Raw genomic sequence first — 59,079 nt, forward strand, 5'->3', positions numbered from 1 at the left:
GGAAGAAAATAGAATCATTAAGCACTCTAATTATACTTAATTTGAGTTCAAAAGCATTCTTAAAATAGTTTTTATAAAAAGAAGGTTTCACAGTTTGTATACCTTTGTAGAATCTCTCTTGGTCCTTGCTGAACTCCACGAAATTGATCTCCAAACCACCAAGAGGAGCTTCTCTACTATTCTCAACCTTGGATTGAGTGGTGGAAACTCTAATTTAAGATGGATTGGGCAAGGGATTGGAGAGAGTTTTAGAGTTGAAGAGTTTTTACAGAAATTTCACCACATTTTAGAATGCATGGGCTTCAAAATTCTGAATAATGAAGTATTTAACAAGTTGTAGCATGCAAGCACTCATACATTCAGCTAATTAACACCTCATTTAGCACTAAGTGGGTAAGGTGTCAAAAAATGGAAAACTCCACTAAAACCCTCAATGTTGGATTTTTCCACTCAAAAATCCAATTTCTCCAATTTTATTATATTTAATTTAAAATTAAATTAAATATAATTTAAATTCAATTTTCCAAAAAATGAATTTCTTAAAAAAATGAAATTAATTTTAATTTAATTAATTAAATAATAGTTTCGTACCAAATATTAAATTAATAAAATACCTAAATTAAACATGAATCCCTATTCATGTAAATTATATTTAAATCAATATTTAAATATTTTAAACTCGCCAATTTATGTTTAATTTCAATAAATTAAAACGTTTAATTATATGAATATAATTATCCAAACCATAAATTGAATTTGAACATTTCAAATTCAAATCCTAATTCCAAATTTGAACACTTCAAATTTGCTCAATTTCTAATCCAAGGTGTAATGTTTTACGAATTAGTAGAAGAACCTTATAGACCTACAGATCATGAGCTCCAACAATTAGAGATTAACTGGCTAAACTCTTTAAACCGAATTAATCAATATTTGTTAACCACCGAGACATACCACTATAGCTCGATGGTAGTACTCTCCTCACTATAGATATATTTTTGTCCACTTGACTTAACCATAATCAGTAAATCGATCCTTCACAGGTCTATCATATTTACAGTTAGGTCAAAATTACCATTTTAGTCCTATAAGTACATCTTGCTCCTTAAGCCTCCATTGATCCTTTATTGAAAAATTGGGTTATAGTCCAACTAATAAACCATGTCCCTCTCGGCCATGAGAGGGCGAGGCATTTTTGTTCAAGACCATGAATCAATACTTAAGGGAAAAACCTATATGCTAACCCTCAACGGGTAGGAGCGAATTCCATCTTGCAAGATTATGTCCCTATCTATCTATCCGATCTTATCCCCAAAATGGGAGGTTGGTTGAGCAGTGTCGTTGAACTATTCTCACCTATGTAGATCAAAAGATAATCTCGAGTAAACAGGAGTTCATAGTTAGCTCAGGATTAAGATCAAGTTACCCTCGGTCATCAAATTGATATAATCAATTTTAATAATAAACGATCATTATAAAGAAAAAAGTGACTATTTCGTGGTTCGGTCTTATGCAAAACTCTTTTGCACTAGATGCCTCTTCTTGCAAGTTTCCACATGAGCGATTTCGTAATGACGTTCTTTGTATCAGTATACAAAGTAATCCGCATCCACAGTGTCCCCAGGACGAGGTACTCAATCTCATCCATATACTTATAGATCTTTTTGGCTATATACTCTAACTTGATCCTCTTTTATGTCTCTACATAAAGTTACAGTATTCATACTATAGCCATTGATTCATTTATTGGATTTTATTACAAAATGCAATTTCAATAACACTTTTATTGAATAAATGCTTCAATAATACGTTTATTTATAAATAGAATATGTTTCCATGATTACGAACTATGAGTTTTAGGACATTTCCAACAATCTCCCACTTGGACTAAAAACTCCAGAGGGTTACTAATATATACAAATATAAAATGTTGAGAAAATAGAAAATACAATAAACTAGGGCATCTATATATCCTTGACATTTTCCCACTTGCCCTAGATTTATGAAGCTTATAGTCCCAATCTGACTAGGTGGCCCTTGAACACTTTAGCCGTGAAGGCCTTCGTAAATGGATCAGCAAGATTATCTTTAAATGCTACTATCGTGACTATCATGTATCCTCTGTTTACTATCTCTTGGATGAGATGGTACTTTATCTCAATGTGTTTCCCGCGTTTGTGGCTCCTTGGTTCCTTTGAGTTAGCAACCGATCCACTATTATCACAATACAAAGTGATCGGCAGATGCATATTTGGAATTACTTTTAAATCTATCAGGAACTTTCTGAGCCATACTGTTTCTTTAACTACTTCACATGCAGCTACATATTCAACCTCCATTGTGGAATCCGCAATACAACTCTGTTTGATTCTTCTCCACACTATTGCTCATCTGTGAAGAGTAAATACTGATCCTGAAGTAGATTTTCTAGAATCTACATCAATCTAAAAATCAGAATCAGATGTATCCCATAAGGATCAAATCCTTAGGACCATACACGAGCATATAGTTCCTCATTATCCAAAGATACTTGAGGATGTTCTTAATAGCATTCCAATGGTTATGTCCAGGGTTGGACTGAAACCTGCTGACAATTCCAACTGCAAAGCATATGTCAGGACGTGTACATAACATAGCATACATCAAGCTCTCGAATGCTAATGCATAAGGAATTCTTTTTATTTCCTCATTCTTAAGGTGTCTTAGGACACTGTTCCTTAGACAAATGAATTCTGTGTCTAAAAGGTAACATACCCTTTTTTGAATTTTGCATGTTGTATCTTGACAATATCTTGTCAATATAAGATTTTTGAGATAATGTTAGCGTTATGTTCTTGTGATTTCGAATAATTTTGATTTCAAGAACATATTGTGCATCTCCCAAATCTTTCATTTGAAATTGCGATGTTAGCCATCTCTTTACATAAGCAAGGAATTCTGTCTCATCCCTAATGAGCAAGATATCTTCAACATAAAGGATCAAGAAAGCTACAGCCTTGTTGACTATCTTCTTGTAAACACAAGATTCGTCAACATTCTGTTCAAAACCATAAGATTTGATCGAAATATCAAACCTTATATTCTAGGATCGAGATTCCTATTTCAATCCATAAATGGATCTATTAAGCTTGCAAACCTTTTGCTCCTTACCCTATTCAGTAAACCCTTTTGGTTGAGACATGTAAATACTTTCATCAAGATGACCATTCAAAAAAGCTGTCTTGACATCCATTTGCCAGATTTCATAATCATAGAAAGCAACAATGGATAAAAGTATTCTTATAGATTTAATCATGGCAATAGGAGAGAAAGTTTCTTCAGAGTCTACCCTCTCTCTTTGGGTAAAATCTTTTGCCACGAGCTTGGCTTTATAGGTTTGCATGTTACCAATTTGGTCTCGTTTTCTCTTATAGATCCACTTACAACCAATAGGTTTGACCCCATCTGGTTGATGTACAAGTTTCGAGACAGAATTGAAGTACATCTACTCCATTTCTAGGTCCATGGCTTCAGTCCATCGATCTCTATCTACATCTTCCATTGCCTGTTTAAAGGTTAATGGTGAAGGAAATTGAACACAAGGATTTCCATGAGCAGTGGAATAGATCATTCCAAATTACAATCATGTATAAACATTACAAATTACAGTCGTAAACAAAATAAACGGTTATGCAATCAATACAGAAATTACAGCATGAGAAAACAAATAAACAAAGAGAATGCTCTACGAACATTTGGAGAATTGTCTTCGTGTTCCTTGCTCACGAACGCTCGAAAAACACAACTGCTCCATAGCACGAACACCACGTACTCTTCCTCTACGATCGCTTCGATCACGAATACCCCAGCAACACGAGCGACCTCCACAGAACCTCGACGATGTCGAGTTGAGTATGACACCACCATGAAGACTACCTTGGTATTATCGGTGCGAGAATCCAAAGGGTGGGCTTGTGTGGACTTTGTTTGAGGTAGAAGAAGTAGGAAACAACAATCGTGTACATGATTGGGCAAGTGGGAGATGGCTGAAACCTATCGTATAGGTCGATGCCCAATCGTTTAGCAAAAGTTAAGCGATCATCTAGCAAAAGCTAAGTGATCGTTTAGCTCATCGTTTAACAGCGTGTTTATCGCTATAAATACTACACGATCGTTTACCTTTTGTCAAGCTATCATTTAGTAAATTCGTATTTACTTGACCAGCTCCGTGAGATTCTTTTTTCGAGAGAGAAATCTCAAAATCAATTTTGACAAAAAACTTACTAAAAATAGGAAAAAAATTTTCTTTTTATCTCATGGATACCATGAACCACCAAGAACCTCCCACTCAATTATTTATTAGAGAAAAAGATCTAATGATCCAATAATTAATATTATTATAAATATAAATGATAAAAAATTTATCATACTATATTTATAACCTATAGTTTTAATATTTCATCTCATGAAACATATAAACCATATAGTTCTTTTTCTATTCCATGGTACTGATAACAAGTAGAAATGCACCTTATCATAGTGCTGAATCCTTAAACAATGTTGGATTGCTTTGATGAAATATGTTAAATTGCGTCCATTAAGCATATAGTATTGCAGTCGCATGCGTCCAATGCATTAGGGCAGTTGATCTTTATATTTTTGTGCAGAATAATGTGTTAACACAATACAAATAATGCAATCATAGGAATACATTGGTCGAGTGCAACTTCACCGCAAGACTTTGCGTTGATTGTACATGCAAACATTCACCCAAGGAGAATCACTGCAACATGGTGGACGCATCCAGACGAAAGGACAATTAAGATCGATGGGATAGAAAGCTGACGGCAGTCGGATCCAAATTAAGTTGACAGCCAATAACGGTCACAAAGTACATCCAGCTTTATCGGTGACAATTATCCAGTGCATCAGTCAGGAATTAAAGCTGTCCCATCTGTAGAACCAGGAGAGAGAAGCCGCCTTTCACCTTTGATGCCTATAAATACGAAGTGCATTCTTCAGAGAAGGGGTTAAGCAGTCGATTATTTCATCATTTTACAAGTTCGCATCTCTGTTCATAGTCTTCTTTCATTTTAAGGCGGATGCAAGGAAGAAGGTGTGCCGATAGATCGTTCCACAAGCTAGGGAAAGCACAGGAAGCTCCAAGATAGAGGGAGGGCCGATGCCCACGTAAACGGGAATATTTGTAGATCAGAATAGAGATTTAGTGTAAAAAGCCTCGGTCAGCAAGGAATTGCTACCAGGCTCTCTACCTTTAATTTCCATTATCATTTTGTACTCAATTCAGTTATAAGAATGGAACGTCTTCCTCTATATCTGTTCACTCTCTGCAATTCACGCATGAGTAGCTAAATAGTTGAATGGGTTGAGAAGTATTTAGCTAGCACAATTAGGGAATCTTCATCCTTTGTGATTATATTGTTTATGTATGCTTCATTCGTCTATTAGAGATACTCGGGAGGGTAGTCTAAGGAGATGATATAGATTTAGGAAGGTCAGGTCAGAATCTAGGTTTGGAAGAACCAAATTAGAATACATAAATGAGAGATAGGCGCTTAGGAATGAGCATTATTTGTTATTAACGCATCGCATGCATCTTAGCAATAAGATATGATTATATGCGGTCACCTTGCTTTCATGGATTTTGCATCAATGCATAGGATAAGAGTAGAGACTTAGGAATAAGCTCTATAGACATTTTGTATTCAACACATGTGTCCTAGACTTAGAAGCATCGCATTTACATTGGGAAATGACTTGCTGTGCATGGTTGTAACATGATCGTAAAGTTTGACGCATTTTCAAGTAACGCTAGCTAAAGAACTTCTCAATCCATTCATCACATACTCATTGCATCTATCAACGCAACTCTCTTTCTCAAATATGCCGCCTTTATTTATTCTTTTTTATCAATGCAACAACACACCCACACTTTATTTATTTACTTGGTTACCACAAGGTTTTCATAAACATTATCAATGCAACTATTTTTACAAGTCCCTGTGTTCGACCCTAGACTTACCAGGAAACTCAGAGGAATTTACACTTGAATTCCGCTGGAGAAATTTGAGTGCACAACGCAATCCATCAACCATATCATCCATAATTCCACTTCATAAAATTCAAGCATCAAGTTTTTGGTGCCGTTGCTGGGGACTTCGGCAAAATAGTTGTTAACGATAATTTTTGTGATTTCTTTGCAGAACTCTCAATCTTTGGCAAACTACAACCCGGAGATTGAGAGAACATTTCGAAGGAGACTAAGACACCGCCAACAGAAACCACAATCCGATAAAGAAAAGATGGCGGAGCATCCCATGAATGAAGCACCAAACAACAACAATGTCATGGCAAATCCGATTCTGTTGGCAAATGATCGCAATAGGCCATTAGGCACTATGCATCGCCAAACCTCTATGATTTCTCTCCGGGAATCATGAGGCCTGCCTTAGATGGAAGTAGATTTGAAATAAAACTGATGATGCTGCAGATGATCAGTGGAAGGCGTGGCGAGGATCCGCACGCCCATCTCCGAAGTTTTATTGAAATCTGCAATACTTTTGTGTTCTCGAACATCTCTGCTGAAGAAGTTCGACTAACATTGTTCCCATTTTCTCTCTGTGATCAGGCTAGGAAATGGACTTATTCGCTCGAACCAGGAGAGATCATTTTTTGGGCGCAGGTGGTGGAGAAGTTTATGAAGAAGTATTTTCCACCTACCAAAAACGCAAGACGAAGAAAGCTTATTACTAATTTTGCACAAGATATAGATGAATTGCTCGGCGATGCTTGGGCGAGGTTTAAAAGGTTGGTACGAGATTGTTCGTATAATGGGCTACCAGATTACCTTCAAATGGAAATTTTCTATCACGGTTTGAATTCTGCTTCGCAGACTGCTGCCAATGCGACAGTAGCTGGTGGTCTGCTTGACAAGACTTATGATGAGGCGGAGAATATCCTGAACCGCATCTCCAAGAATCATGAAGACTGAAGGGAGAGTGACCAGAGATTAAGAATCAAGGATTCTGATGCAAATAACAGTGCTATTGTCTCATTGCAAAACCAAATGACCGCAATGATGAATTTGATTCAAGGAATGACGATCAGCAGCCCAACACCGCAAGGTGGGCAGATTAATGCAATAAGTCAAAACACCGCAAGGTGTGCGACTTGTGGTAATGGTCATGCGATGGAGGATTGCCCGCAAAATCCACAGTCTGTATATTTTGTAAAGAATAATCCTTTTTAAACACTTACAACCCCGGGTGGAAAAACCACCTCAATTTTGCTTGGAAGAATCAACAACAAAATTTTTAATCTGTGGCGCAAAAAGAAGGTCCATAAGGATTCTTTCAATGAAGTAACGGTCAACAGAGCAACCAAGCAAGTAGCTCACAACAACCACTGCAATCTTCTTCTCTAGAAAGCCTATTAAAGAAATACATAGAGAAAAACGAGACAGTGCTTCAAAGTCAGGCAACGTCCATCCGTAACCTTGAATTGCAAATGGGTCAGATTGCGAATGAGCTCAAAAATAGACTGCAAGGGGCATTGCCAAGGTCAACCGAGCTTCCACGTAACCCAGGGGAATCAGGTAAGGAGCAATGTCAGGTTGTGACATTGCATAGTGGAAAGGCTGTGGAGGGAGGAAGAAAGGACCAGAGTAGAATAACTTCCATCGCAGTTGAGTCTGAGATTGCGACAACGCAAGAAGAAGAAAAGAAAAATGAAGCGTTAGAACCTGAGGTTGCGTCAACCTCAAAATCAAATGAAACGGGAACCGTGAAAATTCAGTTACCGCCCTTCCCTCAGATGCTAAGGAAGAAGAAAAACAAAGAGGTACAGTATCAACGCTTCCTGTCTATGCTAAAACAATTACATGTTAATATTCCTTTAAGTGAAGCGATTGAGGAAATGCCTACCTATGCCAAGTTTCTAAAGGACATGGTAACTAAGAAAAGAGGTGCTGGAAAATTTGCCACGGTGGCACTAACGCAAATTTTCAAATCTATCATCCCACCGGATATGAGCGATCATGGGAGCTTCACTATTCCTTGCTCCATAGGAGGACTCTATATTGAGCAAGCCTTGTGTGACTTGAGGGCCAACATAAATTTGATGCCGCTGTCAATCTTTTGACAATTAAATGTGGGGACATTTGTGCCCACATTCGTGACTCTTCAACTGGCTGACAGATCTCTGGTTCATCCAGAGGGTAAGGTGAAGGACGTGCTGATCACGATTGATAAATTTTTTTTGCCAACCGACTTCATCATCCTGGATTATGAGGCTGATAAAGATGTGCCTATCATTTTGGGGCGACCATTCCTATCAATGGGTCGTGCTCAAATTGATGTGCACAAGGGAGAAATCACTTTGAGCATAAATGGACAGAAGCTCAAATTTAACATAATTCGTGCCAGGAAATTTCCTGATGTGGAAGACTTGCCAGATTCTGAAGATGACCTGAATTTGATTAAAGAAGAAAATTATGATGAAGAGTGTGAAGAAGAGGATGCCAACGCATCCGTAGCTGCCTGCAATGCGATCGTAGCTAAAACAAACAAAGAAGAAGGATTGATCGCAATGCAAGAAGAAGAGCTGAAAGAAGAAAAAAAATAACACAACCTTCTCTTGTGGAACCACCAACCCTTGAATTGAAAACCCTACCAAAACATTTGAAGTATGCATTCCTGGGGCAGAATGAGAAGCTGCTAGTGATAATTTCCTCCACACTTGATGAAGATCAAAAGAATGCGTTGATGAGCATTCTCAAGAAGCATGTGCGAGCAGTTGGCTGGACGCTCACTGACATGAGAGGAATTAGTCCCGCGTACTGTATGCACCCCATTCGTTTTGAAGACGACCACAAAGCAACTATTGAAAATCAACGTAGACTTAACCCTGCGATAAAGGAGGTCGTTAAAAAAGAGATTATCAAGTGGCTAGATGCGGGCATTATCTATCCCATTGCAGATAGCACGTGGGTTAGCCCCGTGCAATGTATACCGAAGAAGGGAGGAATGACGGTAGTCCCAAATGAGAACAATGAATTAATATTGCAAAGGACCATCACCGGATGGCACATCTACATGGACTACCGCAAACTGAATGCGGCCACAAAGAAAGATCACTTCCCTTTACCATTCATCGATTAAATGCTGGACAGATTAACAGGCAATGATTTTTATTGCTTCTTGGATGGATATGCCGGGTATAATCAAATCATGATTGTTTCTGAAGACCAAGACAAGACCACATTCACCTGCCCACGTGGGACATTTGCTTTTCGTCGCATGCTGTTTGGCCCCTGCAATGCGCCAAGCACGTTCTAGAGGTGCATGATGGTGATTTTTTCAGATTATCTCGAGGACTCAGTAGAAATATTTATGGATGACTTCTCCATTTATAGGAACACTTATGAAGTCTTCCTGGCCAATTTAGAGAAAATTTTGAAAAGATGTGAAGAGACGAACCTGGTGCTCAATTGGGAAAAATGTCACTTCATAGTGAAGGAGGGAATAGTGTTGGGACACAAGGTCTCCCGAGAAGGGTTGGAGGTGGACAAAGCAAAGATTGACGCAATTGAAAAGTTTCCAACTCCAACTAACGTGAAGGCTGTGCGAAGCTTTTTGGGGCATGCCATATTCTATAGACGATTCGTCAAGGACTTTTCTAAAATAGCACGACCACTGAGTGCGTTGTTAGAGGCAGACAGGAAGTTTGAATTTGACAACAATTGCCTCAACGCATTCCGAGTTTTAAAAGATGTGCTGATTACCGCGCCCGTCTTGATTGCGTTGGATTAGACACTGCCATTCGAGATCATGTGCGGCGCAAGCGGGTATGCGATGGGAGCCGCATTAGCACCAAAGAAGAAAACTATTTTGCACCCCATCGCATATGCAAGTAAAACTTTGAACCATGCTCAACTTAATTATACCACCACTGAAAAAGAGCTCTTGGCTGTGATTTTTACGTTGGAAAAATTCCGGACATATCTATTAGGAACCAAGGTACTCATTCACACTGATCACTCGACAATCAAACATTTAATGACAAAGAAGGACGCAAAGCCGAGGTTGATCAGATGGGTTCTCCTCCTTCAAGAATTTGATATCGAGATAATTGATCAGAAGGGGACAGAGAATCAAGTTACAGATCACTTGTCCAGATTAGAAAATCCTGAGGTTGACCGCAATGAATCTAAAGTGAGTGTCGTGTTCCCGAACGAGCAGCTGTTTTGCATAGAAGAGCTGCCCTGGTATGCAGACATCGTTAATTATTTTTTTTGTGAACAATTTCCTAAAGATTACACCTACCATCAACAGAAGAAGCTCAAGAATGAATGCAGACACTATTATTGGGATGAGTCGAATCTGTACAAAAGAGGTGCAGACTAAATCAATCGATTATACGTCCCAGACGCTGCTCAACAATGCATATTATCGTAGTGCCACGATTCGCCATATGGAGGGCACTTTGAAGGACAACGTACTACAACCAAATTTTTACAAAGGGGATTCTTCTGGCCTTCATTATTTAAGGATGTTGCTGACTACACAATGAAATGTGATTGGTGTCAATGCACCGACAACATTTCTTGGAAAAACGCAATGCCAATGAATACTATCTTGGAGCTGGAACTATTTGACGTTTGGGGAAATGGCATGCACCGCAAGTGATGTGGCAGTAGTCTCCCAGTTCCTAAAGAAAAATATTTTCACGTGTTTTGGTACTCCCTATGCCATCATAAATGATGAAGGATCACACTTTGTCAACCACAATATAAAGGAGCTACTGCGCAAGTACAATATCCTCTACAAGGTGGCCACCGCATACCATCCACAAACAAATGGCCAAGCTGAAGTGTCTAATCAGGAAATTAAATTGATACTTGAGAAAGTAGTCAAACCTTCGCGGAAGGATTGGGCAATGAAGCTTGATGATGCGTTATGGGCATACCGGACTGCATTTAAAACACCTATAGGTATGTCCCTTTATGCGTTGGTATTCGGCAAGGCGTGTCACTTGCCTTTGGAGCTGGAATATAAACATTGTGGGCGGTCAAGAAACTGAATTTTGATTTGAAGAAAGCAGGGGAAGTGTGAAAAGTGCAATTGGTCGAACTAGAAGAATGGAGGAACAACGCATATGAAAATGCGAAAATTTATAAAGAGCACACCAAGTGCTGGCATGATCAATGCATATGCGCTAAAAACCTCCAAATCGAGCAGAAGGTCTTACTCTTCAATTCAAGATTGTGGTTCTTCCCAGGAAAATTAAAATCACGCTGGTCTAATCCCTTCATCATCAAAGAAGTATTTCCATATGGTCGGTGGAACTAATCACCGAGGATGGCAGTCAAACATTTACAGTTAATGGACAACAGATCAAAGCATATTGCGGAGGAGATTTTCAGCCAGAAACAGCCTTCGCAAAGTTGAAAAACCTAGACTATCCCTTACTCAACTCTTGAATATTTAACTCTTCGTCACGCTACTACTAGCTGTATTTTACTTATTTTTTCCTCTAAAAAAAAAGAGCAATTTCTTGTTGTTTTGTTTTGAAATCATTTGACCCTCTCTTTGTCTGTTTACAAGGATTAAAGCACATGATTACGGAGATACTGCAAGACGAAGAAAAAATTCTGATTCCATCATCGCAATCCACAGAAGCAAAGATCGCCGCAAGGATGGATGCATCAATACTCAATGCGGGCGACAGTGCAAAATTTGGAGGTGTACTCTTCCTTATCTTTATTTCAAATTTTGCTCTATCACATTGCATGTTAATTTTCAAAGTTTAATCACTGCATCCTCCCTGATTACTGCAATCATTTTCTGAGTAGATAAATTTAGTAGTTTACGCATGTCGTTTCTTCACCAAGTATGATTTCAATGATGAAAAATATACTTCTATCTCTTTCGTCTATACTAGAGTCAACTTAAATCTTAAGGTAGTCACCTCATGAAATATTTCTAGAAGTCAGGGGTTTGCTAGCTTTCTTTCAAACTCTCTTTACATTCATTCTATGACCATCGCATGACTTATTTTAATTTCTTTTGGCAATGAGGACATTGTCGTATTTTAAATTTGGGGGTGAGGTATTTATGGTATTTTAGACCTTGCTATAAAAAAAAGATTTTTTTTTTGAAAATAACAACTCTACTGTCAACGCAATGGGAAACCCATGTTGATAAGAGTTAAGTTGTGAAAGGTACTTATCCGTAGTTGGATGTCCGCATGACACACGTGGAGGCAAGCCAAAACGAAAGTAAGCCACTAGGATCAACGCGTAAATAAATGACAGCAACTCCACTACCAAGTTGGTATAAGCTTAGTCTGAGAAAGAGTGCATTGCTCGTAGTTGGATGTTTGCTTGACTCCCGTAGGGGCAAGCCAAAATGAAGGCAAGGCACTTAGATCGATGCAAGGTCAGAAAAATAGCAATGAAGAAACTTTTTGTGCAAGGAGAAATCATTTGACACCTCGATGGAAAATTTTCTTTTTGAAATAAATCAAGCGATGTTTCGGAATTCAGTAAAGTCTTTTTGAAAATTAAGCTTGCAATCCCTAAGTCTTAGAAGTATTTTAGGAAGAGATTTGAATAAGACTTAAGGAAATTCTGGCATATAGGATTTGAACGAAGTATCCTTGAGAAATCTAGCAAAAGAACTTTGTGGCTAACTTGCTAAAGGAATCTTTAGCTTATGCTTGAGGACAAACATTTTTTAAATTTGGGGGTGTAATAACGAGCAGAAATGCACATTATCATAGTGCTGAATCCTTAAACAATGTCGGTTTGCATTGATGAAATATATTAAATTGCGTCCATTAATCATAAATTCTATAATATTGCGGTCGCATGTGTCCAATGCATTAGAGCAGTTGATCTTTATATTTTTGTGCAGAATAATGCGTTAACGCAATGCAAAGAATGTGATCATAGGAATACATTAGTCGAGCGCAACTTCACTGCAAGACTTTGCGTTGATTCTACTCTCAAACATTCACCCAAGAAGAATCACTGCAACATGGTGGGCGCATTTGGACGAAAGGACAATTAAGATCGATGGGACAGAAAGCTGAAGGCAGTCGGATCCAAATTAAGTTGACAGCCGATAACGGTCACAAAGTACATCCAGCTTTATCGATGACTATTATTCGGCTCATCAGTCAGGAATTAAAGCTATCCCATCTGTACAACTAGGAGAGAGAAGCCGCCTTTCACCTTTGATGCCCTATAAATACGAAGTGCATTCTTCAGAGAATGGGTTAAGTAGTCGATTATTTCATCATTTTACAAGTTTGCATCTCTGTCCATAGTTTTCTTTCATTTTAAGGCGGACGCGAGGAAGAAGGTGTGCCGATAGATCATTCCAGCAAGCCGGGGAAAGCACCGGAAGCTCCAAGATAGAGAGAGGGCCAACGCCCGCGGAAGCGGGAATATTTGTAGATTAGAATAGAGATTCAGTGTAAAAAGCCTCGGTCAGAAAGGAATTGCTACCAGGCTCTCAACTTTTAATTTCCATTATCATTTTGTACTCAATTCAGTTATAAGAATGAAACATCTTCCTCTATATCTGTTCACTCTCTGCAATTCATGCATGAGTAGCTAAACAGTCGAATGGGTTGAGAAGCATTTAGCTAGCACAACTAGGGAATCTTCCTCGTTTGTGATTATCTTGTTTATGTATGCTTCATTCGTCTATTAGAGATACTCGAGAGGGTAGTCTAAGGACAGGATCTAGACTTGGGAAGGTCAGGTCAGAATCTAGGTTTGGAAGAACCAGATTAGAACACATAAATGAGAGATAGGCGCTTAGGAATGAGCACTATTTGTTATTAACGCATCACATGCATCTTAGCAATAAGATATGATTGTATGCATTCACCTTGCTTTCATGCATTTTGCATCAACGCATAGGACAAGAGTAGAGACTTAGGGATAAGTTATATGGACATTTTGCATTCAACACATGCGTCCTAGACTTAGAAGTATCGCATTTACATTGGGAAATGACTTGCTGTGCATGGTTGTAACATGATCCCAAAGTTTGACGCATTCCCAAGTAACGCTAGATAAAGATCTTCTCAACCCGTTCATCATATACTCATTGCATCTATCAACGCAACTCTCTTTCTCAAATCCGCCGCCTTTATTTACTCTTTTTTATCAACGCAACAACACACCCACACTTTATTTATTTACTTGGTTACCACAAGTTTTTCATAAACATTATCAACGCATTTCACAAGTCCCTGTGTTCGACCCTGGACTTACCAGGAAACTCAGAGGAATTTACACTTGAATTCTGCTCGGGAAACTTGAGTGCACAATGCAATCCATCAACGGATATCATCCATAATTCCACTTCATAAAATTCAAGCATCGGGTACTTAATGTAAATCTCATCTACATTAGTCCTCCACTAGATGTATCTCATACATAATACCGATTATATCATATATAATCAAAATATCACTTGTCAATTTGAACATTTCAAATCAACACCAAAAACTAATCCTCAACTGAATCCATTGAGCTACCAAGGGGACCTTATGGACTTGTAGCTCGAATCTCCAACGATACGTGAATAACTTACTAAACTCTTTAGTCACGGGATCCACCATCCGTTAACTTCCAGGCACTCCACTAAAGACTGACAGTTGAACTCTCCTTACCATAGATATATTATGTGTCCATCTTAACCAATTAGAAGTACGACAACCCTTCACAGATCACTCGTAAGTACAGCTGGGCCAATAACCGTTATGCCTCTATAGTTACATCTAACTCCTTAAGTACCATTGATCTCTCTAATGAACATAAGTCATAGCCCTACTATGACTGAGTCTTCTCTTCCAAAGAGAAGCTGTGGTCACTATGTTCAAGCCCCAGAATCAGCCCTTAAGGGAGCAATCTCTCTACTTATACCTGCTTTGGGAAAGGAGTGAATTCCATCTTGTGGATTGAGTTCCCAGCTCCCAAATCAGACAAGTCCCCAAAAAGGTAGGCATGTTGAGTTGGCAATCTGGCCACTCTCACCCATACTAATCAAAGGATCACCCTCAAAGGCAGGAGTTCCCAAAACACTCAGGATTGAGGTCGTGTCACCTATGGTCGTTTAGGTGAGATGCAAGTCTCTAGTATCAACGGCGTTATATACAAAGTCTAGTCATCTTGTGGTCCACGTCTTATACAAACTCTTTGTATAGGACACCCCCGCTCGCATGTCTCCACATGAATGGTCAGGATCTACCATCTGTAGTAGTTTACAATACTTTCAAACCTCTATAAAGTGGGCCATATCCGTAGTGTCACTAGGATCAGATATCCCACCTTAATCCTTATACTACAGACCTATTTAGGTTATCATTTAAGGCATGATCCACTTGTATATGCTTAAGTTCACATAAGATAACCAATGAGCTTTGTTTATTGGATATGAGTAAATGCCAGAATTAAATAACAATTATTTTATTCATCAAACAATGTGTATCTTTACAAAACAAGGAGATTCCGAGAGAATTAGAACTCCAATCCCAACAAATGGATCCTCTAAGCCATCATCAGGTATGATGACATGAGTTTCTACTAAACCTATATAGCGATCAGGCTGTTGAACAACCCTCCCACTACGTTGAGGCATTCTCATCTCATGAGAAGAATGTGATGGAGCGACAAATCTAGTTGAAGGACCAGCTTAATCAACAACTCTTGTTGATTTATCTGTAGATTCTCTGGACATCTCATCTAATACTAGTTTACTGCAAGGTTGATGATTCTTTATGTGATCCTCTTAAAAAAATGTAGCATTTGTTGATACAAATACCTTATCTTCTTAAGGATCATAAAATAACCCACCTTTTGTTTCTTTATAGTACCCTACAAATAGGTACATCTTTTAACGTCGTTCTAGCTATTTAGGATTTTGCACCAACACGTGTGTCGGACATCCTCAAATTCTGAAATGACGTAAACTACCTTTACGTCCTCACCATAGCTCATTCAATGTTTCTGAAACACTTTTTGAGGGAATCATGTTTAGTATATGTACAATAACTTGTACTGCATACCCCCAAAAAGACTGAGGTACTTGGATATAACTCATCATTGAACGAACCATGTCTAACAAGGTTCGATTTCTCCTTTCTGCTACACCATTTTGTTGTGGTGTACCAAGTGCTGTGAGTTGGGATTGAATTCCATGTTCTACTAAATAGTTCAGGAATTATAAATCCATATACTTACCACCTCGATCTAATCAAAGTGTTTTATCCTTTTACCTAATAGGTTTTAAACATCAATCTTTATTCTTTGAACTTTTCAAGAGTCTCAGGCTTTTGATGCATTAGGTAAACATAGTCATATCTGGAATAATCATCAATGAAACTTACATAATATTCAAATCCTCCCCGAGCTTTGACATTCATCGGACCACAAAGTTTTGAATGTATAAGTTCTGGAGGTTCTTCAACTCTAAGGCCTTTTTCTAAAATAGATCTTTTAGTCATTTTCCCTCAAGACATGATTCACATGGAGGTAAAGATCTTTCTTCTAACTAATTTAGATGACCATTTTTAACCAATCTCTCAATCCTATTGAGATTTATGTGACCAAATCTTAAGTGCCAAAGATAAACGTTAGGAGAAATATTTCTTTTCTTATTTTGAGTTTCTGTCGTTTTAAACATCTCTATATTCAAAATAGCTTATGCTTCAGTTGGTTTTAACTTGTATAAGTTATTTTCAAGTTTAGTTGTACACATTTGAACACCTTTTGAACTAATGAACACTCCATTTATATCAAAAGTGACTTTATACATATGTTCTAGCAAACAAGATACAGAGATTAAGTTCATTTTCATTTTAGGTATATAATATACATTTTCAAGTAAAATGTAAGAATCTCCAAAAAATAACTTGATATCTCCCACTGCTTCTACTGAAATGACTTCACATGTTCCCACCTTCAAAGTCATTTCATTTTCTGATAGCTGCTTCCAGGAACTAGTTTCCTGTTAGAAAGTGCAAATATGATTAGTGGCGCCTGAATCCAATATCTAGGTTAAGTGATAACTTTCCACTAAACATGTTTCTATTACAAGTAAATCGAATTTACCTTGATTTTCCTTCTCAGTTTTCTTTTCCACAAGATACTTTAGGCAATTGCATTTCCAATGCCCGTCGATGTTGCAATGGAAACATTTTCCTTTTGCAACTTTCGTCTTACTTTTATTGGTAGGAGATTGTTTCTTTCCTTTTTCCTTTTCTTCATCTAGATACTCTTATCCTTCGAAGATCCAGACTTCTTTTTAGAGGGCCCTGAACTAGATGAAGCACCCTTCTAAAATTTTCTTTGGGAAATTGTTGGGATTGGTGTCTTAAATCTCTTTGTAATCTCGTAGTTTGAAACTTTGTATAAACATATTGTTTTTAATAAAATAAGTGTTATTTTATCAGCATATACTCAATCCAATAAAATAAAATCCGAGATTATTTCATGTAATTTAAAAAGTATGTAGAGACATACAAGTGGATCTTGTTTAAATAATAACCTAAACGGTCTGTAGTAAATGGATAAGGTTGGGTACCTTATCCTGATGATACTACAGATACGACCCGCTTTGTAGGTGTTACAAGTGTTGTAAAGTGCTACAAATGATTTGATCTTAATCATTCATGTAGAGACATGAGCAGGGGTATCCTATACAAAGAGTTTGTATAAGACCGGACCATGAAATGATTAGTCTCTTTATATAACACCGTTAGTAATAGAGACTTACATTTCACTAGGATGACCATAGGTGACATGACCTAAATCCTGAGTGAGTTGTAAACTCCTGCTCATGAAAGCGGTTCTTTGATTTGTATGGGTGAGAGTGGCCAAATTGCCAACTCAACAAGCCTACCATTTTGAGGATTTTTCTGACTGGGGAGTTGGGAATATAACTACACAAGATGGAATTCACTTTTCCCTGATGCAAGGGCAAGTAGATAAATTGCTCCCATAAGGGTTGATTGTGGGTCTTGAACATAGTGGCCACACCCTCTCCTGGCCCGAGAGGGACTTAGTCATAGTTGGACTATGACTTATTATTCATTAGAGGAATCAATGGTACTTAAGGAGTTAGATGTAATTACAGAGGCAAGACGGTATTTTGGCCCAATTGTACTTATGAGCAATTTGTGAAGGATCATTGCACAATTGATTGGTTATATCCAATGGACACAAAAATTTATTTGTAGTGCAAATAGTGCAACTGTCGATTTTTAGTGGAGTGACCGACAGTAAATGGAGTTGGGTAATTTAATTAAAAAGTTTAATTAGTTATCCGAGTACCGTTGGAGCTTCAATCTACACGTCCATAAGGTCTCCTCTGCAGCTCAACAGGAATTTAATTGAGAATTAATTTTGGACTAATTTGAAGTGTTCAAATTAATTGAGGGAATCAATTATATATGATATAATTAATTAAATTAATTATATATGTGATATAATTAATATAATGTATTTGATACATTATAATATTAGAGAAATTTGAATATGATTTAAATACTAATTATATGAATGAGATTCATGTACTTAAATTTAATATAAATATGGTTTATATTAAGAGAAATTAAATATTTGGATATGATCCAAATATCAATATGGATGAGATTCATATAAGTGGATTTAATATAAATGTGATTTATATTAAATGCCATGTATGAGTAAGAGAAAATAAAATCTATAGTTTATGTTGCATTTGATGCAATATAAAACTATAGGCTATATGTTATATTTGATATAACATATAGTGTATATATATAATAAAGTAGTTATTATATATATATATATATATATTATTTTATTAATTTAATTGAAATTAATAATAAGAGAAGGAGTTATAACTCCCTTCCCCCATTTTTCTCTCAAGTTTACTTACGTGGGATTCAAGAAGTTGAATTAATCATCTTCTTCCTTAATTCTCTCTGAGAAGAGTTCTCTATAAGAGAAAAGTTCTCTGTAGAAATTTCCCTCTTATCCTCTCCATCTCATTTCCCTCTTCCAAGGACTCATGCAAAGCCCACAATTCTTGCTTGAATCCTTTATCCTAAGAGAATATAGAGAGTTCTCGAGTGGTGGTGTCAGTTCATGAAGAAGGAGTTCTATTTGTGGCTTGTATGAGGGAGTTCTTGAAGAAAGGGTTCTTCAAATGTAAGAGTTTCTAAAACCCTAAATATTTGTTTTAAAGCATACTGTAATTTTAAGTAAATGCATATCTTGTTGTTGTTTTACTGTAAAACTTTATATTCAATAAAAAAATGGAACTTGGACGATCTTTGCTTCCGCTCAAAGAATATTTTCTGTAAATTTCCTTCAAAAACAACATTTGCTTCCTCTTCCTTATTTTTCATTAAAGATTGGTAAGTCTAGAGTTCATTGAGAAGAGTTGTCAAGTTGTAATCAATCTTATTCATTACAGCATTCATACAAAAAGTTAGAAAACTCTTTGGAAGAGATTCCATTATCATACCAACTTGGCTCTTCTCAACTATGACGGCCCCGTATGTCTCTGTTATATTGAAGTGGACCATCATGTCCAGGACATATTCTCTAACAGAGGTCCTTTCCTTCATACGCGAATTATAAACATATTTAATAGCATTATATCCTGCCGATGAGGACAGTTGTCCAAACATCCCTTGCAATGACGACATGATTTCTCTTGCAGTGACCATGGTTTATGCTTTTTTGTAAGCATGTCAAATATGCTTGAAAAACTATAGGCTCTAGCTTTTTCATTTGCTCGGAACCATCTGTCATAGATATCCCAAACATTTCGAGTTGCGTTAGGATTGGGAAGAGGAGGACGTTCCTCCATTAAAACAAATCTCAAATCATCAACCATTTATATTGTGTTTATGTTCGACTTCCAATTCGAATAACCTTCTCCATTGAATTTGTAAGAAGCTAAGAGTTGTATAATCAAGTTTGACATGCTGAAACATAAACAAATTCTATAAGTAAATTGTATTTAAATCCAATTTTAGCAAAAGTAATAAAGTATCTGCATTTCTTTATTTATTTGCAATGATAATTTAGTGAATTAGAATAGATGCTATCGAGGGACAGTCAAATACTCCTTAAGTAGAGCAAGACAATCTTAACCAAATACTATATTCAAGATAACTCTTATTCTTATATTCATTTAGTTACCGTTTTCGGTCAAGAACTTACTAACACTTAGTAATTCTTGTAAGTGTGACCCTTCATTTTCAGATTTCATAGAACGGTATGAATATTCCCTTGAATAGAAAGATAATGTTCAAACTGAAACAAGAAACCCTATACATTTTTGAAGTTTTGGTTGTTCTGAATCCTATGTTACAACCCTCTGAGGGGATCGCCGTGAAAACGACTAACTAGTGCCGCCTAAAAACGACAGCAGACACAACATAGGAATCTCACAGTTCAATCTAATGGAAGGGACCGTAGGGTATGTTGACACATTTCCTGCACCCACTTACTATGAACTACTTCCCCTATTCACCTTGATATTGACCCATGCAAACATTTTCCGAATGAAGCAGTCACGGTAAAAGCAACACGAAGCCGAGTATGGATCTCATAGTGTGAACTCTTAGGGACGCGAGAGCTAAAAATAATATATTATATATACTATTAATCTCCCACTAAAGTGTATTATTTGGGTATCTCTTGTACTTACATATATTTTGGCCAAAAAAAATATCCTAAGTCTATGTGGTTTATCCAAGTATAACGTTTATATTTGGATTTAACCTACGACGTCTAAGTGATAAAACCATTTTATTACCTCACACCGCTCATGGATGCTTATAAAACCGATTAACAATGCTCAGTAATTCGATTAAAATCCTTAGGTAGGAGGTGTTACGTAAATCGTCAACTTAAATACCCCTAGTCTTAGACATGATTATAGACCGATTGAGTCTATAATCGTGTTTTATAAGATAACGACCTATTTTAACTATTAAAACAAGTTGTTATTGAACCTAATTGAGCATGAATCTTATCTTTGTTATAGATTTTAAATGTCTAAAGCATTTTATAACTCTTATTAAAAAAAATAAACATACTATAGCACAAACTTAAGCATTCCATTCATTAATATAACCATTCTATTACTCTTATGAAACCCTACTCATGCATACTATATACATTATAACCAATTTATAACATATATCAATGCATGAAACATGCTTTCCTATGGTGAGATTTTAAATCTACATGGCATACAATATGCACATATATGTTTAATTTAAATTTAACTTACATCACATGCATAAAAGATTTAAACACTGATATGGACCAACTTTGGCATTCTAAGCAAGCAATAAACTAATTTATTATAAAAATATAAAACAGCTTGAGGAAGCCTCTGAACCACTCGAACAGACTCGAACTAGACCCGAACCACCTGAATGACCCTTCAAAGCTCCATTTGAGATTGAATCAGTCCAAAGTAGGCTGAACTGGACCCCATGCCCCCACACCGGTCGAATGGATCGTTTTCGTGAACCAATTCAAGGACGCACACATTTTTGGGCTGGAATGAGCAGCGTCGCAATGCTCCATCCCAGCGTTGCAACACCTTAAGTTTATTAAGAACACTGTTGCAATGCTATCTAGGCAGCGTTGCGACACTGCCTAGTAGTGGCTTCTTCTCCAGGTTTTTCCAACTAAGTTTACTTGCTTCAATCTTCAATTATAACTTGGTTTCAACTCTATTGACTCCAACAAAATTACAGACTCTCAAGCACACGTTAAAGCTCATAAACCAAGAGCCAATTACAATTTTAACTACCGAATCAAAGAGAATTCTAATACCAAAGTTGAATTAAAAACTATATCAGTCATCAAACATGCAATGCTAAAAATCCACCCACCAACTCAAATTAGCATTAATTGAGTGCTTAAATCATGCTCTAATACCAATTGATAGGAAAAACATGCACTTGTGCTTAAATCATACTCAAACTCAAATTAACGCTGTCGTTGTTCGTATGGATGGCTTCGGGTAATCGCATTTACGTGAAAAAGAACTAAATTTTTATTAAAAGGTTAAACGTTTTATTTTGCTCGTTTACAAATGTTTTATTTTGCCCGTTTTTGAACGTTTCCTCTTCTCCAAACCCTAGCTGTTTTCCATTATTCTTCTTCTTAACAAGTTCATCAAGTCTGAGAGAGACAGATCTAAAAATGTTCCTTCTGCCGATATTTTTTTCTCATCTGTTATGAGCACTTTTCTTCCCATTCTAGTCCATTTTCCAGCAAGTGCACGCCTGAATTTTGAGGCCATGTTAACCTTGGGGAGAAATTAGTAGCATTGAGGTCACACCGTAATCGCTTTCAGGGCAATGGTTCTTCCATAGCACAACAACTTTTCGTGACATCTGTTCTAACAATTCAATCACATTCTTCATTCATCTCAATTTCATGAACCATCGACCCTTATGGTCTTCATTAATGTCCTCATGATTTCTTTCATCATTTGAAGGTAGTAATATCTCATCATCATCATAAGGCTTGAAAACTCAAAATTTGTGTTTGAATGAACTCTTATAAAGTTGTGGAGTGCCATTGAAATAACAACAATTTTTACTTGTTTGTCAAATGAAAAACTATGCATTTTTCAAACAATTTTCCATCTATCTTCCAAACACCAAATGTTCATCAATTATGCATCTTAAGGAGGAATGTCTATGGTTTGTTTCTTCGTACCTCTTGGTTGGCTTCCATGTCAAAAATGAGGAAGATGATATCCCTCATCTTTATAAGGACCTAAATATCCTTTCATTTGTCGATAACCAGAATCTACCAGATAATATTTTTCTATAAAAACAACAAAATAAACAATAATTAATAGAGATAAGTACTAATAAAAATGTGATAAACATTAATGTATCCATTCATTCTAACCTTTAGGTGGATGTGGAAATCTTAAATGTAGTCCTCTTAATGCCTCCACAAAAACTCGAGCATCATGAGCATCACCTTCCCATTCAACCTAAATAGGTGGATGTGGAAATCCTAAATTTAGTCTTCTTAATATCTCCACAAAAACTTGAGCATCATGAGCACCACCTTCCCATCTGGCCCAAACAAATGTAAAATACATGTTAAAAATCACATATAGCTATAATGTTTTGGGTGACAATACCTTTTCGACCAACGTACGGTATATGTTTTCCTTTAGGTGTTACTATCGATATATGAGTACCATCAATTGCCCTAATACAATCTTTGAAATATGGCTAATATTGAGGGTCTTTCTTAATTTTATCAGAAACAAATTTGAAGTGGGATTTGTTTGCTTGATTACATCTACAACCATACGACAAATAACATCTAGAACTGTTTTAAACCACCTTGATAGGTCTCACTTGAGTGCTAAAATCTCTCTTGATTTGTTCTATTTGTTTAACCATGACCTAAGGCAATAAGAACATTGCTAGAGCCTCTTCCATAGGCATAAGTTTAGCTTTATTGAAGTCAATCATTATTCAAGTACTACTAACAATTTCTAAAATATATGTTTTTCTATTCTAAATTGTTGGTGACATCTATCCTCATAACCATTCAAGATCTCTATAAAAAACTTATGACCAGTATGAAAAGACGTCCTACAAGGCTCTTTACAAATATGCATCACAAAATGATGAACTACAACACCATATCCTACTTTTACTAATTGATCAAGCTCATAATCAATATCACTTACATAAAAATCATTGTTATCAATATTTTAATAATTCCGGATATGTTTGTTATCTATAACATTTTTACTACAAATTTTAGAAATATATTCACATATTTTATTATCTTACATGAAAATATTATTATTATTTAATCAATTTGGGTAAAAATTAACTTTGAAATCTAAATTTAAGATTTATTGAAAGTATGAAGACTAAAGTTAGACAATTGAAAGTACATGGACTAAAATTAAACAAACTTCAAAGTATGGAGACAAAAATTGTATTTTAACCTATTTTTTCATAAATATTTCTTTGTTCTTTCGTTCTCTCAGCTTTAGTTCCACTTCTTCTCTAAAACTCCCTTCTTTGTCTTTGACAACAACACTATTTGGTGATAATGGGAAAGTAAGCAAGAACAAGAATAAAAACTAGAAAGTAGTTCGAAAGAAGTGAACAAAAATGAGAAGAAGAACAAGAAAAAGAGGCCATCCATATAATAATTACAAAGGAAATGTACTACTATTGCCAAATTGATGACTAAAATTAGGCAAACACAATATGCAATGCATGTCTTGCGGTAGCTCTCATGCGTCAGTGGTATTGCGTTGGAATGGAAAATATGCATTGATCTCATATGCAATGACCATGCGTTCCTGTCACAAGTTTTCTTGTGCTCTCGCCAACTATAACGAGAACGCAAGTTTCTCGGGTGATCCGAGGTCGAACTCGGGGACTTATAGCTAAAGGGTATGCGGTGATGTGTTTGTAGTGGATAAATAAAAGAATAATGGGGGTGATAAGCTAAGCACTACTCCTACTCCTAACTAACAGACAAAGCAGTGGAAGTGTGAATGAGAGGTAGAGACACAACAACGGTTGACGTGTAGTAAAATGCATGGAAAAATAGATGAAATGGTGAGGATGTCTTCATCGCAACCCTAAGCTTGACTGCAAGGGTAACCCCAGTCAATGCAAGCTATGCGATCATGCTACACACACTTATGCCTAATTCTATGACGCATGCGATATATATGTGATAGTGTCGAGAGGCCTTATTCCTAAGTCTCTATTCCTTCTCATGTGCTCCCACATATAAACAAGATGACCACATACCACCATATTCTACTTTTGGACGCATGCAATATCCTATCCGTAGGGTGCATACGCTGTGTAATAGTAAACGGAGCTTATTCCTAAGTTCCTCATTCTTGCTTATGCGATCCAATCCACTCTCTCGATCCTAGATTTAGGTTTTAGACTACTCTCCCGCCTAAATGATGAATGATGCGCTCATAAGACAAGGTAATCACATAAACCTTGCTGACTTAAGATTATTCCTATCTCTAGTGAATACTTACTTACATTGCTTAATGCGACCAACCACTTACCCTCTCGAGCAGTTAGTTGTTGTTGATTCTACTCATAGACAAGCATTGCGTCCGCTTATAGACAAGTGTTGCTACAACTTCACACTAAGAAATTAAGGTTTTCTTACAATACTCACGCAATGCACACCTCTCGGTGGTTTGATACATGCTTCATATCTCTATGCCGCATGATTAAGTATACGATACTCTAGCAATCTAACTCAGTGATGCAATGAAAATTAAGGATGCTAAGTAAATGAAGATGGAGATGGAGTCGAAGGAAAATATAAGAATGTATTGCTCACAAAATGTATTAATTCTTTAAGCCAAAATGTAATTCAATACAAGGAAAGAAAAGAAATGGAAAGACCAGCTGGAAGCAATGTCTTGCTTTCAGCAGATGTGTGTCAAGGCTGCCGGTGGTGCCATGGATGGGTGGTGGAGTAGACACTCTCGAGCTCTAACTCCGGCGAAGGCTCCGATTGTCACTCAGAATGGATGAAGGAGATGAAGAACTCTCAAGCTATCTTCTCACGCTTTCGTCTGGATCACAAGGATCCACCCGAAGGTAGAAACTTGGATGCTTTGAAATTTCGCTCAAAGACTTCTATTTATAGAGCTTGATCACCGACAACATTAATGGACCTGCTCTGATTCTGACTTTCGCGGCGCCATGGTTCTTTTCTGAATCTCTGCTACTAATGGCGTGGTAGGTGAAATGTCAACATCATCTTTCGATAATCCCAATGTATGCGTTCATGCTTGCATTCCACCAACCTTGCGTTCATCCCTCTATTATGGTTATCATTATGTAGCCGCAATCTCTCTGCGATGACCGCATTCGTTTGATGACCGTAACTTCTATGCGATGATCGCATTTGCTTAACGACCGCAACTTCTATGCGATGGATGCATGCAGTCGATGGCTGCTACATACATGCGTTGAACGTATGCTTTCGTTTCTGCGATAGAGAGATTCCCTGCATGCGGTCGTCTTTGCGATAGCCCGGCTTCCGCTTATGCGTCCGCTTCCTACGTTAGCTACAAAGATAGACAATTGAACCCATAATAACACATAATAGTGGGTTAGTCGAGATTCTTAATGTCAATCGATGCAAACTTGTTTTCGCATGAATTCCTAACATAATCGCCGCATATTTTACTTAACAGCTCTCATAATTATAAATAAAAGGCCTATAATGACGTGCATTTGTTTCCATCATCACACCCTTAAACTTAGAATCATGCTTGTCCTCAAGCATGCTTTATGAGAGCTGTTAAGTAATTCAAAATTCACCCTCAGGCTTTCCTTTGCGATGACCAACCTTTCAGAATATAATTTACTCATACCTCAAACCATGGCCACAGCGCTCTCCTCCACTTTGGCTACTTCTTCAAAGAGATCTTTTCTAAGCTTAAATCTGGCAAGCCTTTGCTAAAAAACTTTTCTCATTCTCGCAACTTTGCGTTTAGCTTTTAAGGATGCGTTCATTCAAAAAAATTCAAAGCTTTGCGATTTTATTAGAATGCGATGTTGAACCTGGTTATGCTCTTCGTTTTGGCTCGCCCCCACGTGTGTCATACGGGCAGCCAACTTCGGTTGCGTTCCATATTCAACTCAACTCTTGTCTTACTTAATTTGGCTTGATTTTGTGCCAGACAAAGGAGTTGTGCTTATGCGTTGATCCTGGTGACTTACTTTCGTTTTGGCTTGCCCCCACGTGTGTCATGCGGACATCCAAGTACGGGTAAGTGCCTTTCACAACTTAACTCTTATCAACATGGGTTTCCCCATTGCTTTGACAGTGGAGTTGATATTCCAATTTTCTTTTTAATAGCATCGCAATGTAATGAACATATTTCTCCGGGACCGCTGCCACCCCCAAACTTAGAGGTTGGCAGCCTCTCGTTGCAAAGCTAAAGACAAACTTAACAGGAATGCAATGGCAAATGTTTGAACAAAGATTTGCACATAATAAAACTTAGATTGTCAAAATTTGAAGAAGCTATTAAAAGTAAGGGGAGCCTTGCGATGCTTAGTTGACGGATGTAGTGAATTATACGTACCATCATAGATGCATCACAAAGGAAAGCAATTGGACAAAGAGAATTTCAAAAGGATAATGCATAAACGATAACAAGAAAAGGACCTTGATAGAACACACTTGCGACCATGTTTTATACTTCATGCGGTTGAAGCCATGCATTGAAGGATGGAGGGAATTCTTCCATTGTACTGCGCACCAAGGAGAGTTATTGTCGCATCTATAAGGAGTACACGCACCACATCCAAAATAGCAGCCACATATCCAAAATAACAATAAAAATAAACTAACTAGGAAATCAAGGTAAAGATAGAGTAAAAAACGTCCCTGGGGAAATTGGAGTGTTGTCACCACAAGGAGTCTTCCATGCAGATGATTGCTCTCAACTGCTTAGGTCAAGAAGCTCATCCTGACCATTAGAACTTCTGGCAATTATTGGGCGCATGTTGGCCACCATGTGCTTAGAATTACCTTAAGCTCACGCGACTGATTGCCCTTCTATTTGGGGTCAATACTGGCTTTCGACGCATCGCCTACACTTCAATATTGTTTGCAACTTGGTCGCACAAGCTACAATGTTTCCCAAGGTAAAAAGGTTACCTACAAAAACACAAAACTCAACAAACAATTAGCTGCCAAGTCCTCGACAACGGCGCCAAAAACTGATGACTAAAATTAGGCGAATGCAATATGCGATGCATGTCTTAAGTTATGCGTTAGTTCTCATGCATCGGTGGTCATGCATTGGAATGGAAAATATGTGTTGATCTCTTATGCAATGACCATGCGTTCCTGTCACAAGTTTTCTTGCGCTCTGGCCAAGTATAACGAGAACGCAAGTTTCTCGAATGATCCGAGGTCGAACTCAGGGACTTGTAGCTAAAGGGTATGTGGTGATGTGTTTGCAGCGAATAAATAAAAGAATGATGGGGGTGATAAGCTAAGCACTACTCCTACTCCTAACTAACAGACAAAGCAGTGGAAGTGTGAATGAGAGGTAGAGACACGGCAACGGTTGACGCATAGTAAAATGCATAGAAAAAATAGATAAAATGGTGAAGATATCTTCATCGCAACCCTAAGCTTGACTGCAAGGGTAACCCCAGTCAATGCAAGCTATGCGATCATGCTACACACACTTATGCCTAATTCTATGACGCATGCGGTATATATGTGATAGTGTCGAGAGGCCTTATTCCTAAGTCTCTATTCCTTCTCATGTGCTCCCACATATAAACAAGATGACCATATACCACCATATTCTACTTTTGGACGCATGCAATATCCTATCCGTAGGGTGCATACGCTGTGTAATAGTAAACGGAGCTTATTCCTAAGATCCCCATTCTTGCTTATGCGATTCAATCCGCTCTCTCGAGTCTTAGATTTGGGTTTTAGACTACTTTCCCGAGTATGCCTAAATGATGAATAATGCGCTCATAAGACAAGGTAATCACATAACCTGGCTGACATAATATTATTCCTATCTCTAGTGAACACTTGCTTACATTGCTTAATGCGACCAACCACTTACCCTCCCGGGCAGTTAGTTGTTGTTGATTCTACTCATAGAAAAGCATTGCATCCGCTTATAGACAAGCATTGCTACAACTTCACACTAAGCAAATAAGGTTTTCTCACAACACTCACGCAATGCACACGTCCTAGTGGTTTGCTACATGCTTCATATCTCTATGCCGCATGATTAAGTATACGATACTCTAGCTACAAAGATAGATAATTGAATCCATAATAACACATAATATTGGGTTAGCCGAGATTCTTAATGTTGATCGACGCAAACTCGTTTTCGCATGAATTCCTAACATAATCGCCGTATATTTTACTTAACAGCTCTCATAATTCTAAATAAAAGGCCTATAATGATGTGCATTTCTGCCTGTCATCACAGATATTCAAATCTTCATCCCTTTATTTATGAAATTAAAAACAAACAAACAAACAAAACATAAATCATTGACGTGATGTGTGTGTCCTAACTTAAAATTTCAAACGCTCTCAAATATTATTCAAAATCTCAGTAACAATCTGGCAATCTTTAAGTGATTGCTACTGTCTCCGCCAAAACCTCCGACGACACCAAAAGGCTAGGGTATTTATTCGTAGCTTCTAGTCGCTTGTATCCCTTTCTACTGTTTCCTCAGTTAGCCACAAACCAGTCATCAGATTAAAATCATCTTCGGTGAATGTTACCTTCTTCCTCAATATGTTGAAGCTTATAACATTTGGGTTATCATCTTGAACATCCCTTAACAAAAAAACGGTGAAATAGCTGCCCATTAAACACAAGGTCCACGTCCAGCAGTGGACCAAAGCATGTTTTCCTAAACATGTCCATCTAATATTTGGTAAGCTTCTTCTTGATCAGGTCATTCATTTTATGGACCATGCAATAGACAATAGTAGGAAAATATTTATCAACAGAGACTGAATGCGTCATCTTAGCAAACTATAACAAACATATACAACATGTAAGTATGCGATCGTTTTATAAAAGTTAGGCGATCATTTCATAAAATTTGGGTGATCGTTTATAAAAGTTGATTGGTCCTTTAACAAATATTAAACAATATTTTTATATCATTTAGGTGATCTTTTTATAGTTTGTGATTAATCGTTTAATAAAAGTTAGGTGATCGTTTAAAAAACAACATGGGATCAATTTCGATGAGCTATACGAACCCAAAACCCTGATGCTCAAAAGAACAAAAAAGTCAACATGCATTAAAGGATAAGAACAACATAGTTTAGGTCACAAGAACAGTGGAAAATGGGAAGAAACAACCGACAAAAACGTGATGAAACACGCTCGGAGGAAGATCAAGGACGATGAGAGACATTGAGAGAAAACATAGAGACAACCACACAATGAGAGAGAAAATGAAGAGAATGTGAACAATCTCTTAGTAAAGTAATTGAAAAGGCACATGTCTTCCATGTTTTAATATTGAGGGTAAACTTAGTATTTCATATAGGAAAAAGTGTTGGGGTTGATGCCCTAAATCTCGTAGAGTCTTATAGTTTGTAAGCATTGTATGAACAAACATTTCTGTAATTAATAATATTTGATATGTTATTCACTTTGTCTATGAAATATATGATATTTTAGTTTTGCATTAACCACAAACCAATAAACTAACATCCAAGGTTATCGTTGTAACTTAAACATGTATGTGGAGACATACAGGCAGACCATGTTTAAGTGATAACGTAAAAAGTCTGTAGTATATGGATAAGGTTGGGTACCTTATCCTGGTGATGCTGCGAGTATGACCCACTTTGTAGGTGTTACAAATTTTGTAAAGTACTACAAATGATTTAATCCTGATCATTCATGTATTAGACATGCGAGTGGGGATATTCTATACAAAACAGTTTGTATAAGACCAGACCAAAAAATGTTTAGTCTAATTATATAACGTCGTTCATAATAGAGACTTTAATTTCACTAAGATGACCATAGGTAACATGACCTTAATCCTGAGTAAGTTGTGAACTCTACCTATGAGAGTGATCCTTTGATTTGTATGGGTGAGAATGGCCAGATCTCCGACTCAACAGGCCTACCATTTTGGGGATTCGTCTGATTGAGGAGCTGAAAACTCAGCTACACAAGATGGAATTCACTCCTTCCTCGAAGTAGGGGCAAGTAGATAAATTGCTCCCTAAAGAACTGATTCCGGATCTTTAACAATGTAGCGCCACACGCCAGAGAAGGGTTTAGTCATAACGGGACTATGATATATTGTTAATTAGAGGAATCAGTGGTACTTAAGGAGTTAGATGTAACTACGGGGGCAAAATGGTTTTTTGGCTTAGCTATACTTAGGAGCAATTTGTGAAGGGTCATCGTACTATTGATTGGTTATATCCAATGGACACAGAAATATATTTGTAGTGCGAAGAGTGCAACTGTCGGTCTTTAGTGGAGTGCTCGACAGTTAACGGATGGTGGATAATGTGATTAAAGAGTTTAATTAGTTATTCACGTACCATTGGAGCTTCAAGCTACAGGTCCATAAGGTCCCCTTTGTAGCTCAAAGGATTTAAGTTGAGAATCAGTTTTTGAGTTAATTTGAAATGTTCAAATTAATAAGAGTGAATTTAATTATATATGATATAATTGACATAATGTATATGATACATTATAGTTTGTTTGGAGAAATAAATATTTGAATATGATTCAAATATAGTTTTTATGAATGAGATTCATAGTTGTTAAATTTAATATAAATATGATTTATATTAAAATGCCATAAAATAGAGAAAAATAACTATGGTTTATATATTATATATGATGCAACATTAAAACTATAGGTTATAAATATAATATGATAAGTTGGTTATCATATTCATTTATAACTATTAATTATTTGATAGTTAATTCCCTTTTTCTCTCTAACCACCCTTAGTGGGAAGTTAATTGGTTTCGTGGCTTTTGGAATAAAATAAAATATGATTTTATGATTCAGTAGACAAGCATTCACGTTTTGAAAGAATACACGATTTGCTTGGAAAGTCTAAGTGATAGACTTGATCGCCTAAATGATTGAGGCTGTCTTGCTACGCGATAGCTTTGCCTCCCCTCGATCGTCTTCTTCCTCCAACTCCAAAAACACCCTCCTAACCAAAATAGTCAGAGCCCATCACTCCTGGGTTCTTACACCAAGAATACCAAGGTAACTAAGTGGTAGTGTCCTCCTTTGGTTCGAGTTTGGTTACTACTTGCTCGAGGATTGTTCATGCTTGTTCGACGCGTTCGTGAACGAGTTAGTTCGAGGGATTTGCTTGAAGAAAAGTTCTTCAAAGGTATAATCTCTAAACCTTGTTTCTTAATTCAAAAGCATGTTGTAATTTATGTTTTATGCATAATCTGTTCTGTATTGTTGTAAATGTTTATGTTCAATCGAAATGAGATTTGGACGATCCACTTCCGCTTAAAGGTTCTCTGTAAATTCGAGAGTTCCTTCAAAAAGGTCATTGGCAAGCAAGTTTCTAGAAAGAGGTTAGTCATAGAAAAGTTTTTGGGTTTTGTGTCATTTTGTGAAATTTTCCAAGACTGAATGATTTTGTTTGGGTCCAACAGATGGATGAACTTATTTGAGGGGCCCAAATGAAAAATGGCCCAAGATTAAAAAACAAATGAGAAGTGGCCTTCTGCTTACGTCATTACTGTGTGAAATTACCAACTTGACCCTAGATGTGTGAAAGGGCCTGCTGCTCAAAGTCATTCTCGCTCCATTGCACTCCTCGATTCTCGCTATCGCTCACTAATATCGCTCTCACTCCCCATCATGTTTCTCGTTCTCGCTTTCACATATTGACTCTCCCTATCGCTCCCCATCATGCTTCCTGATTCTCACCCTCGCTCCCGACATACTCCTCGATTATCGCTCTCGCTCCACCATCATGTTCCCAGATTCTCGCTCTCGCTCGCTGATTCTCATTCCCCAATTCTTGCTCTCGCTCCTCATTGCAATGGAAGAAGAAGATAAACGCATAACCAACCTAATGTGAAAATGAAGGTGAATGTAGATGAAGACAAATACAAATGATGCAAATGTGAAGATGAAAACGAATGCAAACGAAGAAGAACCAACTAAAAGAGGAAGAAGAGAAACGAAGAAAAAACACAGAAAAAAGGAAGAATAAATGACGAACAAGAAATGCAAAAAAATAAAAATAATAAAAAAGCTGAAAAATTAAGAAGTACGAATAAAAAAGGAAGAATGAAGAAGGGTCAAAGTAACATGGTGATGATATCAGTAAAAGGTCAAATATTGTTGGTTTTTATATTTGAGAAATTTGTACGGATGGCCCATTTTGGGGGGCCCAACTAAAAAATAACCCACATTGGAGGAATCACTAAAATTTGGCCTTTTGTTTACGTCAGCCACCTGTAAAATTACCCAATCCTCGAAGATATGCACAATTAGCCCCCCCGACATCCCAGTCTCGATTCCCAATCTCATTCCCCATTCTTGATTCTTGTTTTCTGATCCCAATCCACGTCATAATGCACACTTCCTGATCCATTCCTATTCCTAATACTCTCTCCCGTTTTCAATCCTCTTTATCGATCACGATGTTGATTCCCATTCCCATTGGAAATTAATGTAGTGTACGAAACTAACAAAGCACGCAATCATATCAAATCAATTTAATGAAACTTGCTTAAGAAGCATCGTTCAAAATTCAAAGAACACAAAATATTTTGTTTGATATCTATTTCTAATAAAGAATTATTATGTCCAAATTTTTTGAAGAACCCATATGTCCAACTGAATGACGCTTAGCATCCCCAACAAACAAAGAATCAATATTATATTAAATAACTAAATATAAGTTGCTGGACACAAGTAAGTAAATGCAGAACTTCATATACTTTATTTCGTACTTATTCTTTTTTCAAATATAAGACATATCACATTTTATAGGATGTAAATGGTGTACATGACCTGTTATTAATAAAAACAAGCATGTGTCAAGGAAATGTAACAATATAAACGACCACTAACAAGATGAAATATGGGAACAGGTAAGGAATGGAGGAGGTATAGGAACAAGGCCGAGATCGAGTAACGGGGACGATGAACAGAACTGGGAATGGGAGCGAGGAACGAGATTGAGTAATAGAAGTGAGGAACGAGAGCGATATAAGTGATCGAGAAAATGATATAATTGAATTGATTCTCATGGTCTATTTTTTTATATTATTTTGAAGGATGAATACAAAGAAGTTATTCATTTGACATGATGGAAAATGGAGTGACAGTAAACAATGCTATGAGAGAGGTCGTTTGAAGGGCATCGTGGTGTCGAGGGCATTGAGGTAGGCTGATTTGTTGGGATTGGTGTCCTAATTTTCCTAGAGTCTCGTAGTTTTTTTTTTTTTTTTTAAAAATGATAAAAGCATAGAGCTTTTAATGAAGCAAATCTAGAGACATTGAAAATTAATAGATGTATTTAGAAAAATTTAAAAATCAGAAACATTATTTCGTATCCGTAATAGTGCGAAAAAAAGGAAGGCCCACATACCCGGAATACGAACTAAGCTAGAACATGTGAACTAAGCCCAGGGGATGATCGAGGATTGAAGGTCTGGAATTGTGGACACAGGGTGGAGGCATATTGGAGGGTATTAGCTTGCCTTGAATCTTCCTCTGTTGACTGGAAGAGATACCCGAAAGGCATCGCAGGAGTTTTTCCAGCAAGTTTGAAAGCCTTTAAGCATTCCCCGGTGCTTATGCACCTTCTAAAAGTCTCTGTCCCTGTATCGTAAAACTATTACGTGCTGGATAGTCACCCATCACACGGCTCTCAAACCCAACCCGTGGTGGATCCCGGATAGTTACAACATCGAGGTCGATGTAACCAAGTGTGACTTAGAAAGCACCTAGCAGCAACCTAACGTTCGCTATTTCGATTTTGCTAGTCCTTGGGAACAGCGTAGCGACGGATAATTAAGAATCAGAATAGGTCCAGTCCAGGTGTCTTAACAACAAGCCGTTGGGCGTGACCTTCTCCTTGTTGAATGTTTATCCTTTTGGTTTGGAATACCTCTTTCTTCTCTCTATCGTCCACATTGGCATCTTTCTGTTCAACTCCCATGCTTTCTATTGGTCAAGAACCAAGATTCGGGATAGCGAAAAACTCGCTACTTGCCCTCCTTAAACAAAATTTTCTTTTTACTGTATCACATCGCGTCTTGCTTCAGGATGATCAGTCTACCCCTTATTTTGACTCTTTATCTCTAACCTTTTTTCTTTGCCTAAGTAAAGAAAAGAGTTGCTTTCATTACAGAAAGAAGACTGAAAACCCTAAAAGAGTGCTTAGTCCTTAGGTTTTTATCCCGATTGCTTCCCAGAGGGAGTAGGAAAGGTAGCGGTTCGACTTCTAATATGCTAAAAGGCTTTCTTTAATCACCTACGCTCAAGGGGAAATCCTTGAATTACTCCCGTAAGAGTAGAGGCAGAGAATGAATTTCCGTAGGGTTAAAGAGATCAGTCCTAGCTGCTTTCGTTCGTGAACTCTCAACTGGGAAATTGTTAAGAGAAGAAGTATCAACGAGATCGGTAGTATATTCGTTATAAAAAGATTCTGATTCATTCCCTTCAGCTCCAAGAAATAATATACTTAACTAACGCATTAGTTCCGTTGCTTGATGTGAGTATTGAACAGGGTATAGATAATTCGAGAGAAAATTCAGATGCCAGGGTGGATCCTACTCCGTATTTACCAGCGAAAAGGGGCACCCAGATATAGATATGCAATTTCCTTTGGCTTTGTCACGAGCTGGATTTGAACCAACTTCTTGTAGCAAAAGACAGTCCCAGCGAACTACCTTTCATTCTGATCGTGACTGAAAAAAGAAAGAAGAGAAAGAAGCGACTCTCCGGTCGTTCCCTTTTTCTTATTTCACCTATTTTCCCTTGATTCTGTTACAAGGATGAATGAAACTTCTCGTACGAATTAGCTCATTGATTCTTCCTCTTTCTCTTTCTTCGATAATTACATATCTTAAAGCTCCTCCCCCTATTGGTCGAGCGGCTTCGCTCCTCGTAAACTAGTCCGAACGAATGCTTAGTTTGCCTTTCTGAACAAGGGGAAAGAACTGCAACTCAATCATTTCTTATTCTTCCTCTTTCTCTTTCTTCGGAAATTGAAGATTGAAAGGAAACCCAATTGAACATCTTTAGCTCGTAAACTCTTTCTCTATTACCGCAATTTCTCATTCTCAGGGGGTCAGATGAAATGGAACAACTCATTCTCCCTATTTGGAGAGCTGCTTCACTCCTCATAAACCTTGATTCTTCCTCTTTCTGTTACTTTTACCTTTATCTCTTTCTGATTCCTATTTTACCTTTTTCTTCTGAAACATTCCTATAAAGCTCATTTACTTATCCCTCTCGGTAAAGCTGCTTCGCTAGTCTTTACCTCTTCTAAAGTAATATCTTTACCTCTTCTCAAGTAATAAAAGACAGGGTCGAGCGAGAACTGAGAATTGATTCACAGCGGACGGATGAAAGAAAGAGAGAAAGAAGCTACTCCTCGGCCTTGATGATGAATTTACCTTTCTCTTCTATTCTGGTATTTCATCCATCGGTTGTTCAATCAGTCATTCCCTGTATCAGATGAAATTCCTCAACTTCTGACACTTATCGTACTTATTCCAACTAGCAACTCAATCATTTCTTCTTTCACAAGGAATGCAACTTGATCTTGACCTCAGATTCATGAAACTGATCATTTCTTCTCCTCTCCCTATTGGTTGGTCGTTCCCTGCAACTCAATCATTGAAGATTCGGGCTCAGATTCATGAAACTGATCATTTGACCTCTTCTCAAGTAAGAAAAGATAGAATGGAAAGGAAAGGGTCGAGCTGATTCAATTCCCCAACTTCTCATTGTCTCCGTCACTCTTTCTCAGGTTTACTTTATAATCTCTGAACCCTTTGTTGAATTGAGTAAGAGAAGAAAAGGGAAGGAGAAGTATCTTCTTCGGTGGATCCCTCTTGTTTCTGTTTAGTCCCCTTCGTTTCGGAAGTGGTTTCTATTTCTACATCTGTTTCTTCCTCGCTTTCCCCCCTTTCCTCCGTTTCTTAGGTTTCTTTCAGTTTCTTAGTAACAATGGGTGACAGTATTCTGCCTAAATAGTAGACACAGGTAATAAATAAGAGAATACTAAAGATTCGAGCCATAGAATTTCTCAATTCTGAGACAAGGTACTTATTAGATCTAATAAGTACATTAGATCTAATAGAATTATTTTGCTGTATCCAGACTAATATCAATCCAACCCATTTCATGAATAAAATGTGACCAATTAACCAACCAACAAAACTACTTGTTACAAATAACATCTTGTTGTTGCATCGAAACATAGAAATGTTGACTAATCTGACTAACATTGAACTTGGTAAAATGAAATGGTTGAATAATTGAAAAATGAGATTATTCAGGAATACACATTGAATGCTAAGATTACGCATTGAGTTTCTGGTAGTAGATCCATAATCAAAAAAGTGTTTGTGATTGTTCCAGAAGAAATGAAACAAAAGATACGGTAGAGCTAGGACAGTTATTGTATGAGGTCTACCCAATGCTAGATGCGGAGGCGCATAATAGATCGATATGAAATGAGTTGTCCCGTAATAAAACCTGTAGTTGCCGTTGGTATTCTCGACGAAGCCTATATATATACCCACATAAAGTGGGGAGACCCCTTAAAGCAACAAGCGAGAATGGCTAGGTTGATAGCTGGGTTAAAGAAAAGGCGAGTATGAAAAGACGTATCGCGTAACCGTCCCTGTAAGCAGCTGAATTCTTTCTTGATCTATGAACCGACTTGTCTCATTGATACTACTAGGAATTGAATCATTATGGTGGCAAGGAAAAGGGAATGGAAAGGTTGCTCAATCAGGAATTCCCTAACTCTTGATCTAGCTTCTTCCCTGCAACTTAGAGTACTTATTTATTATCGTATTATAAGAAAAGTGCTTTCTTTCTTCTTCAAGGTTGTTAGTTGATCGAGAAACCTCCGCCCAAAGGTGCTTTTTTGAAAGCCGGTCACCGGTAGGCTAAGAACTCTATCAATAGGTTGAGGAAAGCTAGAACTCAGAAGATTTAGTAGGGGAGGATTTTGAGTTTGGTTTGATGATATTATTTAAACGGTGAAGGATCGAGTCCATGCCAGACAAATCCAACATTCGAAAGACGACAATCACAGCATCACGACTCGAAGAACATCACTTGAGGGAGTGAACCCTATGAGATCGATAGACAACCCGTAAAAGGAAGACAAGCAGCAGCGGCTACTGCTTGTCCGGGATCACTGGGACTATTTGATGGTCTGTAACCCAATGACTTGTTCTCGTGAATCAGAATATGTCAGTGTTCCGTTAACCGTTCTTTTCTCACTACCATGGAAGAAAAGCTTTTTTGCTAGAATCTGGTGTGGTTGAGCTAGTGCTTCATACCTTACTGAACGAAGAAGGAAAGGCAATGAATAAAAGGACTATTCCCAGTTAATAGGAAAGAGTATAGATTTTATTGAATCAGCTACAGGTCTCAGGTTCAAATGAGAAATGGGCAGCAATACCTGTCATTCTTAGGATAAGCAGTCTCTGCTTTAACAGGTACTGCTGTGAGTGAGGGAGTAAGGATCAGATGTCACGTCAAAAGTTTTAGATAGTAAATGAAATGGCAGAGTTGCCTTGTGTTGTGAAAAGCATCATCGAGAATTCTATAATCACACCCGGCGAAATAAGGTTTTACCTAAGGACGGTTGCTACTCGAATGCCTAACCTACTCATGTTAGCGAAACTGGAACTGGGATAGCGTCGGGTCATTCTATTGTTTCAGAACTAGGCTTTCTTTCGGTGGAGAAAGAGAGAGATGAGGAGTCAAGTGATCCCAGTCATTAGTCCTATGATCCTAGTTTCGTTTTGTTTTAATTGGCTATAGGTCACGAACGGGAAAAGAGGCTTTCTAATTCTTTAGCAGTCTGGAGGCATACTCCCTTTTCCTGATGATCTTTGGGTCAGGTTGGATCCATTTCTGGGTCAAAGGGCCTATGCCCTCCAGCATAGAAAAAAACCTTCATAGAACAGAGAAAACTCTCGTACTTCTCCAAACATGATCCAAAGTTTCGATGATCTCAAGTCCCTCTCTCGTGATAGGTAGAGAATCCGACCTTTCCTTGACCTTAATTGATGGCATAGCTGGAAAGCCACCCCCAATCATATTGCTAAGTTCTAGATTTACGCTAGGCACAGAAGTGAAGAGTTCCGAGTCTACTTGAGAGCGATGTAAATGAGTGATTTCGTACATTACATTAAAGGTAGGTTGGGGGAGTTTCGTGCATGATCACGAATTGAAAGATGGGAACACGTTGATCTTCTTCATTGATGCGGCCTCAAAAATCAGTGTGCTTGTCTTCCTAGCTAAATTTCTTTTTCATTACACTGTGCATGTCCTCCAAAAGAATATTTCTCAATATATCACTAATGAAAGTCTTGTGAGGAAAGCAAGTGTTATGACTACAAAGACGGCCACTTGCATCTCTTATTGGTATGTTGCAAAAACGATTGATCAAATCAACAAGTTGTGGATTATGAATAATCGTTTTGATTTGATCAATCAGTCTTTCTGTGGGAACAGTTATACAAGAACATGAGCAATCTAGTATAAGAAGTTCTTCCACCCCCCTCCACTCTTGGATTCTTGAGTGGTAAGGAGCAACTGAATCTAATCCTTTAATATTATATGTGGAGAAACAAGAATCACAAAAATATGAAGATGCTGCTAATATTTCAATTAATAAAGCCCCTAGAGCACCAATGACAACATGGTCCTCAAGAACAGTTGGTTCCATAGAAAATGAAGAAGGTGTCCGGTCATCATCCCTATATTGAATAACTAAATGTAGTGGTGAAAGAAAAGGAGTAACTACCAAAAAGCAGAGAATTTTGTATGGATAGAAGGCCTACTTCAGAGAGGTAATTGTTGTCAGAAGTCTTAAATACAGAATGTACTTCATTGAGTTTAAAAACTAATGAATAAAGAGAATATTTTTTGTTACTACAATAAGTCCTAGTTGTTTGATGTAATATAAGCTTTGATTCATTTTTGGTTTTGTATTCATTTGATATTTCAATGAAAATTCCATGTGGGGAAACAGACTCAGTTAGCGCAAGAACTAGGATGATGGTCCCAACCAATATTGAACATGTTTTTTGATTCAAAACAGGTTTAGGATTGATATTGAGAGGATCAAAAGAGTTGAGGGGAAAGAGATCCCTTGCTATTTAATTGAGTGGCTCACCACATGGGCATGGGCTATTCACAGTAGGATGTAAAGAGCAAACATGAGTTAGGTAGGTATCAGAAAGCACGTTTCTTAATAATTGAAAATCCGGGGATGTCCACGCAAATGGATGCTCATTCAGTGGAAGGGGGACACGAATACACATAATACCAATAAATAATACAAATCACAATAACAAAGCGTAGGTCCCGGATATATGCATAATTTAATGCATCTGAGAGCTTAAAGCTCCGTATTCTCTCACTCTTACGGAATACATCCGCTAGATTGAGTTTCCGATTCAATCTACCTTCTAGTGGTAACCGATCACCTTCAATTGGTATAGTGAATCGATTAACATCAATCTTGAGCGGAAAGCAATCTTTCCCTGTCAAAGGTACCCATGGAGCTAGGGTATATTCAACCCTTGTGGATTCATCATAATTGTAGATAAAGGTATTGCTCCCCAGGGCTTTAGCCTTCATTACAGAGCTTCGTAGCTCCGTCTTATATTCGGGGTTCCCCAATAAATCCCTCATACGGAGGAGACTGGGCCCTGATCCACTAAGTTTGTACCATAGAGGAACATTCGAATGACGTCGTATCACTGGTTTCTGTGATGTTAAAGAAAGTAAAAACGAATTCATATTCAAATACAAAATACACACCTCTTCGGGCCTATTGATCAAACTTCCCAAAGAACTTCTTCTGCTCCTCCTCCGAATAGGGAAAGATACCCTATAAATCATCGTTGGTCCTTTTACACACAGTAGATTCTCACAATCCTGGTGGCAGCTTACCAGTTGTGATAAACAATGATACCATTAGACCTAAACTCAGAACATTCTGCTCGATTCCACTAGCATTCATAGTTATCTCAGTAAAAGGATACTGATGTTCAAAGGCAGAGAGTACCAATGCCGAAACATCGTTAGGTGTACCTAATGAAAAATCCCGAAAGTACGGGGTATGTATAAGATCATAAGGTTTCATGGTGAACATTGGGTGATCAATTGGTAGTTGATTCACTAAGCCTGGTATAAAGCTATACCAGACAGCACAGCCAAGACCTAAAATTGACGCAACAAAGATACGAAAAAAATATCCATTATATTATAATGGCTTATTACATCAATAACTTGACTTTGATCAAGGTGATTAAAAACATCTGACACAGAAGTTCCAAAGAACATAATTGATTGATAATCCGTGATGGCAAGTAGTTCTTTACTTAAAGAATCTAACCTAGCCAAGTCTAAAAGAGATAAATCAAAACTATGAGTCAAATAAGGACTCGGATCTGGTAATCGATAATGAAATTCCAGGCCTTTCATATACTCATGGTATGACTCGGTTCCCTGGACCGTAGCAACCAATACTTCCCACCGGGTTTTCCTATTTCGGGACTATATGCAAGATGCAAATGCATGCAATGCTTAGGTGTAGTGAGGTGGTGTGTGCTTATTGAAAATAGGTGAACCCTAAGTTTCTACATATTCTATTTTGAACAAAGGAAACAAGAACAATGGGAATGTTGGTTCATTTTCAAGTCAAGCTATTGAGAAGCCAAAAACCATAGATTTGAGGCTTCTATTCCCCAGTGGAGTCGCCAGCAGTAGCGCCTGCATTTTGTTTGGCACCGCTTGCCACATCATCACGACTTTGGCCACAAAGCCCTATCAAAAGAGGAGAAAAAGGGGTTTAGAGTCGCCACCTAGGCATAGGGCCTTAGAACTCAAGAATTTGACTCCGAGTCTACCAACCATTGGTTCGGGTAAGGCCTTCCTTTATATATTCCAGTATAGTAGCGGGGCGTTAGCGCAGGCAAGAAAACGGAAGAAGCAAGTCATTCATTTTACTGAAAAAAGTCAGTCATTCAGAATTTCGTATTACATAAATATGTGACGATTTTTCTTTAAGTAAGAGATTGGCCATCGCCCAAAGGCGGCTCATTGAGCCGGTCATGGGTTGCTAAGAGCCTTTCCTCACTTTAGAAGAAAAGCCACTTGATTTATTAGTAAGGGGACGAATATTCGTTGTATATCTATATTGGACTTTCGATTTAGCGTTGTTTTTTTTCAGTATATATAATCCAATGTTTAGTGAGATGACTTTCCTACTGACGGAATCGCTTGAATTAGTTGAAGGAAAGGAGGTGGCTGGTCTCACTGGAGAGGAGAGTTTTGACAGCGAGGGAGGCAGGGGTGCGTGCGTCTGCTGGTATCGTATATAAGAGAAAGGCTGCATTTAGGAGTGATCTTTCCCTCTTCTTCAAGCTAGTGGTGATCTCACTTTCGAAAGAGAGTCTCGATGTGCTTAGTAGCGCGTAAACAGAACACGTAGCTCCATAGCGGAACTAGTCACTGGCTACAGGTTTCTTTCCTACCGGACCGGAGGCAGCCGAGAATGTTATGTCAAAAAAAAGGACCAACGACGATGAAGGAGTAGAAAGAAGAAGTAGGGGCTAGCCTGCCTTTTTTTTATAAGAGTAGGGGCGAAGCAGCTCGACCGAGAGGAAGAGGGGCGGCATCGAATGATTACGATCTCGACAAAGAGACAAAGCCAAGAGGGGAGAGCACTTAGACAATTCACTTTGAGTACAGGGAAGTCCGCTGGTAGGAATTCCTCAGGGTGTATTACGGGTTTTCACCGAGGGGGTGGATCGAAGCGATTGCAGCGAAGAATTGATCTGAAACGAAGCACTTTGTCTATGGGCATTGTGGAAAGAATAGAATATGACCCTAATCGTTCTTCTCGGATCGCTCCAGTACGATGGAAAGAGGGGGTCCGCCAGAGGAAATGCAAGACGATAGAGGAGTTCGCTCCGCCGCGTAAGATCCTCGAACCTACCACGACCACCATCCGCGGCCTATTTTCGTTCTCTTCCCCGCCCGGGAAGGTGGATCAAAGAAAGGTAGCTTGCTTCTCTCCTGGACGGATGGCGGCTTATGTAGTGGTCGGCCTTCCTACCAGGATGCCTCCTTGGTCGAAGAGCCCCTTTACTAGTACTAGTAAGGGCGCAGGAAGCAAAAAACCTTGCACGAAGGACATTTTCTTCTCCGCCTTCTCCTCTCAAAAGACCAAGGGAGAGACAGCATCCCTTTCCTTCGGTAGCTCTTTTGGTTTCCCAAGGTTAGCGGTAGCTGGGGCAAAGCCCGCTTTCTTCGCTCCGCGAATGAGAGAGAAACTCAGAGGAAAAAACACGTTCTCTCTTTGCGAGGTCCGAAAGTGGAGAACGCATAGCATTCTCTGGGCACATAGGATTAAACGTAAAGCTGCGCTTTCTTGGCGGAGTTTTAGGCGGCAAGAGACTTTAGGGCTTGTTGGAGGTGCTGAGCATAACGAATCGAAACCAGAGACGGATCAAGGTAGCTTACCTGCCAAGCCGATAGGCGAAGGGCCGAAGGATGGAGCATGCAAAGTCAATCGTGCACCTGTCGTGTGACCCGTTGGTCCTAAGCAATGTCTTACGCGAAGCGACCCACCTAGAAAAGCTCGCCTTTATGTTAGGAGGGCACTAAAATGGAACTTCGATCGGATGCGGGTATCCAATCCCGCCGCTGAGATGTCAAGCGGATTCCTGGGCGTTGACGAATGGCCGGCCACCTTTTACGTTAGAAGAGCAAAAGGCCCGGGGCATAGCTGGATGAACCAATGTGAATGAGTGTAAGCTTTGTGACCCGAACACGATTGGTGCTGACCACACTAGGTGCTACCGTGGTAGCAAGAGAGGCCAGGCGGTGACAATTGAGAGGTTGTCACTGAGCATTCCTAGTCACACGGGAAGAGAGGTCAAATGGCAAGGCCATACGCCCGTTTGGCTCCTCGCGGAGTATAGCTCACATCCAAACATCTGATTGGGGAACGAGGCAACGCCCATGAAGCTCCGGCGGAAAGGGAAGGCCTGCCAGGCCATATGCTCATGGGTGCAGGATTCTTCGAAAAAGCGCGGGCTGACTCGGAGACCTGGGACCTTGGCTTAGCAACGAATGAAGAGGAGCTCTTCGAGCTTTCTCCACCAGTGGCTTATGTAGTGGTCGGCCGGCGGAAAGCTCGCTAAGCTTCGCTTCCCTCCCCCCCCTTCTCCTCTCCCTATCGGTCGAGCGTCTTCGAACCTTCCCTTTTTCAATGAAGTGGAAAGTCTTCACTTAGTAGTCGGCATTCTATAAGTGACTTGTCGAGTCTACGAAGCTTTGCTTCTTGTAGTCGGCCCGTAATGCCTCCCTTCATTTGCTTGCCTCCTTCCAGCTCAGAATGCCGTTCGCCTTTACTTAGTATTGAGTATTAAGTAGCTAAGTTGACAAAGGTGAACAGCCCCCTCTTCCTTATAGTCGTAAAGGGCCTCTCAGAAAAGCCAGGAAGGAGGCATTCGAAAGGCCGACCACTACACGGACTCTATACTAAGTCATGAGCGATAGCGAAGCCAAGCCTTCGCCTATAGGCGAAGGGACGAAAGCCCGACAAAGGCCTATGATATAGTAAGAAAGTACGAAAATCAGTACATTAAGGTTACAAAGTAACTTAGCCGTCTACAAAGGGAAAGGCGTCGGTACGGAGTCACGTCAACTGTGGATATATACTAGGTAGGCTAGTTGGAACGGAGTCTTAAACTATGGACTGAGACTACACTAAGGAACAAAGAAGCTTGACTGAGCAAAGAAGTCAAGGAACGAAGCTGTTTCTCTAATAATAGCCACTTATTATAGTTGGCAAGGCTTTTTTGAAAGTTTTTTTTTTTCTATTTAGAGAGAGGGGGCTTTAAGTTCTTAGGAAGAGCCGTACGAGGCAGCTCACGTACGGTTCGGGAGCCGAGCCTCAGCACAGGGACTTAGGTCAACACTTATTTAATAGCCAGTCATCAATTGGAAGCGGGCAAGATGGTGATGAATTGCGATTGGTCCAAACCTTCGACCAGCGACTTATTGCGACCCGCCCAGAATGGCCATACATACTAAGACCTTATTCACACAGCGAAGAAAGGCCGAATGGAAGGGGGCAGTCAGCTGGCTGCTTCTTGGCCACGCCCCCCCGCAACTAGATACGAGATACTTTATCTAAATTCTCAAATAGGAAATTGCATACCATTTGCCGATATACGTATAGGAACATGGGTACATGATATAGAATGTCATCCAGGTCAAAGCGCAAAGCTGGCTCGAGCCGCAGGAACTTTTGCTAAAATAATGAAGGAACCAGCACCCCCTACACTCTCTCTTAGGCTTGTGCGGCTACCTTCGGGTGTTGAAAAACAAATAAAGTCCCTCGCCATTATTCTATTGGTGGTAGCGCTACTTTTTCTCTGGAGCTACTGTATTAATCAATTAGTGGCGGATACTGGTTTTCTCTTTGTGCATCGTTCGGGATTGATGCGAGTAAAATCGAACTACATTGGGATTGATTCCGAGGTTGAATCGGTAGGTAAGTCAAACACAAGAAAGAAGTTCGACCTCAGCCCAACAGGTGTATGCATTCATAAAAGATGAAGTCCTACGTGATAAGCAAGAAGATAAGGGAAGAAAGAAGAAAAGAACAGATATTTCTCGTTCAACGAGTTTCAAAGAACATCTATTGTTTGCTCGGGAAAATCAATGTAACATACTATTTGACTCTGTTTAACAGATATTCTTCTTTACAGGTACAATCAATACAATAGTGAGAGGTAATAGCAGAGTTACTTGTTCTCTCGGTAACAGAGTTGGTAACATAGAACATTACAGATAGAACAGGTATTCTTCTTTTCACATTTATTCTGAACTGTAGAACTTCGTTGGCAAAATGTACCGAATTTGGCTTCTGCAATCATTGCTGCAGAAAGAATGGTAGATGACATGGAAAAACATACTCATTCGCACAAACAAAGGGGAAACTTCTTCGAGGCAACAAGACGGGTGGAGTGGAGAGCAAAAGAAAGGGGAAGAACATGCTACCAAAGAGCTGGGAACAAGCCTGGTAAACCTAACAAAGGGTTGGGGTTGTTTCATTTGTGGAGGCCCTCAAAGAGCCCGTGACTGCCCAAATCAAGATAAATTGAGTGCATTGATCGCAGATGACAGACAGGGGGAGAAGTTCGCTTCTTACCCCCCGTATGCTTCACACATTCAGTCTTTCTTCTCCCTTACGTGATAGGGCTCTAAAGCCAAGTGCTTGCTTCAGTTACAACCCTGAATTGAATGGGGTGGGTTCGGTTCGTTCGAAACTATTCTTTAAATCTGACTTTAGGGCCTAAACGTTTATGGTCAATAAAGGAAACATTCGCAACACCGCTTATCTTCTATACTCTCCGCTAAGCTCCTCGGCAACAAACAGGACTCTTATAGACGAGATCTATTCTCTTAGCTCGGTGTACTCATGGTAAGAAAATCTAGGTACTGGAAACATCCCCGAGTTTGGGAATTTTCAATTTGGGTGACGGTATTCTGCCTAAAGAGTAGACACAGGATAATTAAGAGTATAAGCTCGATCCGCCTTCACTTACACAATTTCTTGAGTTAGACCTAAAATAGACGCAGAAAGGACTGATAGTGCTTCCATCCTATCTATTGAAAACAAGAGCATAGAAGTAGCTGACAGGCAGGGTAGCTGACTTGCTCTTCCTACTCCCGTATGTTCTTCTTTCTATTCTTTTTTCCAATGAGAAGAAGGACTTGCGTAACCCCTGGCTCAAACCCACCCGTTAGAGCAGCGAGCTGGTTACTGCTTGAAGTCGAAGGCGGGAAAGGGGTAATGCATAGAGGATTGGACGGGCTTGCTTTAACCGAAGGGGGAGAAAGAAAGGAGTACGAAAGAAAGACTGATTGGAAGACAGGGCCTTTCTTCAACTCAAAAAGGATACAATGAAAATGGAAGAGAAGTAAGGGGTGAGGATATATCCATAGTAATGAGAACCCCTGTCTTGCTATTTTCCTTAGGCTTTCAAGTAGCAGTACCCGTCTATGCTATCTTTGCTGGAGTTCTTTCTTTCCTTTCTGGAGTTCACGACTTCTTGTTTGATAGCTCGCTGCGTGACTTTCTGGATGTTAAACCCTGAGGGATGTAGCTAACTAAGGCAGTCTGGATGCTAGCCAAGAGCGGAGCAACACCTTGCCTGCAAGCTTTATGAGATTGTAGCTTTCTTCTATTTAAAAAAATGGATAGCTAGATAGGTAGAGTCCTTACTTTGAGTCTCAACACTTATTAGTTCTTTAGTCAGAAGTGAAGGTCGCTTGGTTCTGATAGGGAATGACACTGAGAGATAGGAAGAAGCCCATGCAAAATCAGTAGATCGGGAAAAGGGAGTCAACGGGGGCAGTTAGCCCGGTCGATAGATGCGGTGCTGAGGTCGCACTTCTCTTTATGAGTCTGTCCATTCGAGCAGTTTGTCGGAAAGAGAGCAGTGGATGAACTATCCCAATCTCTATCTTGAGTACCTGCGCTTACTGATTCAATTACAAGTGGTGGTTGACTCTTGATTCAATTCATCTGCACTGCTATCCCATTCCCCTAAGAGCAAAGATAGACGGTGAACCAATCGAATCAAAAAGCAAAGAATTTAGTTGGTGATGCTTACTTCAGAAACAAAGCCATTAGTCTCACTCAAGAAGTCAGCTGCCTCTCTTCTTCTTCTTCCTCTGCTTCAGGCGTGGGCAGAGCTTTTTATGTCTACCCTATTCGGTTTCTTGATTCCGAGACGAACTCCACCGCATCTTTCTCATGACGTTTCTCCTTCTCAAAACTATCTTCCCCACTGTGTCCTTCTGGAGATGGGATTGCGTTTCTGATCACCTCTAATGCGGATTCTTTCTGCCCCGGGTATATGGGTCTCCCAGAACTGGCCTTAGATGGGGAAGATTCATTCATCGCTGTGGAATTTGATACCAGTTTCGACCCTTCGCTTGTTGACATCAATGGGAATCATATAGGTATTGATGTCAACCATATAGGTATATAAGCGAGGGCGTATCTTTGGCTTCCGTTAATGTTGTTTCAAGGGGGATTGATTTGACCAGTGGGAGACAGATAACGGTTTGGATTGAGTACAGAGATGCAATGAAAATGATCCGGGTGTGAATCGGGTACTCGCCGATTAGGCCTCCAAGTCCTCTTCTTGTTGCCCAAATTTACCTCTCCAAGCAATTAAAAGATTGAATGCATGTTGGTTTCTCTGCCTCTAACGGACAGGGCTCAACAGTTCACATTGTTGATTGGTGGCAATTCAAGACCTTTGGGTTTCTTCCATCTGGTGGAGAAGTGGCTATTAAAAGGTTTGAGAGGGCCAATGGAATTGATTGCGTGCGCAATCCTTGAACCACAGAGTTTGAAACAATGGTGGGTTGTTTACGGCACAAGAACTTGGTTCAGCTTCAAGGATGGTGCTGTGAAGATACTGAGTTAGTCCTGGTTTATTATTACTTACCCAATGGAAGCCTCAGCAATATTCTCCACAGAAACTCCAATTCGACGAGAGTCCTGTCATGGAAGCAAAGATTTCATATCGTTTTGGGGGTTGCTTCTGCTCTTACTTATCTGAATGAAGAATGTGAGAGGCAATTCAATTCAAAGAAAGAAATGTGAAGACTTGCAATATATTGCTTGATGCGGAGTTCAATGCTAAGCTTGGGGATTTGGGTCTGGCAGAAGTTTATGAACACAGTTCGAATACAAGAGAAGCTACTATACCGGCAGGAACAATGGGATATCTTGCACCTGAGTATGTTTATTCGGGTATTCCCACTGAGAAGACAGATGTTTACAGCTTTGGTGTGGTAGTGTTAGAGGTGGCAACGGGGAGAAGGCCTCTTGATGATAATGGAATTGTGGTTGTTGACTGGGTCTGGGACCTGTGGAAAAAGGGGAAACTAATTGAGGCAGCTGATTCGACGGTTGATGGGGAAGAAGGGGTGGAAATGGAAAGGATGCTGATGATGGGACTTTCTTGTGTGCACCCAGACAAAAAAGGTGAGCGCCGATGAAGGAAGCTGCAAGGATTCTTAGAGGTGAAGCACCACTCTGTGTTGCCGGTGAGTAAACCAAGAGTGGGCATTTGACCAGTTTTACCTGAATCTGAAGAAATATTGAATCTCGGTGGAGATCGTCCCAGTCTTGATGATGCACTGTATATGACCCAACGGAGCCAATTTAGCTAAGACTTGCTCAGGAAAGGCCACATTACTTCAAATGGTTGTCAGTATGGGGTCTTTGTTGCAGTTGGTATCAGACATGGTTGAAGCTTGTTAACCAACACCAGTCTTCAATTTTTTATATCGGTGGAATTCCACCTTTCAACAAACCTCAACGAAGAAGTTGTGTTTCCTTTAATATAGTTTTTTATAACTATTCCTCTCCTTATAGTCGAGTGTATTATATAACCTCTGTAATGCCCGAAAATGAAGTATGAATTCCAAATTCTTATCTATTTCATTCTCATTTTTACCGTTATGCACCTATTTCTGCTTATTTCTTGTTGTATAATTTTGATACCTGTTGTCGACTTATTGTTAAGACTCTTTTTTATTTCATAGTTTGAAACTGTATTAACGCTCACCTCCACCCCAAGGGCTCAGGCCCTGGTAGGGGTGGAGTCGAGCTAGCCCAGATATAGTCTTTCAGTTCCTTTCTGATAAACAATACTACTCATAACGAAAAAGATCTCGATTTATTTACAGACAGATATCGTGTGTACTGATTGACCAGATGCGACCGATACCTGTTGACAGATGACAGACAGAAGAGCGGGAAGTAGCATATCTTTCAAGAAAAAAATTATGTTACTTACAAGCAAGTCGCCCCCCCTTGAATAAAATAAAAGCAGCTATCTTGAATAAAAGAGGGAAGCGGTATTGATTGGATTGACGGATTGAGGACGTCAGTCATGCTTTACCAATTTCCAATACCTACAGTTGATCTTGCTGATGTAATTTGAGCATAAAAAGCTTCTATTTCTTTAGCACCTCTTTAGCACCTAGTCATGCATGCTGACCGAAGCACCTGTACTTCAATCGATTAACCAAGCACGGGAGATATTCGCTAAAAAGATAACCGGGATATTGAATATGAATAAAAGAAAGAAGGGTCGTAGACAGATGAGCGTTTGCGACCGTTTACAAGAGTGAATACCGAAACAGACAATTCCAGATGCCCTCAGACAGATGCCACTAAACAAGTAAAGGACAACGGACGGTTTTCGTTGATATGGCTTGGACCGGTGTGACGATAGAGCTCAAATCAATTGAATACCGTTCGTGCCCTACGGCTATTCCATAGCTATCGCGGCTCACCTCCCGGCAGACTGTTCGCTTATCAGCTCACCTCGTCCCCTTACGGCCTTCTTTGCTTGTTCGCCTATCGGTGAAATAGCAATAGCAGCGGAATCCGTCCTCTTCGTCGCTTACATCTTCTTCTTGTTTCAGTTATGTCTGTTGGTATACTTGGAGATGGCGAAAGAAAAGCATTCGAGACATATCCTAGGAGTTGGTTGCTCTTTCCCCCCAGTCTCGATTTCTCCAAAATGGCGTGCGGCGAACAAGTACGCTTCGAACAGGAGCTCCATTCTTTACTTATGCCCGCTGTGTCAAGTATCATCTAAGGACTTCGATCGCTTCACTCAAGTCAAGATGAACTATGAAATTAAACAGCCACTTCGCTTTACAGCCATGTTTGTTCGCCTATCGGCTCACCTCTAAAGCCCCGCTATACTTCCATTATGGCCCAGGCTCACCCTATACAAGGACTTATTAGGTTCCTGTTCGCGACTATTGAACACCTATAAGCTCTTTCTTGTCAAGGTTGAAGACCTGATGAGCATTAGGCCTCTCTCTCTTTGGTTGCGATAGTAAAGCAAACCCTATTTATTTCACCGATAGGCGAAGGGTCAAAGTCAAGGTTGTGTATTTCACATTAGTGTTGATAATAAATAGGGCATTTTCAATGATTTTCTCGGTATTGTTCCAAAACCAATCTACTGTGCTACGCGACGAAGAACATGTCAAAAAGGTAGTAGTCAACACGACGAATAGCCCGGGGGTGAGCTGATAGGCGAATAAGATGCCGATAGGCTCAGAGGACGAAGGAGTAAGTAAGGCGAAGAGGACAAAGTCAAGTAGTTCGTTCCGCTATACCAAAAGGAGGGGCTTTAGAGGCGACTTGACTTCTCCGCTTCGTGGGACTCCGCTCCTAAAGAAAGGATGCTTTCATTCAAGAAGAGATCCATATCTCTGCTTCGAAGGGACAGCACGAAGGTTACAAGGAAAAAGCCTTGCTACGAGCTCGTATATGGATATCCAGCCTTAGTCAAAACCTTACCTTAATATCGTGGATAATGTTGATTCCTCCTTACCTCCCCTTCTCCGCCTAAAATTAAGTAAGTGTCTCAATAGCGAGAAAATCATAGCCCTGGCACTGAAACAAGAGAGGAACCTCCTCCAAGACAACGAGAGAGGAATCAGTCGTTTACCACTTTCAACGGAATTGCTACTTTTTTCTTGTTATTGATAGAGTTGTCTTCCCCGCCCCTGAGAAATACGAAGGGAAAGAAGGATTTCGAAGAAAGGATTTCGGAGAAAAGAATGGCTGACACGTTGACTCGAGACTATAAGAATTAGAGGAGTTTTTTCCCGGTCTAGTGCCAAGCGAGCCGGACCCAAACCGAATACTCCATAATCAGTAAACAGCATAGATGCGAAGCATGTTATGCCGCCGCTTAAGGACTCTTCCCAAACGACTCTGAATCTCAAGTATAGAGAGGCTGTTTCATATAGTTTGAAAAGTGCTTCAGTGACTGACGATGTTGAAAGTCGTGTATGGCTTTCTAAAGAAGACGAACAACAACTAGCAGCGAACAAGCATAAATGCAACTCTCATTTCATCATTTCTAGTTCAAATATCCCTTATTGCCTCGTTCAACCACGAACCATCAAAGGTAGTCGGCGAAGATGCGCAGCGGCGAACAGTTCTGGGCCCGAGGTAGGTGCTTTGTTTGTGAGCCGGAAATTCGAAGATTAGTGATCCCACCGATTTTGATGTTGGAGTGCTTAAAGGCGTAACCTGTGTTGTCGGAAGTTCTTTTGAAGAAAAAACTACGGTACGTCTACGGTACGGGTAATTAGATAAGGGGCAAGAATCATGAAATGCTCTTTTTTCCGAGGGCGGGTCCTTTTCTAGCATATGCTCAGCTGCACCAATAACTGATGCCTACTGGAAAAGATTACCTATTAGATTAGTGGATTAGGCGCAACTTATGACCTCAGACTATCCTAAGGAGTCGGGTCTCCCAATCCAATTAAAGAAAGACGGGCAAGACAGAGGAGAAGTATGCCGGTACCACTTACCTTCCCCGTTCCCGGGGTTGGGAGTTTTTTTCAAATATCGGGCAGCTGAATCTTATAACTTGAGCTATTCTCCTTAAGCTCCGAGGACGAATGGAGGTGAGCCGATAGGTGAACAGTACAGAGAGAAGGTGCTTAGTGATAAGCACCACATACTAACTAATCCTGCGAAGAAGACTTGCAACAAAGAAAATCCTCTCACCAGGTTCGAGCAACTTTCATATTCCTCTGGAAAGGGATTACCAGCTCCCCTAAAGCCGTGATGATTGGCTCGATCCTAACCGGTGAAGAAAGAAGGTTTACCGCTAGGCGAACTAGCATAAGGCCGTAAGCCTTGGTAAGCTAAGGGGGAGCTTTCAACTGATGGAGAAACGTACTTTCTTTATTCATCTCTATTGGTATTGGAAAGTGTTCAGTCTACGGCATCCCCGTAAGCAAAGGCGGACCTAATCTTATCTTTCCTCTATTCCCGATATAGCTATAGCACGGTGGAGTCGGCTTCTTTATCCGTGGTCGTGGTGGGGCGTACTCTCAATCTAAGCGGGATACCTTCATAGACCTACGTGAAGCTAGAAGTAACTACTTTCGATTTTTCTTATAGAATAGAAGGCTTTCAATCACTTCGATTTCTAGCAGTAAACTCTTCCGGGGGGTTCGATCAGTAGAGGGGACGACTTCGCTTCATTTCTCATTTTCTTCGCTTCCCAAGATATTTAGGGAAAAGCCCCTTCTTTCAGTACAATAAGGGAGTGCTTTTCTTCCTTTCGTTTAGTATTCGTAGGGATACCCACAATCGAGACCAGAGACTGAGGTCATATATGACCTTTTGAGGCTACATCTCATGATGTCTTTATTGGAGAACGCTTTGATGAAAGTTGTGAGCTCTTAGAGACCCTGGGCCTACCGCTCCGTGGGAAGGTAAGGGGTTTTTTTATTGGCGGGACGAGTAGGAAAGTGGTTTTTTTATTGGTTCGACGGGACGAGTAGGACCTTCCCTTGAACCTAATTCAACTGTTGGGAGTAGGGGCTTTCTTGTACCGCCATACGCACCCAGACATTACACCAATTGTGGCTGGCCCAACAGTTTCCAGAATGCCGTTGTCATGATGTTGATCCGGCTTCTGCGACTACGGCATCCGCGTAGCTCCGAATACGCGCATTGGAGCTCTTCGCTCGATGTTCCGAGTCGCTCTGTTGTAAACCGCTGTTTCGTCTGGCGGTGGCTTATTTCTAACACCCCCCTTACTAGATCAAACAAATAAAGCTCCATTGAATGAATAAACTTCTCCCTCCCGAACAAGGGTCAGTCAATGGTTCGGGGAAAAGCCTATCTCAGTGATGTTCAAAAACGGGAAAATCGTGCAAATTTCATATATGTAAGATGTAGCAGGTATTTCTTTATTTTTCTTTGTTAAAGACCTATCATTGAACTAACTGATATCTAATCTTAGAATCAGGGGATTAGTGAGTTTGGGTCTGTGTTCCGGCTGTGCAAGATGTCTCCGATGCGGTTGTGCTTTCGCCGTAGTCTTTCTATTTGATTGTTGTGGTTGTGTGTTTCGAGATTTCATTGCCGCGATTCCGGCTACCTGATTATGCGGGAATCCCTAGTTTTCCTCTCTGAGGTTGATTGAATCTCTCCTTATCTGATTGTCGGTCTGCTTCACATGGATCCCCCGCCTCGTTTGGGTGCTGCTTTTTTCTGATCTTCATCCGGGTTCCTAAATTTCTCATTGGAATTTCTTTCATTATCTTTCACTTGATAGTGAAGGTTTCAGAATGGGCTTTTTCTTCTTTTCTTTTTCGGTATTCCGCTCCGCGATCAAGGAGCGAAAGAACCAAGTGGGCTGTGGTGATGTCAGAATTTGCACCTATTTGTATCTATTTAGTGATCAGTCCGCTAGTTTCTTTTATCCCACTCGGTGTTCCTTTTCCATTTGCTTTCAATAGTTCAACCTATCCAGAAAAATTGTCGGCCTATGAATGTGGTTTCGATCCTTCCGGTGATGCTAGAAGTCGTTTCGATATACAATTTTATCTTGTTTCCATTTTATTTATTATCCTTGATCCGGAAGTAACCTTTTCCTTTCCTTGGGCAGTACCTCTCAACAAGATTGATCTGTTTGGATCTTGGTCCATGATGGCCTTTTTATTGATTTTGATGATTGGATTTCTCTATGAATGGAAAAGGGGTGCTTCGGATCGGGAGTAATCACTAGTGAGAGGGCAAAAAGAGGGGGGAAGGACAAAGGAAAGAACGATGCCTACATTAAATCAATTGATTCGTCATGGTAGAGAAGAAAAGCGGCGCACGGACCGTACTCGAGCTTCGGATCAATGTCCCCAGAAGCAAGGAGTACGCCCGCGTGTTTCAACGAGAACACCAAAAAAACCTAATTCAGCTCCACGTAAGATAGCCAAAGTACGGTTGAGCAATCGACATGATATATTTGCTCACATTCCGGGCGAAGGTCATAATTTGCAGGAACATTCTATGGTGTTAATAAGAGGAGGTAGAGTGAAAGATTCGCCAGGTGTGAAATCCCATTGTATTCGAGGAGTCAAGGATTTGCTGGGAATTCCGGATCGAAGAAGAGGCAGATCTAAATATGGTGCAGAAAAACCAAAATCGATATGAATGGAAGATGCCTCTTTCACTTGTTTTTCTCGGTCAGTCAAGGGAACAACCACAATGTTACGCCCCAAAATCGAACTATACGGAGCCCTTCCGAATGACCTCTCATGGAGTCTACTACACTAGCCAAGAAAGAGTGTATTAGACTCCATTCGCCCGTGGAGGTGAGTGGAGGAAGAATCAAAAAAGAGAAAGGTATTGCAACTAATAAATAGTTGCTCGTTCATAAATTCAGTTGACCACTTGTTAGTCTTGCTACACTACACGACACGAGTGACGGGTGAAGTTGAAGTAGACACGGTCGACGTTCAGTCGACTTCACAAGTGATTCAACATACCATATGGAAATAATCAAAAAAGGAGAGAAGGGTCTCGCCCAGGTAGCTCCCGCAAGGTAACGACTTCAAACTCAAACAAAGAACGTTCTTCTGCATGAGTCAAAGAAAATGCTGTATGTATCTAATGCAAGACCTGTCGATAAGCTAAGGCTACGACATGAAAGAAGGCGAAGAAGTCCATTCGATTTTTGTTTCGCCTTCGCCCTCCCGTGCACCCGCCTTAGGCGGGGCCGATCCCGCGACTAAGATAGTCGCGCCAGAGGTCGCGCAGCAGCTTCCCGTGGAGCCTCCTGCGGATCATCAGGTCCGCCCGGTTGGGCTCAACCTCAGAGAAAGGTTGAGTGAACAGAAAAGGGAGGCCTTTCGCCGACTAATGTCTTCCAAGGAGTATCGGGGGGTGGAACGACAAATGAACCTTTTTGAGGCTCGGGCCGAAGAGCTAAAGCAAAAGGCCGCCGAGCTCGTGAATCGTCGTTCCATTCCAGTGGATGAAGAGTCAGATGTGGGGCTGGCAATCAATGTTCTCTTGGAGAAGAAGAGAGGCGACCTAAGATTCCTCTCCAGGGTGATGAAGGCGATTGAGAATGGCAAAAGCCGCTTTTATAAAGCCTTCCTCCCTCCTTGAACTCAAAGGATTAAACCCGAACGCTCCGATCCCTGGGACCCAGACGATTCCACAGCGTAGAGCTTCAATCAATAGGCCATTTCAGTCTTCTTTTATCCTCAGCAATGCCCAAAGACTCCCATGCCTTTCTTGGTGGAAAAAACCACCAGCGATTTCCAAAAAGTCTTTATTGCATTTTTAGAGCAAGAAGCAGAACTACAAGAAAAATGAAAATATGCGCATCATTGCCACAAAAACAAACGGCCAGTTTCCCAGCCGAAAGAATGGGGAAACAAATGCGTTAAGACCTGTAGTAAGCCAGAGTAAGATGTATGAGGGTGCGAGTCACAAGAGTCTTCGACTGTCGAATTATAGAATCTCCGGGGCTTTCCTAGCCACTCTCGTTTTGTTTTTTTTATCTTCTTTGTCTGAAAATGGGTTTGATTTGCTTCACCTATGAGAATTTATACAGATTCTTCTTTTATTCATATTCAATCTTCCGCTTTCATCGCTCGTAGTTACTCTCTTCCTTAATGCTATCTTCTTCTTAGCCTCGTTTGGCGCTATATACCTTATTTGCTTTGCTTCTCTTACGTGTCCATGAACATTAGTTCGAGTCTACGCCCATCTTTCAGAGTTCAAAGAGGGTTTCGCGAGTCCAAACTGGAGGTTTAGTGTGAGTCCACAAAAGAGGAGTCCGTTTCTGGGCCACTCACATGTTGTCAATTCGAATGCTTTCGTCTTTGCTTTAAGGTCCCTAGGATCGGATCCCTTTCTTTTCTTTCAAAGATGAGGGAAGGCACGGGGAAGGAGGTACCCCAGGCCCCAGGGTTGGGCAGTGGACTTGCTTCCTGTTATTCTATTAAAGCTTCTGCTGCTAACAGTTGAGTATAGCCAGTGGCGGTTACTGGGACAGCAGGCGGGTAAAGCTTTCGAGTCATACCCCAGATCCCTTTCGAATTACTAGACATGCTAACGAGTCTTCGTCTGGCTCGACCCGAATGCCTTGATTAACTATTAACTCGAACGAGTGAAATCGTTACGGATGCAGTAAACCAGAAAATAAAGTAGACTCAATGTAGTGAACGGAGTGATAGAGACGACTACTATCGAGAGCTCGGAATGAGCGGAATAGGATCACAGAAATGCTTTGAAAACTTTTCTAAAAGGAAAACAGGTTTGGCATAGAATCCAGAAGGATGAAGGCTTTTTTACCTAATCATAGAAGGAAGCTCATATCTTTTCCGGGTTCTAGCTCGCGTACCTCTTTTATTTGGGCATTTGTCCTTTTTGCTTGCCCTCTTTTTTTTATAGGCTTATAGCAGAAGTCAGAAGTGTGAAAGTCTAGTTGTCACTCGGAGCCACTCTGTCAACAAAACAAGCCGTTAGTGAATTTGTTAGAAACCGTGTTCGGTATCGACAGAGAAAGTAGGGAAGGACAGTGACAGAATAGCTCTAACAGAAGCAAGCTGTCAAGAGGGAGCTATGCTGTCAGTATACAGAGTCGGCTTTTTAACCATTCGATTCGCGAGCATAGTCACCCCTCCCCTATGGATGGTTTCATAGCTTCTGTCAAGTCAGGAGTGAACGAAGGAAAGGTGGTTGGTTTTAAGGAAGCCTTCCGTTGATTGTGCGTTTACGCTTTGTTTAAGCAGCTTTTCATGTCTAATCCGCTTCTATAAAGAAAGGAGAATAGAACGGAGCACTTAGCCGAGCAACGAGCTATCAAAGGCGATCCTTCTTAGCTTAGTACGGAGCCAGTTAGGATTGAATACTTTTTTGACACAGTTTGGTTTGATGGGTCCATTCAACATGCCTTCTAAGATCCTTTTATATGGTTGTGTAAGCTTAATAGCATGTTGATTGAGATTGTACTTCAACGCCGAAGCAGTAAGATATGTAGGTTGTGTATCGCTCGTAAAAGCCACCCTTCGCCACTGATCACGAGTGGGATAGATGGAGTCATCCGTAAACTCTTCACGGAGTGCTTTTTCAAGTTTGATTTCCAACTTAGTAATTCTAAAATCTTGACTTTCGTTTTCATTATCAATGCGTTTCCACATTAATGTTACCAGCTCCTCTCTGCGTACTAAATTCGGAATCAATGATTCCGAGACCGTGGCGATCATCTCTTAATACTCGGGAGATCCCATGCGAAGACAAGCAATTTCCTCCGACAATGATGGGGAATCCCTATTCAGACCACCTGAGTCCGCGCCTGCTGCAATTATCACTCCTTGGTCAGCTTGATACTAAACCAGATCGAGCTCGGGAATCCCTCTCTTTCTTCTAGCTCCGACGCTTGAAGTTACATTCCGGGGATTCATGTTAGCTTTTAAAGACTTAGTGCGTGCAATTAACAAGAAGTTCCCTGCGGGGCTATTCCCCAGTTCCCGGAGGGGGTCAGTTTACAGCTCTCCTCTCTTTATAGTCGAGTATATTATATAACCTCGAAAGGAGAATGAATACCATTTTAGCGAGTCTCTGTTCTCTTGAATAGGTAGGCTCAGTACGCTAAGGAAGCTTGATCCGCTTAGGGCTCATAGAAGGTAGGACAGAGAATCGAATTTCGCCGGCGAGATGAGTCTAGGGACCTTTAGGACTAGAAAAAAACTAAGTAGAAGCTATAGGGTGGGCTTTAGCACGAATTACTGAGACTCCGTTCTAATTATACTAAAATAGAAAGAAGTTGGTTCCAACCCTAGGCTTAGAGTTGAGCTAGACCCGTAACTGACTTCGGAATGATTTAGAGAGCAGCGAATCAGGCTTTTGGAGTGGTGGCAAGGCTTGAAAAGAAAGGAACTACTGCTACACTGGCAACTACACTTGGAGTGCGTTAAGGTAGGAACTAGATCACAAACGTGCTATTCCTTTGAGGCCTACATCTTTTTCGTTGTTCCTGTACCACTCATTGTGGAAGGTCCCTCCGTGTATGTAACTACTAGCAGCTTTCGATGCCCCTATATCGTATCGGGTCTTCTGTTTTTCTCAAGCTGTGAAAATAAGATAGAATACCGTCAACGTAGGATGCTCAGAGGGAGCCGCTAGAGAATCCACCGTCAATGCCTTTCCTTCTCTACTTTACAATAGATTTTAGGAACTACTTGACCTAGCTTGGTGAATCAGTCAATTTTCTCCCTTCACAGTCATGCTTTATATACTTCTACTGAATTAACTTGTTAGAGTTATAGAGAAGGGATTGAAGAATAGTGTATGGCATGTATCAT

The 59,079-nt window shown here is 39.7% G+C and overlaps 3 pseudogenes across 1 annotated transcript; 1 reads left to right on the forward strand and 2 right to left on the reverse strand.

Annotated features, from left to right (window-relative positions):
- Positions 1-22,444: 22,444 nt before the first annotated feature.
- On the reverse strand, positions 22,445-33,205 carry LOC150034213 (uncharacterized; annotated as a pseudogene).
- A 3,287-nt stretch (positions 33,206-36,492) lies between these two features.
- Positions 36,493-41,310, reverse strand: LOC150034214 (uncharacterized; annotated as a pseudogene). Its single transcript, XR_016531744.1, has 5 exons — positions 41,107-41,310; positions 41,028-41,046; positions 40,799-40,917; positions 40,168-40,590; positions 36,493-37,360 (listed from the first exon to the last, which is right to left on the reverse strand). The product of XR_016531744.1 is annotated as an uncharacterized LOC150034214 (transcript).
- Positions 41,311-47,791: 6,481 nt separating this feature from the next.
- LOC150034215 (L-type lectin-domain containing receptor kinase S.6 pseudogene) lies at positions 47,792-49,758 on the forward strand (annotated as a pseudogene).
- Positions 49,759-59,079: the final 9,321 nt, after the last annotated feature.

This window comes from Benincasa hispida, chromosome 9, assembly GCF_027475165.1.
Source record: "Benincasa hispida cultivar pf3 chromosome 9, pf3_genome.v1.1, whole genome shotgun sequence".
Lineage (NCBI taxonomy): Eukaryota > Viridiplantae > Streptophyta > Magnoliopsida > Cucurbitales > Cucurbitaceae > Benincasa > Benincasa hispida.